The following is a 71200-nucleotide window of genomic DNA, read 5'->3' on the forward strand; positions in this document are numbered from 1 at the left end:
ATTACCTTAGTAGAGGCCACCTACAGCTTAGCACTGCTTTACTGTCGCACTCATTTTGCTTCTGATTGATGGGGTGCGGGAAATCATATCTGTTTCACATACTTTAACAAGTTTACAAGGTCTGAACTTAAAGATTTTGAGTAATCAGTGCTTTGGCATCTAGACAATTCAGCCGGCCAAGTGCAAAACAGCTCTTTTTTTTTTGCTTTTTTTTTTTTTAATCACATAAAATTTACTAACTAAATGCAACATGGCATTTGTGTTTGTTTGACTGCAAACACCTAGATTGATTAAGCCTTTGTATGAGAGTGGAACAACAGGTGTCTTTGTGTGTAAAAGGCTGCAGTGAGCAGAGCGCGGTCGGCGCTTAGGGTTTCATCCTTTGAAAGTGATATGGGTGAGCTGCTTTTCTCAGGCCTAACCCCAGATCTGCCGCTGATGGACAGACCACCCAACTCTCGGCGCTTATAGGCGCACAGTGGGGCCACTCACAGCAGAGGCAGTCCCCCTGTCATTCTCCTTTGCGAAGGAAATGGATCAGCCGACTGTTTGTCAAGTACACTGTCAGGGACTCCTTCAGAATCAAACAGCCAGCATTACACTAATGGATACCACTAGAATGCATTCAGTGCTTTGCAAACCCCCAACATTAGTCTTCCAAAATGGTTCAAAATGTGACAGCAGAAGCAGCAACAGGAAAAAAGATAACTCCTGCTCTTTGTTGAAGTACAGAAAACTAACTTCAAGGGAAAGCAGGACAATGTGACCGAGCAGAATAAAAGATAAATTGCATTTTTATGTTGATCGGTCCCCCTCGCCTCTGCAGCTCAGTCCAAGGTTTCTCTGTTTCACTGTTTTGTGGGACTTTATAGGAGCTTTCCGCCACGTATTCTGATCAGAATAAAGATTCCCCCAGGACGTCACCGTGCCAGAGCGGAGGATGCCAGAGCCATTGGTCAGAGGCGGAGGAACAGGGCTTAGCCTCCCCGGGCTGCTCAACTGACAGCGTGTTGTGGCCAAGAGCGGACTCAGGCTGAGACAAAAGATTCACACCCATCCTCTCCTCTCCAGAAACATCTTTTCCCTGAAGTCTTCCTGATAAGTCACAGGGCGAGGAAAGCCACCAAATACACATGTTTTCTGTCTGTGTCCTCCATGATGCTGAATTATAAAAACTGAAGAAAAAATAAATGTAAGGTTTCAAGCAGGGATCTGGTTCTTCTTCCCAGGAGGAAAGGCCTGAGAACAGCCAAATGTTGCATTAAATCTTGAGCCAAAACGAGCTGCTCTACCTCTTGTCCTGGCACATCAGACCTACTATCTTCTTGGACAAAACCCCTACCATGTATCTCCCCCGTAAATCTTTTTTTTTTTTTTTTTTGGTCTCTCTCTCAGAAAAATGTTGATAAATACATACACTAAGCGGCCAGGATACAAGTTGTATTTGGCTGGTAAAGGGGGCAACCCTGTAAGTCCAAATCCTAAACATATGTTCCCCCCTTCAGTGGATGAGATCTGAGATACTGATAATTATTTTCATGGCTTTTGCCTCTTATGAGGGAACCCCTCCCCAATTAAATCAGGGCCCCATGTGTCTCTCCGATGAATAAAATGCGAACTGGACTGAACACTTCAGCCAAAAAAAAGAAAGAAAGAAAGAAAGAAAATGACAATAGTTGGCCTCAGTCTAACATGGTTTAAATCAGCATAAGTGCATAATCCATATGCATATAAAAGCGTGAAATGTTACAACTATTTCTAGAGCTTCGGCTCAGCTTCGAATCGGTGACTCTCCTAAAGTAATCCAGCCTCCAGCGCTGAAATAAATCAATCTATTGCCACATAAATCATAACAGCGTATTAAACAATGGGGCTGAGAAAAAAAAATTAAGCCCGTGATTAATTTTTCTCTGGACATTTTTTGTCAAAACGCTTACTTCATCCTATTCTTTATTCATTACTCAAACACATCTGGCTGACAGGTGCCCCGTCTGTTAAGCGTTGAGTAATTTCATTCCAGCAAAGACGAGCAAATGGAGAGCAGCGGAGGATAAGGTACTCTATCTTCTATCTGTGATGACATCAGGGCTCAGAGAGCTTGTTAGAGATGGGGAGGTACAGCGGCGTTGCTCGCTTTCTACAGACAAGAAATAGAGCCCCGCCGCTGTCAGTGCCCTTTCAAAAGCACTGATTACTCCATTTCCAAGAGCCTAATCTCTGTAAACAATCTCTGTTTTCATTATCTTTTAAACTGATTAGCCCGATGAACATAACTTTCCAGCGCTGGGCTCAGACAGAAAAAAGCTTTGCCATATTGATGCCAGCTGTAGCTGCATGACCTTACAAGAGAAATAAAGCTGTGATACAAACACAGATAGAGGAGTGGGCTGCGGAGGAACATATGTGGCTAAAACATTGCTTGAAAAGTATGACAGACATTGGATTAAAAAGAAAGACTTCCTGAGGGAAAATCCTTTAACCTGCTTGTGGTTTTGCACAATTTGCAGCTGGAGATTATGGTCGAAACCTGGGAATAAACAAAGTCTCAACCATTTTCTCTCAGACTGGATTGACAGTTGAAGCACATAAAGATTTGTTTTTTGTGTGCTCAGTGTTATATATTATCTTCAGCTGTAGGGCTTGGACAAATGCTAAAATTAAATTTTTGATTGATTTCTCTCTTATCTTCCTCTTTCCCCGTCTTTGTATCCCAGCGTCCTTCGTGCCGTTGGAAATTAGATGTTGCTTTCTACCCCATCTCTCTCCCCTCTTTCTGGTCAAAGTGAGGTAACGTTTGCCAGCACATGTCTCCATCTGTTAACAAACACTTCCAATATGTTGAGAACAACATCTTGGCCCTCAGTCTCCTCCATCAGGATGTGATGAACATGGTGCACCTGTCTCAGCCTCCAGCCTTGTTTCTGGCAGCGGAGAGACTGTCTCAACCTAACAACTATTCACCCCCGTAACATCAAAGACGGAGAAGCTGAAGGCTTCAGATGAAAACAGTGAGTTTGCGAGCTCTCTTTTCCATTTTAACCTCCCAATACAAATCATCAACAATGAACCCGCTGCCCCCATTAGTTCCTCTGGCGTTTTCTCATTTGCCAAAAATCACTTGAAGTCAATTAAAACGTCTCTTGGGGAGAAACTGTTTAATGTCGATGAGCACGCAAAAGACATGCCTTGTGATAATCTTATTTGGTCCACAAATGGTGCGTTCTGAGGCGCAGGCTCGCACAATCAGCCTGAATTGTAAATCACTCAGGACACTAAATTACCCCTACTAATATAGCAGATCTAAGTGTTCGCTTAAGTCAACAACCAACCCAACAACAGACGGGAGAATAACAATGAAAACTACGTCAGAAACTGAAGCGGCCTTGATTACAGAAACTGAGAAAGAACTCGACCAATCACGCCAGGGGAGTCGGAGAGTTGGACCCGGCTCTGCTTTTGCATCGTGACACGGAGGAGGAATGTTTAAGAATGAAAGCGAGAAAAGAGAGACGACCTGCATCACCCTGCTCTGAACTCCCCACTTTAATTAACTAATGTATCTCCATTTGTCATAGCGTGACATTGCATGATTCTGAGGCAATCTGAGATGTTGGCTGAAGCTCTGAGAGGGAGGGAAGCATCAGCACCCTCTACTGACAAGCCGGCCAGCTTCAGGGCCCCGGTGGACTTTGATTTCATTTCCTTTCATTTACATGAAGGCTGCTTGTCTAATTATCATCTTATGATAATGCTGCCACCGAGCTGATGTTAATGAGCACCAGATCCCTCCCAGAGCGAGAAACCTCTTTGCGCTGCTTTGCATCATTTAAGTCACTGTGACTGTTACTAAACCTTAAGGAATAAGAAAATGACATAAATGCAGTTAAATGACAGAGCCACACAAAGAAAGCACACTTAGGAGTCAGTTCTGGTTGAATGAATGGAATCTGTCCACGCTTGTTTCACTGTGTCTCGCAACGTTTGGCTGTAGAACAACTAATAAGAGGGGGGAAAGAAGGGGGAAGAAAGGAGGGAGGGCTATGCATCTGAATTACAGTGATGTGTCTCTAAACTTTTGTCATCATGGTTTTCTTTTTTTCAACTCTTGTGAACTACGAGGCATAAAAGAAAGTTTGGCCATTTCTCCACCCCTGTCAAAGTGTTGCTAACTGAATGTTGCATGAGAACTTGACCTGCCCAGGAAGTAGAGCAGGTCACCTACTAATCAGAGGGTTGGTGGCTGCTTCATTCTACATGCCTCCCTACGCATTTTTTGGTGTGAATGCACTTAAGCATAGATAGATGAATAAGTGGCATATACTTATTCCCTGGTGTATAAATCAAGCACCTTAGCATGCAGACTGCTCCAACAAACATTTGTGAAAGAATGGGTTGTTCTCAGGAACTCCAGTGAATTCCAGTGTGGTAAGTGGAAGCGATTGGGAACAACATCAACTCAGCCATGAAGTGGTAGGCCACGTAAAATCACAGAGTGAGGTCAGCAGATGCTGAGGTGCACAGAGATCACCAACTTTCTGCAGAGTCAACAGCTATAGACCTCCAAAATTCATGTGGCCTTCAAATTAGCTCAAGATCGGTGCATAGAGAACTTAATTGAATGGGTTTCCATGGCTGAGCAGCTTAGTCCAAGTCTCATATCACTGAACACAATGCAAAAGGTTGGATGCAGTGGTGCAAAGCAAACTGCTACTGGACTCTAGAGCAGTGGAGACGTGTTCTCTGGAGTGACGAATCGGACTTCATCTGGCAATCTGATACACAAGGCTCTTTAGTTCTAGTGAAAGGAACTCTAAATGCTTCAGCATGCCAAGACATTTTAGGCAACTTCATGCTCCCAACTTTGTGGAAACAGTTTGGGAATGGTCCCTTCCAGTTCCAACATGACTGCACACCAGTGCACAAAGATAAAGACATGGATGAGCGAGTTTGGTGTAGAAGAACTTAACTGGCCTGCACAGTCCTGACTTCAACCTGATAGAACACCTGTGGGACAAATTAGAGCAAAGACTGAGAGCCAGGCCTTCTCATCCAACACCAGTGTCTGACCTCACGAATGTGCTTCTGGAAGAATGGTCAAAGATTCAAATAAACACAATGCTAAACCTCGTGGAAAGACTTCCCAGAAGAGTTGAAGGCGCTATAGCTGCAAAGGGTGGGTTAACATCGTATTAAACCCTATGGATTAAGAATGGGCTGTCACTTAAGTTCAATACTTTTGGCAATATAGTGTCATTTGGCTCAGTTTTATTTATATAGTCCCAAACCTCAGTAACAGTTGGCTCAAGGCACTATATATTGTAATTTAAAGACTAGAATAATACAGAGAAAACCCCAAGCATCAGATGGCCCCAAGCACTTGGCAACGGTGGGAAGGAAAAACTCCCTTTCAACGGGAAGAAACCTATGGCAGAACCAGGACTCAGGGAGGGGCAGGCCCATCTGATGTGACAGGTTGGGGGTGCTTTGAGTGCTAAGGCAAAGTAGAAAAAGAACTCAATAATCAGTCCATTTACTTTGATTATTAGTAGTGAAGATAGCTGCACTATTATTTTAGACACTGAGTTTGTTGCCGCTTTTTCTCCAACTGAAGGAGAAGTTATCGAGGCCCCACTCTCTGCAGTCATTTGGGCACGGTCCCTTAAAAAGCTCCAACTTTACAGATGAGTTAAATTAAGCTGAATAACTCACTTTACAAATGGCTTTCCTCTAGCTATGCAAGAAGTGGAAGGCATTTTATATCGCCTCACAAGATTAGTGAGAAAGCAAACAAAAACTCCGATTCCAGGAATGATTCTCATTATAAATCCGTCTCTCCCACATCTGCTTGGACTAGAGGACTATAATTCAACATAGCAGGTAAAGTTTTTCGGAGAGGTGGATATATTTGGCTTTTCTGTGAAAGCGACCAACTAAATATAAAGTGTGTGGGTAAAGGTTTGCGTCAGCCCCGAGATATTCTGAGATATGGGACGCCTGGCCTTTTTCATCTCTGCGTGAGTGAACCTGCATCAGTATGTCACTGTCTCCTCAGCTAAACAAATTTGTACGTTTGATTGATCAAAGTTTATACGAGGGCAGGTATTTGATTTCAAAATGCGAGGGGAGGGGAGGAAGGGGGGCCAGGGAAAGCGAGGGGATGTAAATGTATAGACGCGGGCAGAATGAGAGGGCAAAAGGAAAGGGAGGGTTTGAGAGCAGGAGAGAAAAAGGAGCGAGACTGAGCAGCTGGATTGCCATGTAAATAGCTGTGCAGATAGGTAGGGTTGGGCTCTGTGCCAGAGGCTCTACAAAGGGCTCCTAACATCTGTTTGAGACTAGATTCCTGCTCTGTGTTGTAGTAAGAATAATAGTCTCACTCTGAGGGCTTGTTCCCTCATCAGACAGGATCATGAGCACGCATATACAATCTCTAACATCAGACCGCAGAGCTGAGAAACAGCTTAAACGCTGTTATTGGTATTCATACACCGCACCTCAGCACGGGTGGACAGGTGGAGCATCACTTGGGTGACGGGGACTCGCTCAAAGCAACAGCACAATTAAATTAGCAAGAATCAGGTCCAGTATAATGCTGTAAACGTCCACTCGTGATAAGGAAGACTGAGCCAAAGAGCATCAAGGAAGGAAAAAACTTATAACTCCGCTCCTTGTATCATGGATAAGAAGGAAGTTTATTCCACGAAACACAACTTTTATTGTTCCAGTTTATAGTTAAGTCAGGCCTCTGATGAAAACAGAAAAACCACAAGTTTGGAGTATGGATAATTAACTGCTAAACCAAAATGTTGGAAACAAACTTGAAGTATTCCTACCAAGGTTTTCCCTTCGGTTTAAAAAAAAAAAAGGGACATCTCTGTTGGTGTCATAACAAGGATCTTTTTTTCCCCCTCTCCCAAGAACATATGTAAGCAATTTGTATAACAAATGTTGGTTTTAGACCGTTTTCCTTGCATACAAGTGGCTTCTCAAAACCTACAGGGCTCCATTCGTTAGTGCTTGAAAGCAAAGCAAACAAATTAATTAACACTATCTTTACATGGGGTGGCCAAGGAAAGCAGGCGCTGAAATGTTACACCATTACCTAAATTCGCATCTGTCTGTGCCCCCCCCCCCCCCCCACCCCACGCACCCTACCCTACCCCCCCCCCCCCCCCCCCCCCCCCCCCCCCCCCCCCCCCACTGTGTACTCTCCCAACCCTGCCCCAGCGCACACAGCGCCCTTGAACAAGGCTGAAGGACCACCTGTGTGAAAGAGGAGACCCTCTCTGTTATGTCTCTGCTAGGGAATGAAATAACATGGAATCCAGCTCTGCAAATAACTCACAGTGAAGATCATTTTCCACATGCTGCTTGACAAAAGGTAAAATAAGAACAGATGATATCCCCTCTCTCTCTGGATGTTTGTAGCTCTGCTCTGCGGCTTATGCTTCGCAGCCTTTCTTTACACTTACAGTTGTCCAGCTCTGCGTGCAGGCAGACGGGAGGTCCTGACCCCTTTAGCGGCCTCGTTAGCCGAGCAGTATGCGATATGAGGCCTCAGTCTTATACTGCGTCAGCCTTTTTTTTAAAATGCCCTCACTGGGGTAAAGTTGAGAGGGTTATGAGGAATCTGATCCTAGATCTGTGTGCCATCATAAGAAGCTGGAGGTCTTCTTCTAAACTGAGCATCCGTCAGAGGAAAGAGGCTCCACTGTGACTCTGGCCAAGACGTAGTCCAGCACGTAACCTCCTGTGAACCCTGTGTTATTTTGAAACTCAGGTTTTTGTAGAGATTAAGCAAACAAGACATAACATGGTAGGAACTGAGGCAATGGTGGGGGAAATGGAGCCAGCAGATCTGTTTCTTCTTGTTTCCAGTCTTCATGTTAAGCCAGGGCTGACTCTAGCTGTTTTGGTGCCCTAGGCAAGATCAGAAAGCAGTGGCCCCCAACAGCTGTAATGAGCTCATATCAGAACCTGAAGATGTCCGCTGCGTAACAAACGATCGGACTGTAAGACTTGCATTCTGCGTGTGGATCATACAGCTGCAGGTAACCCCAAAGAGGCTGCAGGTATTTAATAAGCTCAGAAGAAAGACTCCTACAAACAGCAGAAAGCAACAAGCGCTACTGTCGCGATTAAAATTATATTCACAATCTAGTGATTCTTACCTCCATATTCTTCTGTCTTCCTCCCCTTCCTCTCTCTTTTTTTTTTGCGCCACTTTCAGCGCCTTGTGTTTCTGATCATTTTAAAACCTTTCATGAGTCATTTCGCAGATGTGATTCAAAGGCGGGATTAGACGCAGACTTGGAGGATAGCGCACATGCTATCAGGAACTGGTTTCGCGTATCGCATCACGATAGCAGGCAGTGTTTACTCATGTTGTGCACATGAGACTGACGGTTCAAAAAGCGCATTAGATTTATTATTGTAAATAAAAATCTACTTTTGTTGATGATGTTGTTACTGATCTCCTGGCCTTTCAGATCCTAGGCAACCAGACCGGCTCTATGCTAAGCTAAGCTAAGCTAAGCAGCTGCTTGATTCTGTTTACTGTGAAACCTGCTTTAGTCTTCCCACCTAAATCTGGGCATGAAAGTGTATCTTGTGTATCATAAGAAAAACTTTAAACTTCAATAATGACTCTGACAAGCATCTCTGGAGAGATTCATAATCAAATTAAGCACACCTCAGTCTGTGCATTTCTTCTCCTCGCAGGCCTTTGTTCACCTCTTGGAGGAGGACACATAAGAAGTTGCTCTAATCCAAATAAACAGGTGAGGTGCTTATTAGCCCCCCTGTTCCCAGTGCAAGTGTAACTTCATTTTCAATTCTGACTCTCTCTCTCTCTCTCTGTGACTCATGGGAGAGCAACTTCAAAGCTGTAGCTTAATGCACTTGAGGTCATTATCTTCATTTCTATATCCTCTGCAGGTTCTCAGCATATGGGAACATTTTGACTCTGGATTTTTTTTTCATCTGCAGCCATAAATCTGCCATGTCAACTATAAAATATGGCAGACCAGCAACAGATGTAGCTCTAATAGCTACCAAAAAAGAAAAAAAAAAGTAGAAGAAGAAATCAAAATTTACCACCACTACATTTTTATTCTAACATAGATTGATTTCAGTTTTGCACAGAGGTGATGGACACCGAGCGAAAATCAGAGAAGGCCCGTGGGGAGGGAGGAAAAGTGTGTTTCCTTTTAATGTTCTGTTATTCTTGCTCAGTCACTTTCTTTCTCCTCTTCCCCCTTTTCTTTAATCCTTCTCCTTCCACCCTTTTAGCTGAGACCAATTCTCCTTTCATCCTCCTCTTCAGCAAGGGCCCTGGTGTCTGTTCACACAAAGCCTGCCCATCAGTGACTCCTCATCAACCCCTTTTTGCCCAATTCATCAAGCGGAGGCCCATGGGCATTTATCACCCCTACCACCTTTCATATCCTGCACCAGCTGAAAGCCACTGTCCCTCCTCTGACTTCAATGCAGCCGTGACACACCCCTAAGATTTATAGAGGCATAATTAGTAGCAGTGAAAAAGGCCTGCATGCTTTGGAAGGTCAATCATACTGTATCCCACTCCGAGAAACTCTCAAAGCCGCTAACATCTGCTTCAAAATAGATTGCGCCAGTGCCACAAAAGCTGATAAATTAGCCCCAAAAAACAAGAAGCCAAGAGATCCATCTAAAGCCTGACAGTGACATCAAAACAATCATACACACTTTGGGTGATTTTAACACGCTGTTCGTCACTGTTCATTGGAAGTGAGACACTGTCATAAATCCCCTTTCTCTACAGGGAAGCTGCTGCTGCTGCCTGTGATGAGCAGCTCTGAGGTGAGAACTCCCCCTCAGGACGGGGGTTTCTGAAAGCAGCTTGAGGGAGGTCTAAAACAACACACCTTAATAGTTAAATGATGTTATTGATGTAATCACTCCCCTCTCCTTCCCTCTAAACCCATCCCGCTGTCACTGATATCTCAAGAACAGTGAACTAATTAAAACGCTCCCGGAGTTTAGTTTTGATCTTCGAACAGGAATACAGTCTTCACCAAACAGCTTTGTTTTTCTTTTTTTCCTTTTTCCCCCCCCTGCACAGCTACACGTTAGGACCTGTAGTGCCATTGTGCCCAGGAGAGATGCAAAAATCCCCATTCAGAGCCATAAATTACACCTATTATTCATTAGTCCTGCTGTAACTTTCTCTGTGTTCTTTTTCACGGGCATGATGGCAAACATCAAATATTGTGCTCCTCTTGATTTATTTGACAGCTGTAGTTATTAGTTGCTTTTCAGATTGTTATTTTACATCTAAAACATGCGACTGTCTTTAAGACTAATTTAACTGAAGATGAAGTATGTACAGTCTTGGCCAGGCACAGCCTAGAGGAACTTAGAGCAATAATTTAATACATTTTCTACTACTTCTACTACTCTGACATCTAACAGCTTCTGACTATTGCTACTTTTAGTTAATTAAGTAAGAAGCAGAAACATTTCCTCCACGAGAATGGCTATCTGTGGTGTTTGGTGCTTACTCTCTTGACATATTTAGAAGTTTTCTGTGCTGCTAAAGTGACTGTTTAAGACTCTGCACAAGTGCACCAGTCACATTTAATGCTACATGTCATCAGCATTTGGATTTTCCTTTTTTTACACCCCCCTCCACCCCCACCCCTTCCTTGCCAGTAGTAGAAGTGGTTAAGCTCCTGGTTTCGCTGGAGCACGCTGCAAACGTTGTGCAGAGGGGCAAGGAAGCACCTGCTTCCAAGAGGAGGTGGAGAAAATGCTCTCGTGAAAAGCTCCAACTGCAGTGGTTGGCACTGAAACTTGTGCGGGAGGTTGGATTACTCCGAAAGTATGCACAGGTTATTTTGATAATCTTGTGTGTGTGTGTGTGTGTGTGTGTGTGTGTGTGTGTGTGTGTGTGTGTGTGTGTGTGTGTGTGTGTGTGTGTGGGGTGGGGTGGGGTGGGATGGGATGGGATGGGGTGGGGGGGGGGGGGGGGGGGGTGAATGTTTCTTTGCGGTTTTCCTTTGTGGCTTCCAGGAGTCTGTGGTGTGACTCAAAACCCAGTCAGTGTACATTATGGATTGCCTTTGTGGTGAAGTAGTTCTCACAACTTATGGTGCATTTTCGGCTTTACGCCAGCTGTCATTTGTCTTTTGGCCATGGTGATCTTTGATTCCGCACCACAAACTTTTACCAGACTTTGTTGCCTTGAAACAAGCGGCGCGGTTTTATCCGAAAGCCACGGAGCGCAAAACGGGGGAGCTACGCGAAGAAGATACTTCTTGACCAGGATTTATTTGATCGGAGGATCAGATACGGCTCTCTGAGAGGGCAGAGACACGCACGCACGGACAGCGGCACCATCACAAGTAGAGAGAAAGAAAAAAAAAGTTGGACTGAAAGTGCACATTAAGTAAAGCAAACTGATGCGCGTAAGAAGGGATGCCAGCCAGGCGTGGCTTGTGTCTGAATATCCAATGTGAGAATGCGTGGGGAGCATGTATATAATAGAGTCTTTCTATTTGATAAACACAGATATCAAACTCATGATTGCAGCAAAGCACCATCAATAAACTGAGAGGACTGCGCTGATTTGGAGGAGCAACGGAGCGCTGCGTGGTACGCTTTTTGGCGTGCATGGACCGGACTTCTGTGAACTTTTCTCTCCTTCCTGAATTTACCGACTACATCCCAAAATACCTTCGTTTAATTTGACAGCTGTGCACACAATGGCAGAGGTCGTGAGTGTTCTGGGGACGCTCGGCTTGGATTTACAAAGCACTCTCTCTTCGGTGGGGACTATGCCCGTAACAGAGTCCCCCATAGGGCTGAATGAGCGACTGGGGCAGATTGAAGGCAGAGTGCAGCGCGGGTCGCCCACAGATTTCGGCCACCTCAAAGGGATCTTGAGGCGGCGGCAGCTCTACTGCAGGACCGGCTTTCAGCTAGAGATATTCCCCAATGGCACAGTGCACGGAACAAGACAGGACCACAGCAGGTTTGGTCAGTATTTCTTTATTCTTTGATCTATTATTTGGAGACAGAATTTCATTGTAATCTTTACAGAACTATTTTTAACACCCCATTTATCTCCAAAACTGTAAAAGAGAAAGGGGTAAACTTTCCCCCATATATACCCGGTAAAGAAGGGGTTTTATCAATTAGTTTCTTCTGAGCATCCCCGGTGAATACTCGTTCGTGCGTCACTGTCACCTGGCGCGAGGGCACACACCTTTTTCTGGCAATCCCCGCTGCGCGTGGGGCACAGGTGTCTCTAATCAGGCGCAAACAAGCAGCGAGCGCGCGCGTCCTGCAGCTACAGCAACAACAAGCTCGCAGGCTCTTGCGCGCGCGAGAGGGTTTTCTCTCGTTAACAGACGTTATTTCACAGCAGGAAGCACAGGTATGTATGTGATAGCATTAAAAAAAAACTACTTGATTTAATTCTAGTCTCGTGGCCTGTTTTTATTATGTTTGTATTAACTTTAAAAATAAAACGCTGAAAAACTGTGTATCCGCGCAGACTCGTCACAGGTGCAGGCTGGGCGAAAAGGGGTAAGGGGAAAAAAGGCGGAATATCTCTAAATTAAAGCGTGACCATTGCGGAATTCAGAGAAGGTTTAATGTTCAAACTTGAGCCAAAACGAGCCGGTTTTAGAGACATGGGTGGTCCGCGTGTTTGTTTCTGGCTTCGCTTAGATTTAAAGTGCAAAGGTCTTTGTGAGACCTGCGTGGTTTTGATTAGAGGGGTATGGGACACACCCCTCTTCAAAAAAAAATGAGAAGGATCTTCTCTGTCATCCTCTGGCATGGGATGAAGTCGCGGAGATGGGGACCAGGTGGCTGTAAGCTGGCCTCTCTGCCAGTCAGCACAGGCAGCTGGATCCTCTCTGACTAACCTCCGCATCAACAGTGGCTTTTAATTTTACCAGTTGTTTCCCGGCCTTTGATGTAGATGTTCGCTTTATTGTAACTTCCTCCGAGTCAGCGGTTCACTAAACAAGTTACCCACGTCTCAGCTTCATAAAAGCGACTTCACAGCCTGCGGGGGAAGTCCCAAAGACAGGATGAGGGCATTTATAAGCTATTAAAAATCTCATAGGTAGAAGGAGAGGCAGCCCTTCGATTGCTTAATGGCCTTAAAACGGCAAATTTTCAAATGAAGTCTGGAATAGCTGCAGGATTTTGCATAAAATGACAGTGAGGACTGGTCTGCAGTCAGATTAAAGGAGGCCACCTGCTTGCGTTCTTTAGGGGTGATCACACTGAGTTTGTGGGCTTGTCTCACCAGTGTTTCCATGTTATGTGTTTGACCTCAGGTATCCTGGAGTTCATAAGCATAGCAGTAGGTCTGGTGAGCATCAGAGGGGTGGACGCTGGACTCTACCTCGGCATGAATGAAAAAGGAGAGCTCTATGGGTCGGTGAGTCAAAAACCCCTCCTTTCACTTCACCACCCCTCACCGACAACTTCTCTTAAAGAATATACTATTGTCTAGTCATTCCCAAGAAATTAAACTTTCCTTCATTCATGTCTTTCTTTTTTTCTACAACACATATCAGTACAGAGCTATCAAAACATTTAACAAGGTTCCCATATGCAGCAGATGGGCAAAAGCATAGTCAGACAAAACAAGTATGTTTCCTATTACTTACACTTGTTTTCTGTGTGAGGGGAGTCGAGGATAATCAGCTTTCAGAGCGAAAACCGACCACTTCATTTAGTTTTGAGATATGCGGAAATATTTACATATTTTCCCAAAGTGGAGACGGGAAGGGCTGACGTTACTCTGGATGTGAGCTGTGTGTGAATTTGGTGGAGATTGCACCTCCCTGCTCTTGAGTTTGACCTGCAGTGCTGTAAAAAAACATAGAAGAAAGATCTGGTCGTTTTTCCAACAGCCTCTCTTTCCGACCGACACATGGTGCATACCTGCAGTCACAGGGAGAGGAAAGGGAAGAGATAAAGACAATGAAGGGGAAGTATGTGAGGCTTTACCTGTATCAGGTGTCCCAGGGCATTACCTGAGGGGCCTCTCAGGGCTCAGACTACCCCGCACCTCCCCCGAGCATTTCGAACAGAGGCTACTTTTAAGCACGGCCATTATGTGGAAAGTGCAGATATTGTTACTGCATACTATCAGAGTCTGGCTCCTATCCTGGAGCTTTGACCCGGGGTGGTGGTGGGAGGCGGTGATTTGGGGGTAATTGCACACCTGACTGAGTCACCTGACTGGCAGAGGGAGCCATGTAGACATGTCTGAGTCTGAGGGGCCAGGGAGGGGAGGATAGCGGGTAAAAGGGCGCTTCCGTCCAACAACCACCAGACCATGACGAGCGTTTGATCCGATGAGGTTTGCGTGTGTGTGTGTGTGTCTGAGCGAGGATGTGCACACCTGTGTGTGTGTGTGTGTGTGTGTATATTAGGATGGAGCTGGCCCAGTCATGTGCCCTCTGGGCTGTGTTTACAGACAACAGCTTCACCACACAGCCGCAGCCAAGCAGAGCCTGACAGCCAATCAACAAAATTGCTTCTGGAATAAAACACGGCAGTCTCGCACAGAGGCTTCTGAGTGTGTTAAAGGCAGAGAATGAGAAATGTTTCATGTTCTGTAGATGTCTTTTCTACCAAAAAACACTAAAAAGGGAAAAGAGCAAGCAAACATTCAGAAGTGGTCCTCCGCTGAAACCCTTTTACTTGACAGGGTTCGACCCTCTTTACAGACCAGCAGAGGCTGACTGGTCTTGGCAGGAAAGCAGCTCAAACACTGATGTCTCTTATTGTTCCCACCCATCACCCAGCCAGCATGCTCTCACCTGCTGAACCCACAGCCATCGCTCATGCTGTTCTGTCAGTGAAGGCTGAGGCTTTGAAAGCTGCTCTGTATATGTGTGTGTGCATGTGTGTCAGAGGTGGGGGTGGAAGACGTCCGCTTGGCGTTGTCGTTGCATCACAGGGAGGGGAATAATTCTCCATGCACAACGAGAGGTTAACAGGTCTGCGGAGCGTAAAGTGAAAATCTGCTCGTAATGACTTCCCTCCTTTTGTCATAATGAGCACCTGCCTAAATGAGTTTCCACTGGTTCATTTCCACTTCTAAGTGCACAGTGTACAATAGTTAATGACAGATGTAAGCTGGTGCATCAAGAGGAGAGGAATCTGCATGCGAAGCTCAGTCTTGACTACGTCTTTTGCAAATGTTTTCTGCATTTTCAAACCTGTTGTTTCCTCTCCTGCAGAAGAAGCTGACAAAAGAATGTGTGTTCAGGGAGCAGTTTGAGGAGAACTGGTACAACACCTACGCTTCAACTCGGTACAGGCACACGGACACGGGGCGCTTCTACTATGTGGCTTTAAACAAAGATGGTTCGCCCAGGGAGGGCGGCAGGACTAAAAAACACCAGAAGCTCACCCACTTCTTACCCAGACCGGTGGAGATTGAAAAGATCCCTCAGGAATTCAGGGATTTATTCCAGTACAGGTGACCAGTGCTTACACTGGGAGAGCTGGTTGTTTCTGAAGGAACAGAGATAAAAGAAAAAGACAAAAATGAGGGGGCGGGGGAGGGATATTGTGGATATTTTGGACCTGGTACAGAACTGTTTACCTTCACCCCCCACCTGAGGTTACCATGTTTGCATCATCTGCGGCGGACTTCAGAGAGGAGATAAAACTCTTATAAAACCACTGCTATCATGGACAAAGGAGGCCCTCATGACTGCCCAGCTGTGGCTGAATCAGGAAAATCAAATCAGGTGCCATGTTTTCTCTATAAATGCATAACAGAGGTTCATGTGTAGATACTGAAGAGGCAAAATGGGAGTGGTCGCTCTTGATGGTTTTGGCCGGGACAAGGAACAGTCAACGAGAAGTGACTTTTAGGAGCTAAGGACATAAAATCCCTGCATGATGTCACAGTGTGCACACTGTTATGGCGACATTAAATGTAAAGGAGAGGGAAGGAAAGCACATTCCACATATACAGCAGAGACGTGCAAACTTTGTGCTACATGTTTGTTAAGCAGTAGTTTGGGATATGTGACGAGATTGTCTTTGAGTTAGCTATGAGCAAGTTTTGTTTCAAATAAAAGACAAAGGATGGGAATAATGTCTCTGACTCTGGGATCAATCAAACTGCACTTACTGCACATCCCAAGTCTCAGCATCACGCTCGCTTGGTCCGAGTTTAAACATCAGATTAAATTCAAACAAACACAAAAAAGCTACGGGAATTTAATATGCAAAAAACAAAAGAAGTTAAGCTCGGGCTAAAAGCACTTCTCCGACTGGGGTTGTGAAGACTGAAGAAATGGGTGTTCTTTTTAAGGATGATGACTTGTAATGTTCAGAGCATCGGGGAACATTATTAAAAATGCAAGCAGCTGAGGTGTACATATGGGTGTTCCTATTTATGAGATGTACAATATATTTATTTTCTACATATAAAATATAAATGTAAATCTATATATTTATTTATTGCAAAGACTTTATTTTGTAATGAACTTGAAGTTATCTGGACTGCAGATTCTACTGAATTGACATCAAAAAAGGCAAACAAAAAATGAAGAACTGCAATGAAACGTGACAATAAAATTGTCCTGCTATCGAGACGTCATTGTGAGAGACCATTTTTGCTTGCATTAAAGTCTGTACCAATTAAAACCAGATATATGTGAATCCTGCATGTCTATATGTCTTATTTCAGCCTATTGTGGCAAAATATTTCACTTTTAGATGGACTGCTTGTATCACTTTAACATATTTTCACTGACATTAATGCTAAGAGAGAAGGAATACAAGGTTAAAAAAAAATTAGAATGTCAGATTCTTTCCCATACCAATTTGCCCTCGTAAACCCCTTACCAAGTGAAGGGTTACATTATCAAGTAATGTGCACAGGCTCTCTCTGTCTCCATGAGGTCTTAGCCAGCCTACATCCACCATACAAAATCAGATTCCTTATGCAACCGGATCCCTAATTGGCTTTACACATCACCGTGGATTAAGAGCAGTGATTGGTCGTTCACTGCAGGGGCCTCACGGTCTGGCCCTGCAGCGGGTCTTTTCAACGGACAGAAACAGCTGCATGCGGTGCGCAGAGAACCAGCAGGGATGTGCTGCAGACCTGGAGTGGTGGTTCTGGAGTTAAGTGAGGATGGGATCAACATTTCAACATCTGCAATAGTTGTAATGTTTCTCCACTGGCAGATATCTGTAAGCTGGGAGAGCAAGCTCCCCTGGGGGGGAGGGAATGGAAAAGTCAAAGACATGCAGGGGGAAAACCCTGGCAGGCTGAGAAATGAAAACAATACCAGCAGAGGGGAAAAATAGATGAAAGATTGAAGGGAGAAGAGAGTGGGACAAAAGGCACTTTGCTGTGGGTGTGAAATACAGGGACGCTGCATCAGGATGAATCAGCGTCCCAGCTGTTAAAGGAATAGTCGTAAATTTTGGGAAATGATTTGCTCTCTTGCCAAGAATAAGTTAAGAAAACGAATACCGCTCTCATATCTGTCATAAATAGGAAGCTGAAGCCAGGAGGCAGTTCATTTAGTTTAGCATAAAGCCTGAAAATTTGCCTCCTAGTAAGTTGACGTCTTACACCATATTCAACCTTATAGCCCCACCATCACCTTTATAGTGTTTTTGCTATGATAACCTAAAGTAAGTAGCTGCTGACTGTAGATTCAGATTTACACTACTGTGCAAAAGTCTTGAGCCACACCTCATTTCAAGGAGCCAGACCACTTTGTATTTTTCTCTGGTCTTGAGAAAGTTCTCCAGGTTTTCTGAAGGTCTTTTAAAGTTCTTCTTTGGTGTATTATTGGCTCTTTTTTTTCCATTTTGACTCCAGACCTCTGACCATTTCAATGTTTTGTTTTCTTTTAATTTTTAAGTAAATTATCAGTGTTGTATCTGCACACAACTTTGCATGCAATCAATTTTAAACGGTATATTTATGCACTTTGTTTCTTTTGACCTCTTTAGCTGAATGCCAATGGCAGCAAGTTCGACAGGCATAAACAGGACCTCAGAGATGTATTTGACCTTTCAGTTGATCCATCTACTGTTCACTGAAGCCTCATCAGAAATGTATTCAGTGGCTGTCACGAAGCCGTTCTTAAGATTGCCAAATTACACAAGAATTTGACTGAAAACCAGTGGCAGCTGATTTTTATGGAAGGATGAATTCAAATTTGAAATGTTCAGTTCAAATTGTTGTCAATATGTATGAAAGAACAACAGTGAGTGTCTCCACAGTGGAGGCTTTGTCATGGTTTGGGGCTGCATTTCACAATGCAGCAAAAGCACACCCGGATTACAAAACACAGTGAAACACTATCAGTCATGGATTGGCCTCCCCAGAGCCCGGACCTCAACATTATTGAAGCAGTGTGGGCTCACTTTGCAGAGAAGGGAACAAAAGGCAGCCAGCACTAAAAGAAGAGCTTTGAATGTCCTTCAAGCAGCCTGGAGAACTATTCCTGAAGACGACTTAAAGAATATACAAGAAAGCTGCCTGAGAGTGTTCAGGCTGTGTTAATGTATAAAGGTGTTTATAACAAACACACCTTGTTAAATAAACCTTGTTAGAACTGTACAAACTGCTTTGCCTCATTTTTCTTTATCTCTTTTACCCATTTCCAAACCAAATATAAAGAAATGGCAGGTGGCTCGGGACTTTTTGCACAGTACTCCAACACAGACAAATGTAAGTGGTACCAATTCTGTAACACTTGGCAAGAAAGCAAATAAGCACGCTTTATAAAAATGTAATCAAAACCATTTCCTGCCTATTAGTTGTGCATTTGTTTCATGTGTATTATTCCCCATCAGTCTCCACCCAAACTCTCCTGTCTAATAAGGCATAACATGCAACAATCATCAAGGTGGAGCTAATCAGAGGGATCAAATGTGCAACCAGCATTCCTCTTTGTAAACTCAGCGAGGTGAATCAGTGGCAAGTACTTCAATCCCTTTATAATATAAAAAAGAAAAAAAAAAGACTCCAACACATGCACCGGTTATACTTTTGGTCACTTTATTAAATGTTATATTAAATACTTATCAAGATAATAGCAGATCAGATTCATGGCAAATCATGTTGGTGTATTCGCTAACGTAAGAACATTCTTAGACAAGGGCAAAAAACGTTTTCTACATTTATGAAATACACCTTGTGCAAACACAGGAGTCAATCGGAGACGGCAGGTCGTCTCTCCGTGAGAAACGTTCATATTCCTCATGTTCAACAGCTACACCAGTTTAAGCATTTAGAAGCATGAATGTGCCAAAGTAGAATACAAGTAGTCTGGGGGCCTGCCTGGTGAGACTACAGTGTCCAGGAGAGCATTTCTCACAAAGCAGAGGACACAAATCAGCCAGGTATAATAAGATTTCCAGCCTTTACTCTGTCAATCCCATCTGGAAACGCATATTTCAAACGCTGACAGACAAGTGAAAGGGTAAAAGTTCTGGGCCCTCCGTGACACCTGGCTGAACCGCCTCCGCTTTGCGAGACCCGGCCTCTCACCCAGGCTCGGGGATCAACACAAGTGGAACGTAATGAACGAGACGCACGGTGCTATGCTAGACGACACGTGACAATGAGGATGACATTACAAAAGGGTCATAGGAACTGGCAGGCAGTTTCTGAACAACACAAGCATTCCGTTACCATGTTCAGCGACAACTAATGTAAACACTTAAAAGCATAATAGAAAAGATTCTCCACAAACCTCAAATCTTTACAGAGCTTTTTTTGTTTTGTTTTTTTTAGCAAATCAATAAGGCCATAATTTTTTCCCCCCAGTACCCCCCCCCCTCCCCCATTTATCAGTTTCTCCCATCTTCCAAAAAGAAAGAAAGAAATAAAAAGCAGGACTTGCAGCACCAACAGCTGTCTGCTTTTGCTAGATAAAGGTGGAGGAATCTACTGGAGTTCATCGTCGCGTAGCGCTTTGCATCAGAGTCCTGTCACCAACAATACTGGTCCCACTCAGGTGTAGTTAGTTAGGCATTTAAAACAGTATAAAAAAACTGAGCTGGAAATAATAAGGAAACCCTTTTTTTTAAAGGGCAAATCAATACAATGCCTTAAAGCATTGGGGGTAAAACTTTAAATACATGAAAAATGAAGATATAGAACTTGAATAACATTAAGGCGGTATATACATTTTTTTTTCCTCTGTTGAAATTCCTAACAGACATTTCACACAGTCATTTATACATTACATCCTCTCAGTGAGTTACAGAATAAAGCACTGAGAGTCTCTCTCACTTGAGGCTCCAGTGGACAGCAGTCCAGTCTCAGTCTCTCACCGACCCTCTGGCTCGTTGCATCTGTGTGTTTTGAGCTTTTGTTTTGTTTGTTTGTTTGTTTTTTTTGGGGGGGGGGTGTCGCAGTATAGAAAACTGGGCCTTGCTGGGACTGGCCAGCTGAGTGTTTGGTGGGTGAGAGGAGGGGAGGGGAGATTGGTGGTATAGAGTCATTTTGACCTACAGGCCCTTGGAGGGGCCAGGATTTTTGCCCATACCCTGATGGCCGCCCAGGCCGTGGAGCTGCTGGTAAAGAGTGAGCAGGTCCATCTGACTGAGCCCGCCGGCTCCCATCATGCCGTTCTGAAGGGCCAGCTGGTTTAGGTAGCTGGCCTGATTGGCCATGGCCAGCTGCTGCTCCTGCACCTTCCTGTTGGTAATCAGCTTCTGCACGTACATCATCAACTGAAACACACAGACATCGAAAATTAACACAATTCAAAGATAAAAAGTACACTTTGCTCTGTCACGGTTTAACACAATGACAACAATTATAGGAAGAAGTGAGGGTGGCGGTCCCTTGTCCTTGTTAAAACCCAGCACAACAGCTGACATCAGAGGTCACATATAGTGGTGTCTCTGAGCTGTAGTCAAGGGTGAATCAGAGCTTTTAAGAGGTCAAACCGCCTCATGCTTTCACAGACAGACAGTAAACAGAGATACTACTCCCACGCTAACCTTTTTTCTTGGCTGGTGCAGGTAAACCGGTATAGCCCTCTCAGCACAAAATCTTGTGATGCACAGTGAAATTATTGCCAGTTTTTGGCCTTTTGACTGTTTGGTCATAATGGATTAATTTACAAATTACCCTGTTTAACCACCATCGATAAACTAATGAAATTAAACTACTGTGATGATTTGTTGGCGTCATTCAGTTGTCTGTTCTATCTCGTATACAGAGCGGCTCTTACCGACTGCTGCCTGTTGAGTACATCCCTGTAGATCGCTTCCCTGCGTTTAAGCTCTAGCTCAACGGTGGCCTGTCGCCCCAGAGCGACAGCCTGGACCTGGTTCTCCGTAAGCGCTGGGTTCTCTTTCCACTGTGGTGAGAGGCAACAGTCATTAAAACGTGCAGTGATTCCTACAGATCTGTGAATGGAAAGTGATTTCAAACATCTCACCACTCTGCTGATTATATCTTCCAGCGACTCCCGTGATAAAGACTTCAAAGCATTTGTAGCCTCGATGACTTTCTGTCGGCCCTGGTTTATGAGTTCCTGAGCAAAAACAAAACAAGGCAGAGAGAAAACACATGAGACAAAGGCAGGTGATCTTTGCTCGCATTCACTGTGTCGAGTACTTGGTGACAAACAATAGAGCAATATATTCAGCTGCCTCTTCAGTGAGCCTCTCTCATCCATCACGACTCCCCCAGAATTTTAGTTGGCGTTAGTCCTTCCCTTTCAGCCATGACAGCACCAGTTCTCCACCTGCTCAGGAGCAGACCTCACAGCAAAGACCAACACAGCCTCTTCAACCTCAGGATAACAGAGTGAATGTAGAGGCAGCTTAATAAAAATAATATCACCACTATGACTGATCAGCCTGCCTTTGGGGAAACAAGACAGGAAACCTCTGAGCTAGTTGGCTAAAAGCAGCAGAAATTCAAAATAAAAGCAGGGACTCTCCCAAACAGATGGCAAAGTGAACAAAACATTTAAAAGATGCCAGATATTGTATCCTATGTATGGTAATCTTCAAAATGCGTAACGTCAAAAGGTGAATCATCTCCATCTGTGCAGCGCCACAGAAATTCTTCTAGCTTATTATTTGTATTTACAGCCCGCACATTTACTGTAATGTTGAGTCTCACCACTTCCAGCAAGAACCAACACAAAAAGAAAAAAGCTGTAACTGATTAGCTGTGCCCAGCACCGCACAGCAGACAGAAAGTTTGCGACCGTCTAATACAACAGTGAAAACCAAACGTAGTCTAAATATTAGATTTTCATTAATCGGATGACCTGATGCACGATACTGTGTGTGCCGGATATGAAAGCATGTGTCAGCAAAATCACTTTTGACCTCCAAAACCTGCTTTGCAGAATCTGATGCTTCCCGCATACATAATGTCTCATATGTGATTATTTAATTTATAAAGACAGCGTATAGTAGTTTTTAAATTTTATTTCCATAAAAAAAAAAAAAACAAGTTCTGATCACTCCCTCAGTTGTTGTGCATTAATAGCTGCAGACATTGAGCAGCGTGGGGCAGAGTTGGGCTGATCTGCTACCAGGACTGCTGTCACAATTAGCTGTGGGGTTTGAGGAATGTGGGTCGCCATGCTGTGGGGGGAAAGAGCGGGACGGGTGTGAGGCAGCAGTGGTGACATGTGGAGCTCATTACTTACCTCCAGCTGCTGGTTGGTCATGGAGGGCAAAGCTCCAATGTTGTAGGTGAAGTAGCTGGGGTTGTTCATGTCCGCGTGAGCATATGCCGTCTGGTAGTTGGTCCTCATGGACATACCCTGAGAGATGAAAGACAAGAGGAAGAGACAGAGGAGGGAGTGAGGAAGCAGAGGCTAATTACGCAGGTGTTAAGAGCCTCTGAGGCCATGATGGGAAAAACTAAACAATCGGCGAGGCTGACGAGAGACGACGGTCCGCTTTGTCTGTCAGCTTAAGTCGCACATTGATGTGATGAGGTCTTCACTTCACGTTGAGTCTTCATGAAGTTTTCATATCTACACAAATAACTCCAAAAGCAACAAGCTGTCCAACATCAGCCTGCTCCCGCGGTATTAAATATGTGTGTGAAAGTAGTGACCTGAAGTAAACAGTCTCGTCCCAGCAAAGGCCAGCAGGATGCCGATGTTTGTATGTAATTGAGTCTCTGCTGCAGATGGTTTTCCCGTGCCCTGTAATCTGGCCATCCGGTATGCAAAGGGGGGGTGTGTGTCTGTGTGTTTGTGTGTGTGTTGGGGGCCAGCAGGGATATTTGGACCTGGTCAGAGACAGGTGTGCAAACCTAAACAGTACAAAACTTTCAACACACATTAATCTACGCACACACACCTCTTTAACTTTAGCAGCATCCTCCGACGCTCTGCGCCTTTCATACGTTTCACACAGACGGAAACCAAATCTAGCCTTTGCTTCCAAAATTCAGTATCTGAAATCTAAATTTATGGCATGAGCCTCGGTAAGCTTTGTACCAAGCTGAAGTCATTCCAGTGAGAACCAGGGCTCTTGGGTTCAATTTCGTTTTGGGCTCCCAATCGCATTCTCAGTTTTTCCCATTTCCCTGAGTTGCAAATGTGATATTCATACACGCAGCCCTCTCTAGCCGCCGCCAGGCCAAACCTTAAGTTGTGAAGACATTAGCAGAGCTTGGGTTACGTTCCAGTTGTTTCTCCTGCAAAGCAGGGCGTACAACACGATACCGAACAACCTCTTGATGATGACGGTGACCATTTCTGCTCCTTTGCTAAGAGACAGATCGAAGTGATGGGAACAGACTTGAAATCCTTAAATTTGACCTCACTCAGTCCCCCCCCCCCTCTCTTTACTACCACTGGGAACCCTCTGTTCTCTTGAAAAGCAGAAGAGGCTCCAAGGGAAAATCAGCTTAAGGCATAGAGGGCAAGAAGGGTAGAGTGTGTTGGAAAAATAATCATTAGTGTGAATTAGAATCTAGGATTACTCGAGGGGCGTAGAGGAGACCTGCTCTTGTTTTCTTACAATATACACATCTCAAAATAAACCCCACTAATTGCCCCACAACAAAGTAAAGGAAGAGGGGGGACAGTTATGTGTGTGAAGAGGACAGGAGTCCCTAAACCTCTGTGGTCTTACAGTAAGTAGCGGTGACACTGCTTAGACAGCCTTGGTGATTTGTACAGCAGCTCACTAGCCTGATGGTGGGCCAAAATGACCATCAGCGGAGCAAGGGGGAGCCCCTGTCATCTGCTTACTCTGGGTGATGAAAGGATTATACAGATCCAACACTAACTCGCACATCTTGACAAACAAAAGCGGGGCCCTGGTTCACCTCACACATTAATGTCAATGTTCTGGAGAATGACAGACCCGAGGCCTAAGTGCTGTACACGTGGCCCTTCAATTTTGGATCTGGTGGATTTGCTGGTGCGCGTCTGTATGCATGCGTTTTCTGCTCGCCGCCTACCTTTTTCTCTGCTTCATATTCAGCCCAAGCAGCCTTGCGGTCCTCCTCGCTCAAGGCTTCCTCCTCCTTGTGGTCCAGCAGGGAGTCGTGCTCATGGTAACACACAATCTGGTCCTTATTGTTCTGCAGCATCTCAGCCAGGAAGGGATCCTACATCAAGGAAAGATGAGAAAAAATATGGTCACGGTGGGTTTGAAATCATCATCATTAGAGGGGAAGGAAAGATTACTGTGGAGGAGCCACAGACCTCTTGAGCACTAAAGGTTCCTCTATATTCAGACCGCAAAGTACAAATCCTTTTTTAATTACAGAGGATTTCATGTGATGTGCAAGGAATGCAGCAAGAATACCCATGAACAGAGGTGCATATTTGCTGGATTAAAACAATGTGTTTCTCAATAAAAATGTTCTGTGAGCTCCAAACAGCTCTCTTTTTTTAAAATATCTTTTGCTTAATTGGCAGTTTTTCCACATTCACTTGAAATTAACTTGTTACATTCAAAAGTGACTGGAGCTAAAGCTCTTTTTCCGGCCATGATCTCCATCTTTCTGTCTTTATCCACTGACCTGTCATGTCCCTGAACGGTCAATCTTCAGGACTTTTCTTTAAACTCAGCAACATTATCATCCACCTTACTCCTTACAGTTATTCCGATGACCTGGTCTGCAATTAAATATGGCCAGCAGCTCACAAGAAATTTATTGTTTTTAATTTGGAAACAAGAACACTCTTTTCTCCTAACCCCGTGGTTAAACTGGAAAACAAAACGCATGTGGACTCATCAAAGTGGCTTTACCAGATCCATCATCCATACAAAGTGTACATGGTCTTTTTACACAGAAGCCATGAAGCATTTATACAGGAAATGACTAGCATGTGCACTTCTGTTGCCAGTAGCGCTACCAGCTACCAGTTCCTTTGAGTAAAAGAGTGCACACACCAAAATTGACATTGCAAACTGCTGCTACGCGATGCAATTTAGTGTTTTTTTTTCTGTTTGTCACGCATTTGACTTTGAATATTTGTCATCTATGATTTAACTGCAACAGCTATATGGAGTTCAATTAGGGTCAGAAGTTTTATGCATGTGAAAAAGTGATTTGAAACTAAAATTCTAAGTTTTAAAGAACAGCAGCTCAAACAAAAGAGTAACCCTCAGATTTTTGACACTGCCCCCTAGTGACAGTAAACAGCTACAACCTGTAGACAACAGTGCAAAGCTGTGAGTTGGCTCTGCAAACCATGCTAAGCCCAACTTTCACAGGACTGGCTACAGGTGACAACCCCAAGTGAAGCCTGGCCATCTTGTTTTGACTGTGACCCACTCAAAGTGGATTCATTCTGCTGCACACACACTCCCAAAGCAATGTGCATTTCATGAGAGAATTAAGAGTTAAAGGACTACAAACAAAATAACGTATGGTTAAATGTCACGTTGAGCAGTCAATAATATAATTTTTTTAAAATCAACATTTTAGCCCCTTAAAAACAGAAAAGGTTCCAGATGCAATGCTAATTTTTCTCTACAGCACCTTGAATCTGCTTTTTTTGCAGAAACCTCTTAAGTTAATAAAATTCAAAAAACACCAACACTACATTTAAGGCATCAAATTTTCTCATAAAGCAGGTTAGCACGCGCTCAAATGTCAAACAACTCCAACAGTGACCTGAACGCACAATTCAAGAAAACGTGGAAAATTCAGTTCTGATACCAAAATAAAAAGATAAATACATTTATTTTTTTCAGCACATGTGTTTTGAGGTTTCCATGGCTACACTGTTATTGAAAACAATACCTGTGAAAAATTAAGAGTTGGGCCAGGCTTCGCTCACACAAACATGGTTTAAATTACTCTCTGTGCAGCATGTTTGCTTTTCTTTGTCTCAACTTAGCTTTACATTAAACTGGAACCTTGCAATCTGGAGACGTCATACAGAAGTTGCATCATTTCAGCTCCACGCGAGCCAATTCACACAGGGGCTCGGCCCTCCTCCCTTGTTCTTCGTGCTCTCAAGCTGAACAGTGACAATGGGTGAGACGACACAAACAAAATTAATCATCGATATAGTCAGCAGTAAGGAAAAGGAGGGTAAAAAAAAACCCCAAAAGCCCCCGGAAACAAACGATAAAATTAATAGTGGATTGCAACCATTTCAAAATAAAAAGAAGAAGAGTAGTAATATGCAAGAGCCTCTCTGACTTCAGAGAGTAAAAAAAACAGGTGGCTGAAACAGGTAGAAGCAGACTGGGACACAGTGTTTCTCAACCCTGCACACCACAGCCTCCAACACTTGGATCCTGAAGCCAATTGTGCTCCTCATTGACATGTGTTTATGTTTCCCAGCCATCACACTCAATCAGGACAAAACCAGGCCACCCCTGAACAACCAGACATTTAGAGCAGCAGTACAGGCAGCGATTCAACTGCTGCTTTACTCTCTAATTAGGACATAAAAGCACAGAAGAGCCCGTTGGTCTGACTTGGATAAAAGGCACCCATCATGGTTCGTTCTGCCAAAATAAGTCAGCATGAGGTCAAATAAAGGTCACAATCAAGGCCACCACAAACACTTGGGATGCAGCATGCACGGCTCAAACAGCAGCATTTTACCGATTTAAACACCAAACTGAGTCTAGTGGTAAAGCTTTTATCTCGCTGCTGCCTTGTCTGAAGGACAGATAGCAAAAGGTACACAACGACTGCTGACAGCTTTGCATCAGTCCTTAAAAGAATTAAAACCAACATACACCCTGCTTTCTCTGCTTAAAAAGAAATATTACTGCTTTGCCGAACAGAAACATAATTTTGAAATTCTATTTGAATTTTTACATTTGTAATTACCCCGAAGGTTTAGGTGGCAAGAAGAAAAAACAAAGCTAGCATCTGAGCGTGTAGAGAATGTGAGGTGTTTTTATCCAAATGAATGAAAGAGGAGTTTTTCTGACTGCTGGTCGAGTAACGGGTCAGTGGAGCTGCAGGTCAAATGACAGTATAGGCGCTCCCACTGGAACACGGTGCATTCTGGGATACCCAAGTAATCCCTACCAGCAGTGGCTCTGGGGTGGTCCGGTCCATCTCCCATCCTAGTGCTATGTGTGCGTGTATCCTGAGGCGGCACTAATGACTGTAGGTAACCTGACCTATGCTATTGTCATCTGTATGGAGCTGCATGTGGAAGACTATCAATTTACTGCAGGGGGGTTGAGGCAAAAGACTGCGGGTGGGCAGATGCTCAGAGTGGGCGGTAAATCAGCCAATTCAACTCCATGTGAATGTTTTCTCCCTTTTGAGAAAAGCAGAGGGGAGACATTTGGTGTGCGTTTGCTCAGACGCAGCACTGGAGGTGGCAGGTAATGTCTGCAGGCGACCTCTAGACGTTCCTCAGTTAGGACACAAACTGCTCAATCGTAAGAAGATCCTGATAATCAGATGTTTCAAATCCAAGTACAGGAAGAGCCTCTGTAAATGCAAACTGAACCAGTACTTTCAAAAGAACCTGCATGGTCTGCTTACCAAACAAGGCTTTCACTAAATTTACCAATGCATGAGAACCTTTCCCAAGGCATGCATCCTTTAAACCAAATTCTTGCACATGTATAAAAACGGCTCTCCTGCCAACAGTTCACAAATTATGTAAAGGAGCTTTCAAACGCGGCTGCCTCACACATCACAAAGATGAAAACTTGGGAGTCCATATAAGTGGGCCTCATGTAGACTTTACTACTTGGCACAGAAGCATACGTATGCTTTACCAACAGATTTTAGATGGCGCTTAACTGTAAAGAGGTATGATGCCATTAAAGAGCCGCCTACATAACAGGCAGCAGTTCTTTGGCCACGTTATCAACTTTCTGAACATTTTCAAGCATGTTAACTCCATTTCCAACATCCTAAACGATCAGTTAATATGTTGACAATGGGGTTTCTATTATACCTGTCATTGCCACAATAGTAAGCCTCCACCAAGCCATAAAATATGCAGGATGAAAAGGGAAAAAGTTTAACACTTAGACAAGAAAGGAAAGCAGCAGAGCAAAAGAAATTCTCAGTTGTTCAGTTACAACAACTATTCCCAAGCTGTGCACGAGTTTTTAAATGCACTGGCATGGCTGTGTGTGTGTGTGTCACAAACTGCTTTTGACACACAGGTGCATCGGGCATAGCAACTAAGGGGGCTAAAGCAGGATCGCAACAGCAGGAATGTGAACGTATGGGATATTTCTAATACCTAAACATTCAGTCCAGTCAAAACTCTCTCTCCCCACCAGCTGCACATAAGTGACACACAACTCTACCGAGCTGCACTAAACAGTTTCTTCGCAAAAATGTGCTCAACTGCTGCTCTTGTACCTGACATCAGGAGGCCGCCCCTGCCCTTAAAACCATGTTGTCTTTACACCCTCTGGGGCCTAATCACAAGTCAGAGGGTTTATCTAGCTGTCAGTCAATTAACAAAGAAACAAAAATCATGCATGTCATAAAGGGCTAAAAAAAGACAATAAACATACCACATTCCAATAAAAACAAGCCTCAGCTAGCAGCAGTGAAGGGTTCGCTACAGGAGACAGCCAGCTGGAGCGGAGGGTTGAGAGGGGGGAGATGAGAATATAAAAATAGGAATCGGTCTCTGAACAAGTCTGAGGTGAGAAACGGGTGGGAGACGAGAAGAGGCAGAGTGCTGCTCTTTTCAGATTCATTCATTGGCTCCAAAGTCTGGCTACAGTCAGAATAAAGATGCCAATGCACTTCGATCAAACAGCTCTCAGGTCAGTCAAACAGTTTCAGTCTCAAAATCTGGAGTAGAGAGAAAGACTTTATGCTGTTTCACACCGTGATTTGTAAGCTGTGGGGTGATGAGAAAACAAGTGCAACTCTATGAATGACTGATCAGTCTCAAATGAGTCACTTTACCAATACAAGCCTTTAATGACAGATGAATATTCTGCCCATTGACTGGCAATGCCACAAGCAAAGTCAAAATGATTTTCTGTACAAACACCTACTGCATTATCAATCATACCGAGAAGGATTGATCATAGAAAAGACAAATAAGTCGGAGTCTCTAAAGGTGGTCCCAAACAATCAGAGTATAGCAACAGAGGTCTGATGATGACTTCTGATTCCCCCCACCACCACCACCACCTGCAACCACTTAATTTCTTGCTGTAACTATAATTAGTGCTCTCTCCACATCCAGTACAAGCTCAGGCATGTTTTCTAAAAGCAGGCAAAAAGCACTCTGGGAAGTAAAAGAAACCGTTTATCCAAGGAGAGATCGGCCTAACTGAGGGCAGGTAATTTACAACAACAGCATCACAAAGGACCTCTGTAAACTACCGATCATTCATGTAATGCTTGAAGACTATCTGAGGGAGATTTTTTTTCCCCCTCCAAGGTCAAAAGTGACTTCCTACCTCTAATGAGACAAGCATGGTGTGCTTTATAGCTCCAGTCTGCTCCTGTCTATACTGTAGTTTAGGCACAGCCTGCCCACGGCCTTTCAGTGTTCCTAGCAGAGCCTAATGACCACTGTAGCCATGACCTGCTGAGAGCACGCCAGCCGGGCCGAGAGCGTACAATGCAGAGCACATCTGCACGAGATGCTGGAGACTTTTATAAAAATTGTTCAAAGACTACCAACATAACTTTAAGTACAAGTGGTAGCATGTTAGATGGAAGTGTGTGATGAACAGGAAGTGGGCAAGAGTGTCTCAGAAAGAGATGGGTGGAGAGCAAAAAATCTCATGTCTGGGCTGAGAGGGCCTTCTTTGTCATTAGCGGGAAGCACGCCTGCTTCCTTTGTCTCCAATTAGTTTTTCTGAAGACTAGAGAGCCATCTTTAAGAGTGGGGTTTAAATAATGACCTTTCATCATGCAGGGGGAGGCCAGGGGGCGAAAAAAGAAAAAACAACTTTACTGAGCTCACTTTGAACATTTGGAGGCAGAGAGGCGAGTCATAGCAGCAGATGGTCACAAAGATGGCAGAGAAAATAAATGGCGTGGATGGAAGAGAGAGTGGGAACATGAGTAAAAGTGCAACTATAGGTACAGTATGAGGGTTGAGGTAAGGTCAGGTTAAATAAATATCCATAACAAAGCTTTGCAGAAAAAGAGCTAAATATCAGCTTCTCTGTGACCCAAGTCTTTTCTGCGTGGAAAAAAAACCCTGCACTTCACAGTGTGAAGAAATGGGGGAAAGAAAGTACAAGCTCTCTCGTTCTTGGCTGAAAATGATGGAGGGTGTCTGACTCATCTTCACATCATTCCAGATGGCAAATTCCTTCCGTAATACTGCAGTCCTGCTGCCACATCATAGTTAACCCCTTGGCCAAAAACAGGTTGGCTTTATAAGAGCTTGTCAGCTTCTCCGTCTTTAATACTGTGTCATATAAATGTCACTGGGCTCGTTAAAGATCATACACATCTAACAGGCCGCAGCTCAGTGAACACATCTTTCCTCTTCAGATCTCCAACTGTGCTCTGCTGCGCTCTAAGTAGGCTACACTGGGTTTAGAGGAATATATGTGGTGGGAGAAATTATAGCAGCTGCTCACTGAGGGGATTCTCACACTGCTCCTACCTGATAATACTCATCAAGAGAGTGGCAAATACAAATTATTCTGTCAATGTCAATAAAACAATTTCCAATGAAGGTGAACTGTAAGGACTTTTCTCCAATGAAAGAGCATGCAAGCTGTATATACAATGTTTTTTTTTAAACCCGTCTGTTTACAAGTTTCTGCAGAGTAACCCGGGTCAAGCCAAAACAAAGAGGTAAAACCACTTAAGAAACAGATCTGAATAAACCCAGAGAGTTCAAAAAAGGGAATGAGTGGGAAAGGAGGGGAGTAATTCAAAGATCAACAGAGAAGTAAAAAGCAGCAAGGAATGAATGAAAAAAAGAGGAGTGCAGGTTTATAGCAGGGCAGCAGGAGTGTTGCAATGGGAAGACTATTTAGTAAATAGCAGTAAACAGACAGATCTGTGCAGCTGTGCTGGGCTGGATGGCCCATGTAAGGGCTGTGTTCTTATTAAACCCCAGGGGGCCTAAATAGTGACACTGCACCTGCATTAGAAGAAGAGAAGAGGCGAGGGCAGGATTATGAAAGGAAACGAGAAGGAATACTGAGATCCCAGAAAGAGGCTAAGCAGGATACAAGCTGGCATTGGGTTTAAATAACAGTTTATCACTGAAGTGCAAAACTTCAAAAGGAAGAACAAGCTACTCGCTGAAAGTATGGAAAAAAAAAAAACAAGCTTGGCATTTATAATAGCATCCTGTGCCATGTTTGCTGAAGGAGAAAAAAAAAAGAAAGCTATTTTACTACTGTTAATAGGTTTCAGCCTGTTTTCAACATTTCCTTCAAAGAAAAGCATGAATTCTCAGTCAATGATTCATCAAAGCCAAATTACATGTCTGATTTATAGTCAATTTAACTCCTAAAAAGACACTTAGATCAGTACTGAAAGCCCACCTTCTCGATCTAAATACATACAATATATGCATCTTCACCTTAGGAAGCATGGGTGTGGCTTTCTTGCTCTTCTTTTCAGAGGGATCATCCAGCAAGTCTGGCTCAAAGGTGTAGAGTTCGGCCAGCTCGTTCATCGTAAAGTGCCTCTCAATCTGCTGCTGGTCCACAACCCGGAATGACAGAGACTGTTTGGTTACCTGCCGCTCATAAATCTTCTCCTCCATTGTGCCCTAAAAAAAGAGAATGAAAAGAGATGAACAAAAAACGGAGGTTTAAAAAACATCAAGTGACCCAGGAGTCAATCAGAATTACACAGGCACATCACATCCACCCTATACTGGATGAACACAAAGGCATCAATATCAAGACAATGCAGCAAGAATTCCAAGTACAGTTTAGTGAGTTCATTACCAATCTGCATTTCCTAATGAGGTAAAATGATGATTTAGGTCATCAATAGTTTGCCCAGCATGAATCCAAGTCTATTGTCTGCCATACTCAAAGAGGTATATTAGCATAACAGCTCAACACAAATTGGTGCAGAGTTATTTGGAACTAGAACCCGAACGATTTTCGCCTGATAGCAAATATTAACTGACCAGATTTATTTGCTTTTCTATTGTATTTTTAATAGTCAAATTAAAATTGCCAACTCTTCATTTAAAGAGATGGGAGAAATGCCCTTCAGCAATGTTTTGTGTTAATGTTGCATAGTTTGTCCACCAGAGGGCACTCTGCAACAGTAAATAAGTAAGTATACAAAAGAAATGTAACAGAAATCTGTCTGTTTAGAATGTTTGAAAGGAAAAAACTTAAAAATTGACCAATATACTGGAAATTCGGCCAACATCGCTTATAAATTTGCCATCACAGGAAACTAACTAGCATGCTAGATTTCTTCGGTCAGCACGTAGCATTTGGCTGATTGAAAGGTAAGCACTTCAAGCTATTTTACACTCACAACACACTAGCTTGACTTTAGAAAACGTGTCTCATATTTCAGCTAAATTCAAAATGGTCAGAGAGAAACCAAAAGTCAAAAAGTAAAACAGAGTTGCCCGAACACCACCTACAGTTCAATGCCTCAAGTCAGCACACCCACAACTTCCCAGCCCACCGATGCTGCATTAGTCACCTAATTAGCCATGTATTTATCAAAATCTATATATAAAGTCAATATTGGTCCCAAAAATTCAACAGCAGCTCATCTCTAGCTGAATTTCACAAGTCTTAATTGTTGACACCTTAACCTCCTAGGACCTGGCGTCCACATATGTGGACATCACATTTTGGGTTATCTGTACCTAAAAACACTAATTTTTCTCTACAAGGGCCTGATATCCACTTACGAGGACATTCTACTGCCATTGTTCTATCAAAATTTAAAACCAATGTCCTCATATGTGGATCTCATTTTTGTCAGAAACAAAAATCAGGTTAAAAAAAAAAAATAAAAATCTGGCAATTCTTTGTTTTTACATTCATGGGGTCCCAATATGTCCAAATATCAAAGAGAAATTAAAAATGCATGCCATGGAAGAGCTCAGGTCTTAGGAGGTTAAACCATTCTTATACTTTATTGTGGCATTTCAATGTTTGCTGGCTTTGCTGGTAAATGTTGTAAGCCACAACTTATACAGAGCATCTTGCATGAAACTGTTTATACTCATGAAAGTCTTATAATCTATATACAAAGACCAACTACCTGCTTGCTGGTTATTGGAGGCTAGTTTACCTGCAAATGTATTGACTTTTATTAAACTTCACCTGGGCAAGCAACCTGTAGACGTAGACAGTCTTAAGCTGCCCAAAGCGGTAAACCCTGAAGATACTCTGGATGTCGTAGGATGGATTCCAGGAGGCGTCAAAGATGATGACCCGATTTGCTGCCACCAGGTTGATGCCAAGTGAACCAGCTCTTGTAGAAATGAGAAACAAACGGCCTCTGTGTATGAAAATGGAACAAAAGGAGACACATCACAATTATATCCTGTGTCACGTGCAAAAATGTTGCTTTAAGATTCTCATGCTCTTTTTTTGCAAAGTCGCTGTCATCATTTTGCATTTTGTAAACACAGCAAAGACGTCACCTTGTGTTACTGGTGTCATTAAACTCCTCGGCCCACTTCTTCCTGGTGGTGGCATTGGTAGAGCCATCCAGACGATAGTAGTCAATGTTCCTGTACCACTTGCCTTCACCTTCACAAACACGAGAGGAACGAAATCTGATTTGCCATCTGCCGTCTACGTTCAACAGAAACTTCAAAAGCACATGTATCTGCGTCAGTGCTGCCTTTTGCTTGTCAAAGGGACTTAGTTTTGGTATTAACAGGCAGCAGATAGATGGCTGTGTTGGTTAGAGGCCAGCCATGTTTAGCCTTCAAGATGGCCAACCCAACCCCTCCCACCAGCCTTCATAACCAACATTTCAGCATGTTTCCAATTACGGCACTGTGATCTTTTCATTACAAATTACAAACCCTTGAGCAAACATTTTTTGTCGAATAAAAAGTCAAGGTCTAATCATTTTCAAAATGAAAGCAAAAACAGCTGCTGAAGTTTAATTAGGAACATGACCTTACACCAGCGGCAATGTGTGTGTGTCGGTGTGTGTTTAAGAGTAATAAGCACACCAGCCTGTGTAAGAATACATGCTGCATGTGGGTTGACATGTGGGTTGAGTCGAAAACCTGCATTTCTATGGAAATGCTTCATCCTTATCCAAGGCTCATGTTAAAAATTTTTAACACACTCCCTCTCATACACACATACACTCACTCACACACACACGTGACTTTAAAAAGCGCAGTGTAAAACCACAAAAATGAATCTTGGGACAAAATGAAGCTTGCCAATCTCAACTCGCTTATAATACTAAAAAGTGCTTGGCTAAGTCTAGCAAGTCAGTAACAGAGCATAGGTTCATTTTTGCATAGTGTAATGCTATGTAAAAATGCCCAAAACATACCTTTGTATGGAGAAATTTTCTCTTCATCTTTAGCTCTGCAAGCCAACTCTAAGAAATCCTCAATCAGATCCAGAGAGATGAGAGACTGACTGAACACCAACCTAAAGACAAACACAGAGACACGCCTTGCAATGACACTGCAAACTGACAAAGGCTACGCTTGCACACAGTACAAACACACTTACACTTTGTCGTCTACTTCCTCAGCCATGCGCAGGATCTCAAAAAGCAGCATTATCTTCCCTGAGTGCTCCAGGATCTCAGCATCAGCCTCCGTGACAAACTCCTTGTGCCAGTCAGCAGTGGGACTTCCTGGTGCGGAGCCAGAGGGCCGAGCTGTTTATAATACAGAGTTACAGATTAGCCTACATGCATCTGACAACAACAAGCCTTTAACAGACACTGAGCTTCCAAAGCTGAGGCCCACTATTACATGGTTGTCTATTGTGTTACAGCAGTAAAGTGTGTGAAAATTATTCTTTTTATTTTGTTTTAATGTCTGTAAACTCAACCAAGCACTTAATATGTGGATACTATTAGTGATTCCAAACTCATGTAACAGCTAGAGAACAACACAAACAAGCTTCTACTGCCACTGCTAGATCTGCATATATGCAAAATTGCTTTTTTTGCATAATACAATGATGCCAATATCATGCTGATCATTATGATTTGATACATTTTGACTAAGTGACTAGTGGACCTGGGTAGTAGATGGTCATCTAACATTTCTGGCACTGTCATAATTTTGTCCCAGACCATCTTCCATTACATGACAGTTACAGCTACCTTTAAACAGCTCTCTCAGTATTATGCAGTACAACTGCTGGTGCATGATATAGTGTACCTTTGGAGTCACGGCCAGTCCCACACGTGTACAAAATCAAGCACTTAACCATGCAGTCTGCCTTTACTAACATTTATGAAAGAACAGGTCCTTTCTGAAGAACGTGGTACTGTAATAGGATGCCACCAACGCAACAAGACATCTTGTGATTTTTTTCCCCCCCCCCCATTTTCCACGATTAGCTGTAAGTGGTGTTACTGCAAAGTGGAAGTGTTTAGGAACCACAGCAAGTCATCCACAAAGCAGCAGACCACAAAATGCTACAGAGCCGGGTCACCGAGCGCTGAGCCGCACAGAAGTCGCCAAGACTCGGACTTAAAGACTGTAGAGTTCCAAAACTCCTCTGGCATTAACCTCAGCACAGAAACTGCCTCATTTCACAGGTTTCTATGACCGAGCATCTACAGTAGGTGTGATGTATATATGGCTCTGTACTTTGATCCATATACTGTATCTCCATGAATCTTTGACTTTAAAGGAAACAGAAGATTTTAGACTCTCACTCAAACCCACAAGTAGCTGCACATCCCTATCAACCAGTAAAGTTCCAGTTTACATCCAGGTATTTTCAGGTGTGACCCTTTAGGTATAAAAGGTCATCACTTTTTCCATGTCATCCTATTAGACCTTTAATTAAAACTTTTGCTTAATTAGCGTATTGATTTTTTTCTTAATAGGCATAAAAATTCTCACATTATAGCTAAAAATGTGTTTAAAGACTTTGAATCAAATCATCCTGGATTAAAGAGAGAAGTCAAAACATCTATGGAGACATCGGGTTCATGAGAATGGGATGGAAATGCGTGCATTTCATATTTGTTTATACTGAGAGGCGCACTCATCAACAGCTTCTGCCTGTAGCAGCAGCTGGATGTGAAGCCTCCTAATTTCTAAATAAAACAGAAGGATATCACAATATAATCATCATTCCTCAATATGTGGGAATGAATAAGGACAAGGGCAAATGGATCAGCTCGGAGTCTGTTATACTTCAGCATAAAATAAAAAGGCTGCAAATACTGCAATATGGGCTTTATTTTTTATTTTTTAACCTAGGCTCATAGACAAGCAGGTAGTGTGCTTGGTTCCCTGAGGTCAGTTCTGATAAAACAGATTCCCCTCTCACTAACTAATTACTTAGCGAGTAGGAAGGACCGAATCAGAGCCTGAAATGTTATATAGATTTCCAACCATGCAGTACAGTTCATGACCCTCTGAAACTCAGCCAACCAATCGTAATCCCCTGTGTGTTATTGCACACTCACGTTCATCTACAGACTCCGCTCTGTTTCGGCCCTCGCCGTTTCTGCCACGAGAGCTGGTGTTCCACTCTTTGATGACCTCAACATCATCACTGTCCGAATCGTCAGATCCCTTCTTTTTCCCTTTTCCCTGCTTCTTTTTCCTATTAGCCAGGAGGCACAGCGAGACTGGGTTAGCAAGAGTAAGATGCCGGGTAGAAAAGCAGTTTAATTATGTCATATCTGTATAAAGAAAGAAATAAATAACAAACAAACATGACTTTACTTTTTGATCTTCTCATCTTCAGAGGTCAGACTCATTGAGGATTCTTCTGTTTCTGAAGCGATGAAGTCGTCCATGCTGTCCTCGTCAAAGAAACCCTGCAGGAAAGTACACTTGTGTGAGACTCGACTGTGCAGCAATGCAGGTCAGCTGTATGCAGGGCTCGATCTTGGGCAGCAGAAACGATGCATAAGGGGAAAATTTTTGCTTCAGTAGCAGTATGTGGTGTTCTTGCTCGAAGCGTGACCTGTCAGCAATGTGTTTCTATTGTTTTGCTACAGTGTGCGCAACTTGTGGGAATGTATTTCTAGTTTTTCAGTCAGTGTTTGCTGTGGTTTAGTCTCGTCTTCCCCAGCCCTACCCTGTTTTCTTTACTGATGTAGTCCAGCTGAAGGCACCAGGGATGGGTCCAGATTCTGCTGAGCATCTGGAAATCCTGGAAGAGTTTGGTCCCCGCGCGGCCCCGGCCCCCCTCCACAGCATTCCCCACACCTGCACGCAAGGGAAAGAATATGAGGGAGAAGATGGATGTGTGTTTGCATTACGTACCTGACAGCATGCTCTTAAACCTTTTATACATACAGACGATAAGAACAGGAGCAACTGAGTTTAACTCTGTAATCTTTCAAAAAGAGGAAACCTGACAAACTGACAGACAGCTAAACTTAACTAAGAAACTTCTGAGAACACCAATCATAATTTAGTTTTAATTTTAAGAATCACAAACCACTCTTTCAAACTACATATGATCCATTAAGAGCTTTAAATTTACATTTTTTCCACAGCCCATCATCAAACAATGTAAAACAATAAATAAATAAACTCTTGTTTTTAATAATTAAAAAAAATATTTTGGTCATGGGAGATTGTTAGAAACACAATTCACACCTGTCAGTATTAACCCTTTAAGCTGTAACCACACAGGGCTGAATGGAAGGAGAAGTAAGAGTGGCAGTCCATGTACCGCCTCTTCCTTGGATCTTATACCTCCTTCTGAAACCTCAACATTATCATTCGCTTCTTTTTTCACATCTTCCTCTACCTTTTCCACCACTACTCCCTCTCTCCCTTGTATCCACTCCATCTTCCTTCCACACCCCGTGCCTCAACTCCACTGTCTAAAACGTGCATAAATTGTTTAGTCGTAATAATTAAACAGTTTGTTACTGTCAGCAGATTAAACATGCATTTCTCCCCAGTAACTGAACTGCTCACAACTAGCCGGCCATAACAACAAATGAGCTTTGACTAACCAGTTTTGGACTCCTCCACAGTAAACAGATATGGAAGGTTCACACAGCTGAGGTAAACAGTAATTTGACAGTTAATACAGATTAATGCTGGCCAGAGGGGGATATAGCAAAATATTTAATTGGTACTCAGAGTCATCGTAGTCTAAGGAGCTTGGAAAGAAAATCGTCTGGACTTCTTTAGGTTGCTTGAAGACGTTTCACCTCTCATCAGAGAAGCTTCTTCAGTTCTAGGAACTGAACTGAAGAACTGAAGAACCTAGAACTGAAGAAGCTTCTCGGATGAGAGGTGAAACGTCTTCAAGCAACCTAAAGAAGTCCAGACGCTTTTCTTTCCAAGCTCCTTAGACAAAGCAAAAACAGCATTTGGAGTGAGACTCACATTTGAGCTCTAATTTTATCAATTATCCTCAAGATGCTTTTCAAAGTTGATTAGAGGTCAGCGCTCCACCCATCAGGCCTTTATAGTAAGAGTAGGGGGAAGTCGCTCCTGTCTAAAAGACACATGACAGCCTGCTGGGAGTTTGCCAAAAGGAACCTTAATGACTTTCATACAGTTAGAAGAAATATCGTCTTGTCTGACGAAACAAAGATTGAATTATTTGGTCACGATATCCAACAGCATGTATCGTGGAAACCACAATTCAGGAATGCCTCATTGACACTGTTGCTACAGGTCAACACAGCGGTGGCTGACTGTGACAGTTTTTCTGTTACATAATGTGGGAGATTAGCTGGACAGATGCATACAAAAAATAGATTAAAAAAAAAGAAGTCTAACTATACTCTGAGATCCTGAGAGCTCTAAAGTGTCCACATCAACAAGATAATGACCTAAAAGGTGCTGCCAGATAGATACAAAAGTGGCTTGGGTTGAGCTCTAAAAATGTTTTCCAGAAACAATTCTGTTTTTGAACAGTTATGAAAAAGATTATCATCAGGACTATTGTGCTGCATTAGTTATTAATCTTTGACTTCTCTTCCACAGGCTGTATTTTATCCTGTCTTCCTCCCCTCAACCCCAACTGGTTATAGCAGACAGCTGCCCCGCCCTAAGCCTGATTCTGCCAGAGGTTTTTACTTCCCACTGTTATCAAGTGCTTGCGCATAGGGGGGTCGTCTGATTGTTGGGGTGTTTTCTCAATTATTTTAAGGTGCTTGCCTTACAATATCAAACTCCTCGAGATGACTATTGCCGACATTTGGTACTATATGAATTAAATTTAACTCAATTATTTGCTCTCGTCGTCTTATAGCATCATGTTTTCCCCTCTATTTCCTAAAAGGGCAAACTCCCTTACCATTTAGATCAACCTGAGCCAAGATGATAAAAATCGCCTCTGAGAGCTAGGGAGTACAGACATCAACGAAATACTCAACAAAGCATGTCCAGAGAGACCTGAAAATGGCTGTGCACATTATCGGCACATCAAACCTGGTTGAGTTTTTTACATTTTTCTGCCAAGAAGGATGGGAGATCACTTTTAATAAGATTTGAGGACGGCTCGGCTGCCAAGACGTCCTTCAGCAACAAAGTACAAATGCAAAGGTCGGAATACTTGCAAATTAGCCATTTCATTATTTTTCTTACATTTACACAATACCCAAAGACCTGTTTTTGTTTGAATACAGTCGAGTATTGTGTGCAGACAGACAAGAAAATAAAATTAATTCGATCCATTTTAGATTAGTCTGAAAATGTGGAAAACGTGCAACGGCCTGAAAACTTTGCTTGAATTTGACTGTGCAGCGCATTCACAAAGTAATTATACAGACAAAACTAAAACCAAGCAATAAGTGCAACTCATTCTTCTCAAGGAATGAACACTGAAACCACAAAAACACAATAAAGCTGATGATTAATAGCTAATTCTTAGCCTTATAATCTGCTCCATCAGCTGCTTCCTAGAGCAAAAAGCAGTCGCTAAAACACTAACGTACCTATTCAGGATGCTGACCTGCACTGACCCCAAGACATCAGAAGTTAGTTCAGGTTTTACATAAGCAGTGGAATTAAAGGAGAGAATATTTATGGCTATTCCCACCACAACCCGTGGTGGTCTTTAGTCTGAAGACACCACTTTAAAACACTAAATCCTCTGTCACAACATCAGCGCTGTGCACTGTGGACAACCCAGCCTAATGAGCCACAACACATACCAACAATCCCTCCAAACACTCCTGTTCTTACATACCAGCCCTCCTGTTCTTTGTTTTTGCTTTTGGTGTAAAACCTCTGGCCCCTTCTCCCTAGAAATTTCTTTCCCTTTCCTTTATGCCCCACATCCCTCCCCTCTTACCCCACACCCTCTGTTCCCTCACTCCCAGAGCTCTTCATTAGGGAGACGTGGGAAACTGGGCTTAAACCCTGCCTGCGGCACTGTGCCAGCTGCCACTCTTACACACAAACACACACACACACTCAGAGGAAAAGTTCACCTAATGACTTAACAATGCGCCACCAGAAAGACCCTCCATTTATCTAAAAACCTTGTCTGAGCAAATCCAGTAAGGAGAGCACTTTCAAGAGAAACAGAACTCCCGCAGTAGGATTTAACCTAGTCCTAGCCTATACATGTTTTCCAGTCGAATTCCCTAATTTTGTTTTAGTCTAAGTGTGGTCTAAATCTTTGTATGGGCAATCAGATCAGACTTGTCACTGGGAAAGCACTGCTAGCAGCCACAAGAGTCCCTGCTGTTCATAACCCCCAAAGATCCAAATAGTTTAAAGCAGTGGTTGTCAAACTGCACCATGGGCCCACACTGGTGAGGCAGAGAGCCACTGCAGCAGGGCGTGTATAACCATGGGAAAAATATGGAAGGGAGTTAAATTAACACAATTTTAGTACCAAAGAGTTTTCCTCTGGTTGGGACTAAAACTTAGGGTTGTGGAACATCAACAAAGCAAAAAACAAACTGCACTAATGCTTGGTTCTCACCTGTGAAGTGCTCCAGGTAGTATCTGTAAAGTTTACCCTGGATTGGAGTCATTCTGACTGACAACACATACTCATGCTTGGGAGGTAGGAACTTGGTGAGTGCAGTGTAATCTTTCCTCTGTAGGAAAAGCAAATGCATTATTTAAGCAGGAAGTCAAAGGAGGCCTGAGAGAATCATTTCAAACACAAAAACGTTTTTTTAAATATATACCTGGACGCATCCAGCAAGCATCTCATAAAGAATGTGAGCTCTTTTCTTCATGACCCGGACATCTTGTAGGGTGGAGTCGGCACACTGACCGTTCTGGATGGGGTTAATAAAGCGGTTCCTAAACTCCTTAACTGAACCAAGCAGGTTTTCCTTAATGAAGTTCACCATGCAGTGGTCTGGTAAGGAGACAAAAGTCAGAAAAGTTATTTTTAAAAAGTAAACAAAAATCATCCATATAAATGATTCACATGGATGATAGCAGGAAGTCTCACATTCAATAAGGTTATTTTGCAGCGGCGTTCCAGTCAGCACAATCCTCCTCCTAGTCCTGATAGAGTTCATTGCTTTGGACACTGCAGAGGCCTCATTCTTCAAGACATGGCCTTCATCACAGATCACCAAGTCTGGCCCTAGTAAAAATGAACACAAGGATAATTTTAATGCGGCCAATTTCAGATCAGGTCACACCGCTGGAATGGCACGCACATCGAAAAAAAGGGGTTTACCAGTAACAGGCTCAGATGTAAACAAAAGAAAATGAAAACAGTTTGGCTAATTTGGTACATGTGGCCACATTAGAACAGCTAACGTGCAAAAAACAACCCCAGGACTGAGTCTACATTCAGCCAGAGATGTACTCACTTAAAGTTAAGGTTCGTTTTAGTTTATATCAGTTTATAAAAAGGATCATTTGGACCACAAGATTGATTTTTAGGAGCACAGAAAGATAACCTAAGTCCATAACATGTAACGTAAAAATCACTCTACCTGGATCTACCAGAGTCTTCTGAAAAGTCTCTTTGAGCTTCTTGCTCTTGATGTTCCTGCCCTGCGTCAGGTTTCGGTACATTTCGTAGCCCATGATCATAATGCCGCCCATCTCCTGCCATCGCTGAAGGGCGTATGCTCGCTCCTGTGGCCTCTTCACTGTGGCCAGCTCAGTTACCTGTTGAGCACACCAAAGGTAAATATGCTGAGCAACGCACTGGAAACAGAAAAGGCTTGAAAGGTCACAAGGGCAACTCATTACCTCTAAACTCTCTTCATCCTTCATTCCTTCTTGCCACTTTTCAAATTCATTGAGCCAGTTAAGGACAGTGTTCAGGGGGCAAACCACCAGTGCTGTGGTGAATTCGAGCTTCTCACAAAGCAGCAACGTGTGAAGAAATGTCACCACCTACAGGACAAAACGAGTCAAATGTTGCACCAACAGCACAGAGCTTTGGAATATTTTTATCAGACTGCTTTTTAATATAAGCACTGATTTTGACAACTGCTTCTCTGTGCTGTTCTAAAGTTCCACAGGAGGTCATTTCTGTAAGTTTGGGGCAGCTAAAAACACTGCATTACACAACTGGTGTAGTTCGCACAAGAGTGAAAATGAACACAGCCAATATAAGGCAAGTAACTCACTTGCAGAGTCTTTCCCAGGCCCATACAGTGGGCAAGGATGCAGCCAGAGCCAGAAGACTTCTCAATTTTTTTCACCGATTCACAGCAACAGTCCCACATAAACTGCACTCCTGACAGGGACACAAAACACACACGATAGGAAACATCAGTGCCGAGCACCTCAAGCTTGCTTTGCTTATTTTTTTTTCTCCAGCTCCTACCGGTTCAAAATTCTCTGTGCATTGTGTCCTTACCATCAACCTGGTGAGGTTTGAGCTTTGTCACCAGGTTCCTGTGCACCTGCACCAGAGGCTCTTTGGTTTCTTCGTCCTCGTCCAGCACCAGCTTGGTAGTGATGGGGCAGACAACCTGGGAAGACTCCTCCACCACAATCACCTGCAAAATGAAGAAGAGCCAAAAAGATTATTTTAATTCTAAAATCTGGAAATAACGTTTTAAGTAAAAGAAATATATCACTAATTCTTCCAGTATGTTAAATTTCTCACTTTGTATCTCCAACAAAATACCTCTGTCTTATGTCTGTGTATGTGAAGGATGCCCGTTTAGGCTAATGCATGGTCAATTTCACAAATTAAGAGAAAAATCCATCATGCACTTTTGGCAATTCTGACTAAACCATGGCGCATTTTATTCATTTTAATTAAAAAATTAAGTACTTACAGAAACACCCTGCTGCTCGTTACACTTTCATTTTCTAAAAAATGTCCTTTAAATGTATTTAACAGCAGAGCTACCCCTGAATTATGAGCACATGGCTGACTTTTTACATGGGTCATTAATATTGGCAACCAATGTAGCCACCACAACTGGCACTTTGTATGCTGGATACATACAGGCTGTTATGAAACCATGCTAACGCTAACACTAACACACAACCACCAATAATACAACAGGGAGATAATAGAGAACAAGAAACAAAAATGGAGACAGCTGTGGTTCTATGTGGCCCTCATCTCCCCAACATCTGCTTCTCTCCAGCAAATGTTTGATTTGGACCAGCAGCTCCACCAACCCACTTACTGTTGGCAGTACTGCTCCCAGAGGCAGCCATCAGCGGACTGCTATGGGCTTCTTTTAGATGAAGGTTAAAAAAAAAAAAAAAATTGTGCCATTGCAGGCAAAAGGGAGGATGAGCAGAGTGGTTCAAAGGCCACAGCTGCCAGAGTCCTGGTACAAACACCAGGAACATTTTACATCATATGCAGGAGATACAGGACAACAGGAAGCATTCAGATTTTATTTAGCAGGACAATTTCTGCAAGTTTCATCTTACTGACCCCCCCCCCAAAAAAAGAAGAGATTTAGTGGTTCTCAAATGTCGTGCACCACAAAAAAAGTCTACCCCATACACTATAGATCCCAATAACAAAAATGTTATCACAATTAAATTTCTGTGACTGAATGGTCCACATGGCAGTTTAGCAAATCCCTTTATTGTCATTATTTTCTCTACCAAAAAAAACAAAAAAACATATCCATTCGACTTGATTTCACTCTGGATTTTTACCACCCACACTGCAGCAGCATTCCCACCGAGAACCAACTCAAAATCAGCGTGATGAGTTCTAACCTACCAGCATTTGTGCCAAGTTTAAATTTGTAGTAATAGAGAGATTGGTCAGGAAATGTGTTATTGGCCTATTAAACATAAATTTGCATTGGCATACACACCGATCGTGAAAGTGCAGGATCCCTGTTAGTTTCACAGCAGTGTAATTCACAAGCTAGTTGACAGCCCATCTTTTCACACTAACCTTTCTTAATCTTTGATTCATATATTTGTTTTATGGTAATTACTATAACTTCCAAAGCAGACTCTCCAACTGCTTGATCTGAAAAACTTAAGACACATGATTTGATTTAGTATAAAGTGCAAATAATGAAACGTACTGCTCATCATTAGATCCTCTAACAACTAATATTCAGTGGAAACTCTTCATTTTCTTTCCACTTCCTACAACAGCTCACGGCTTTGAATATCGAGTCTATATTCCTGATAACAGCCGCACATTTCATCTTTACCTCTCGAAGTTTCTCCCTGAGTGCCTCTCTCTCAGCTATGCGCTTCCTCCTCTCCTCCTCTTCTTTCAGAGCATCCCTCGTCTCCGTCCGCAGCTTGTCATCCTTCAGAATTTTGCGGATCTTCTTTCGGCCTTTGCGTCCTTCTCCATCTTGGTCCTCCCCGCCCTCCTCTCCACTCTGTGGAAATGAACATCAAGTTCAGCCCTCTGATGTTCAGCCCTTAGGCGCAGGGGGAAAAAAAAAAAAAAAAGCACTTCCTATGATCAGTAGCCGAGCAGCCCCATGATTGGTTTGTGGCCTCAATAATCCCCACAACACACTCCAGGGTAAGTTTAAATAACATTTTAAACGTCATGCATGACTTGACTTGGTAAATTTCACGTGGCTCCATTTCCTCTACCTAGTAATCCTACTATGAAAAAAGAAGCTTTGGGACAGTTTAGGAGCACCAAGTGCACTGCATTTAAAACACCTTCTCATTGCTTGAAGAAGAATCCTGAACTTTGATCCTGCGTCGCTTCTTCTTCTGAGCATAACTTCTCTGTTTTTCATCATCCTTCTTCTTCGCAGCTCTGCAGGAATAAAAAGAACAATACTAGATTTGTCCGGATCCACCACCAGTGAAATAAGTCACCACCACTGGTTGGAGTTCTTTCTTCTCACCTGGTCTTTCGACGCTTGTCTTCATTGTCTGAGTCGCTAACCACCTCACTCACGGCTGACTCTGCACTGGACTCTGGCTTTTCAAAGTCTGAGTCTGCAGAGTCATCACTGTCCACTGAAATGCAAATAAAAAAACAAAACGAAAACCTGTCATCTAACCGCTTCTTCAAATATTTTAACCTCAAGTAGGACGTGGCACAGAGACTGAATTGTAATTTCAGAACAAACCTTTCCGTCCCGACTTCTTCTTGCCCTTCTTCTTCTCTTTCCCAGCAGCCTTCTCCTCTCCTGATTCACCCTCACTCAGTGAGAGTTTATGACGAAGCAGTTTATGGCGTCTGCCACTCTTCTTCACTTCGACATCAGAGCCAGAGTCTTCTGTATCCTCATCATCTTCATGGAAAGAAAAAAATGTTTTGAAAATGTTCATGAAGATGAGTATTATTAAAAAAAATAAATAAATAAAATCCTAGGATTATTTAACAAATTTCTACCTTGCTGCTCGTCTTCTTCATTTTCTTTTTTAACTTTCTTGGAGGACTTCTCCTCCTTTTCTGCCTCTTCATTGTCAGAGGAGCTCTCTGCTCCCGAGTAGTTTGATTTTATTTGGGCAAGAAGCATTTTCTTCGCAATCCTGCAGGTAAAGAGAAATAAAATTATAAAAACCTGATTTTACAAAAACATTCTAGCCCCAAAAAACGAACAAACAAATAAAACATTTGTGTGGAACCTTGTAAAGTTAGTGCAATATAATATAAATCAGAGCATTCGAACACCAGTTTCTCCTTTGAGATTGTTTCAATGTAGCAACTGAATACTACTGGTACTACGACACCATTATAAACACTGCTAAAAATACTGATATACCAGTGCAGCCTTACAGACAGTGTCAATTATTTGAAATGAAAGAAGAACAATTTCCTAGCTGTTTTTGTTTGCAATTTACAAAAATGACAAATGCAGCTGTTCGATCTGCTAATGCTAAACCTCACGTTTCACTGTTGGGACTGAATGATGTTGATACCCACTTGATGCCTAGTTGGGAGAATCAATTTCTTTTATAAGTACCTGTTCTCAGGATCGTCGTCATCATCGTCACAAATCCCAGTAATTCCCTCTTTAGTGTCCACTTCATCTCCTGTACAAAACACCACACATTATAGCAAACCTCTCTGACAGTTAAACAGATGAAAGACATTATCAATATAAAAAAAATTGCTAAATTAGAATGATTCCTTCACAATTTTCTTTTATACTGCCATGAACTTGTAGATGACTTTAATAAGAATAAAGAGAGTAATCAAAATTATCCCATGTATATGGAAGTATAATACAGAGTTTGAACAGAAGTCAGGGCTAAATGTCGCAATTATTTAGGTTACTACAGCTGGACAGTTCCAGTAAGAAATAAATTGCTGATATGAATCATTCTGGCTGAGGAGATATAAACTGGAGATATCTTTAAGAGGAACTGCCTTGGGTCAAAACTGTTGGCTTTGATGGTAATAGCTCAAAAAGATGCTGTTGTTTCCGCTGTGGTTAAAGATTAAATGTTAAAGTAGTTTTCCATACACACGTGTAGCTAACTGAAGGCCATGCAGGTCATTACAAGAAAAGTTTAAAACATCTCTGTCCTCCTGAAGCGCATTCATCAGCACATTTAATTTATTTAATTCATGTTGTAAAACTTCCAGGTGTACCTGAGGATTGAATAAAGGCTGCACTGCCCGCCAAAACGTTATCCTCCACAATAGGTTTGATCTTTTGCTCGTCGCTGTCCTCCCCAGAGGCACCTTCAGGCTCCTCTGCCTCCTCATCCTCATCACTAGAGGTCAACTGTAGCTTTGAGGATGTTCTAGAGCTCTTTCCCTTGCTCTTCTTTTCATAGGACCTCTTTGGCTTCGTCTCAGGTGAGTTTTTGCTTTCCTCTTTTGTGTCATCCTGCTTCTTTACACGGGTAGATCTCCTCCTCGCTACACCCACTTTACTGTCCTTCTCATCAGAGTCCGAGTCTGAGGAGTCTGAGCCGTTCCGTTTCTTCTTCTTGGAAGTCTTCTTACCTTTACTTGCTAGGTCTGAATCAGAGCTTACAGACTTCCTTTTGCGTTTGGACAATTTCTCTGCGTCTTCTGTGGATGGGTTTAGTTTGAGTGAATGCTTTTTAGAATTGGCGCTTCCCTCATCAGTGCTGTCGCCTGCTGTTGCTTTTTCCATCAGTACATCAGGAACTTCATCCGAATCAGAGTCAGCTGTCTTTTTATCAGAAGCCTTGGCCTGTTTCTCGTCTTCCTTTTTAGTGCTCCTGGATTTCTTGGAAGACTTGACCTTGTCTTTGTGATCTTCCTCTGACTCTGAATCCGAGTCAGAGGACACATTCTTGTCCTTATTCTCAGACTGCTTTCTCAAAGGAGTAGTCTTCACTCTGCTAGAGCGACGGCTGGGTGGTGGGCTCTTGGTTCCATCTACTTCATCAGAAGCGGCATTTTCTTCCTCCTCGCATTCTTGTTCAGACTTTTTTGACATCTCGGTGCCCTTTTCTTTGTTTTTGGACCTGAATGACCTTGACCCACACGTTGTAACAACTGGGACAGGAGTCAGTTTCACTATAAGGTTCTTTACCTTGGGCTGGGGCTGCTGAGTGTTTGTTGGGTTTCCATTAGACTGTGACTCAGCATCGGTGACTGAGGTTGTGTCAGCCTGTGACAGCATTGTAGAATCTGCAAGACTCTCCACCATCTGAAAAAGCTCTTCAGGAACCGAAGGCGGCACAGACATAATATCATGATCTAAGGACATTTCACCAGCAGACACCAGCCCATCTTCACAAACTTCTTTTTTAACTGTCCTTTGGGTTGCGTCAACTTCCGTTTGGTGATCTTTCATTTCACTCTGTTCTGACACCTGATCTTTTTCCACATCCTGCTCCTGAAGCGTCTCCTCATCCACCTCTTTAGGTGGATCGCTCTCACATACCGAATCTGCAATGTTGTCCGCGGTATCATTTTCTGCAACTGCCTCAACATTAGTGCTTTTTCTAACAACATGCTGGCCTTCATTGCCATTCTGCAACTCCATGTTTCTAAACTCAGGCTCCAAAGCCTCCTCTAAAGCACTGTGAGCTTTTCTCAAATCAGAAAGCACGGCCTTGAAGGCTTTCAAATGCCGATACCTGATAGATCTATCTCCCTGGTCCTCGGCTTCCTGTTGAATGAACTGGATGAAAGTATTGTTCAACCCAGTTGTAGTTTCAACAAGCTTTTTTGCTTTCTTTACAAGTTCTTTTGGTATGTGCAGTTTTCTGTAGGAGAATGTCATGGTCCCCGAGTCTTCTGTGTGTTCTTTTCCATTGACGACTGCTTTGTGCTCTTTGGCTGCTTTGTTCTTATGCTTCTTGCTCTCACGTTCCTCCGTCTTCTCCGTTTTCTTTTGCTTAAGCTGCTGTTTCTCCATGACGCGACTGCATTTGGAGACCAGATCCTGGAGGGGCTCTGATCTGCAGACATAACAGTGCCACTTTGAGTTCTCATCAGTAATGCCTGACAGCTCCTTCCTGCCCAGGTTGCGCAGAATGCACTTCTTGCAAAAGGCATTGTTGCAGTAGTCACAGCAGATGAGTTTGCCGCCTTCAGCACACCACCTGGAGAAAAAATATTTAACATGGTTTGAGGGCAAATAGCAAATGAGGTCCTCAAAAACTCCTCCAAACATTACTTTAAAAGAAATTCACTGTTTTATTAGTGTAGTGTACCTGCACTGCTCATCCATCCCATCAGAGTCTCTGCTGATGTCATCACTTGTATAGTATTTGTAGCATGACTGGAGGAAGAAGAAAGAACGTAAATATATATAAAAATAAAAATAAAAATAGTGAAAATGGTAGAACTTGTAATAATATGATGAAAATATGTGAAATGTCCATCTCAAAGTCTCTACCTTGCAAATAAGTACTTTGAGCACAGGATGAACAAACACAGAGTTACGCTGGAACTGGTTCACTTGTTTTCCACAGGCAGTGCAGTTTACCTTCTTCTGCAGGGTATCATCTACAGCAAGAAGGAAGAAAAAAAACATCACTTTCACAATCCACTTCATTTACTTGAAAATCTTATCCAGGTTCACTTTCAACGGTCAACATGACAAATCAGTGTGCCTATATTAATGTTTTCCCCTGTCTGAGAGAATGACACAATTCCAATCCCCTCACCCTTACTTTAAAAGTTAAGTTGCCTCTAACCAGTTAAATTACTGTCTCCAGTTACTTAAATGCAAGCCAGGCAGATCACTCTCATGGTAGTTTGAGGTCACGTGCCCACACCGTGGACTGCAGCTGGCAACAGGAGAATCAGGTCTACTGTTGCCAGCTGCACTTTTGGAGTACAAGTCAATCCACTAGACGAGGAACTCACTGAAGAAGCAGCTGATTCCTATTACCTTATTTATTGTCACAATGTACGTTTACTTTTACACCTCTTTTTGTACCACACCTGCCAAAAATCTGATTTAATTCTGTGAGAAACACTGTAAACACACATTTTAATGAGAAATATAATTACCTGTTTTTTTCTGTTTGAAATCCACTCTGAGCTTCATAGCACCTTTGTTTTCATTCCCAGCTGGCCTCATCACTAAAGTGCCTGAAGAACAAATCAGCTCCGTTTGCAACCCAGGCATCCACGACATCTTGCATAAAAATTCAGAAATACCTTCGTACAGTTCATACCTTTAGAAACACTCCCCGTGTTACTGTCTGAAGGATTGTCAGAAGTGGCACCTTCACTTTCGGCCGAGGACTCAGATCCATTCTGGTCCGTGTGCTTAGCTACAGAGGTGGGCTTCCTGCAATAAGTCAGGGAATCAACTTTAACATTTCAATCTGTATCATCTCTGCGAGCTATTTTGACCGCATACAAGTGCATAAGCAACAACAAAAGGCTGACATATTTAAGAAATCTGCTCCGCACCTCTTGTTGCGAGAAGAGGAGGGCTTCATAGTTTCTGCTGAGCTACCAGGCTGGCAACGATATAAAATATATTTTAGTTGCTTGAGAATGAACAAGTTTCAAACATTTAAAAAGTCTAAAACAAACAAGTGGTGAACTTACCTCTTCTTCCTTTTCCGCCATTTGGTCTAAGTGTGATTCTGAAGCAGCCAGACTCATTTTACCTGAAAAAACATTTGCAAAAAAAAAAAACTTACAAAAAAAAGTTTGCTTTCTGGTACCATATTACATCCGACAGAACAGTAAGAAACTAGAGGGAAAAAACACATTTAAAAAAGTACAGCTACATGCATTTACTGTATGAATCTATGTTCACATTCTGCATTTAAACTGAGCTTTTGTCTTTAATTTCAATCTAAACATTTCAGATCTTCTGTTGTACCATGGTGCTCTGCAGGCTGCTCTGTATAAAGCCCAAGACCAACAGCATATCACTACTATAAATATAGAATAACAAGAATATCAACAGCAGCAGACAAAATTATGATATAAAAGACAAACACATTACATTTTTCTTTAAGGTAGGGTGTCCAGCCCATTGGATGGCTTCGGAAAATGTAAAGGAGGGCAAGAATTTTGGACTTTGATTCTGACGTCCCTGCTTTAGGTGGCGAAAAAAGAAATAACTGTTTTTGCCTCCGTCCCAATTTTATAGCTATTGAGAGTTATATCTTGAATAAACTGGAGTTAATTGCATTGTGGTGCTCAAAGTGCCAAAACACCAAAATATGGTCTGTTTACTTTTTTTTTTTTTTTTTAAAAGGATAGTCCCACTCCTTGTTTTATAGTAGTTACTACCCCCCCCCCCCCCACCCCACTGTGCATCTACTATGATGAGAGGCTCCAGCTCTTCACACTGTAACAGGATGTAATCTTTCATGTCCTTCAGGTGAAATGTAACGGTTGCTAGGTCCATGCTTCCTGTGGTTGGCGGATGTAGACAAGTACAAGAGAAAAAAAAAATAGTTCCCACATAAAGCCACTCGCAACAGAGCTTTTCTTTTAATAACTATGGAGTTATTCTTCATGAGTGTATTCAGTGAGGCTTTAAGAAGCACGGGGAAAGTGGCATTTAGCTTTATGATGTGTGTATATGTGTAAATACTTACGCTATTGTGTACTCCACACACATGGAGAGATGCCAAACTGCCTTTCACTGTTCTTGTAACAGTAACAATAAAAAGCTATTCTATTCTATTCTATGATATTCAGAAAAGGGCCGATGTCTCCAAAAGTGCGCAACTCAGACCAAAACAATCTGTATTTGCTTGATAGGCCAACTGTTTCTCTAACGGTGATTTTATATATTTATATTATTTCCAGTACACCACAGCATGAAAACAAAGCTATGCCAACATTTATGTGCACACAATCCTACTGTACTTATGTCCCTCCAGTGGCGGTCTTCCGTAAACAAACTCCAACAAAACTGAACTAAATGCAGCTAAATGAGCTCCTGATGAAAACAAAAGCCAAACCGCAGGTTTTGCGAGTCCGCACAATCATACAATTAAATATACCGCTGTGACCTGGATGCTTTATAGACACATCTTTGGAGCATGCCGCTCTGCAGACAGAGCCGCTGCTGTTTATTTTGCCCTTTTGCGTCATCATAACGTGCTGATTAGATGCTACGAGATGTGAACAATCACTCGGGCTTGCTAGCAGCAGCCGGCCGTACGATTCCTACTCAGTTCTTCCGCGGGAGAAAGAAAAGAGCCCACCTATCTGTATTTGCAGCTTCTTTATCTTCAGCGAAGTCTTTCCGGGTTTTGACAAGTCACAAAGTGCCGACTATCAGGGATGCCAAGTTCAGCTCTGCTAATATTAGCCCGTTTACTATTGGTACAGAACTACTTCTTTTCACTGCCCCCGTGTTGCCCTGGCAACCTTGCAGTCTCGGCCGTTCACACAAGCTCCAGTGCATGGGCATGCACCGCTGCATGCACAGGCCTTTTTCTCCCTGTGACGATGCCATGACACCAACCCGCGCGCTAACCGCAGACTGGCACTGCCTCGTATAGCATCCCGACTAGCAATGCAACATTTAGCTTGCTCCAATTAACACAACGAAAACTACCACTCAATAAAAAAAATCAATCACATTTAGGATTTTGATCACTTTGACAAACATCCCTGTATGCGCATGTGTGCGTCTGAATATCCGTGTGCGCGAACTTGAGCATTGCCGGCCGCGCAGCTAACGGCTACAACCAAGCTAGCCTAGCTTGCTAACTAGCAAATAGGCTCCTATGGCCCGGCTCGCCGCTAGCTAAGACAAGCACGGCAATCAATGCAAAACTGACTTGTCTAAACAAACAAGACAAGTGTTCGTACCTACTTCTCGCCGTCGTCATTTCTTGACTGACAAACACGGGTTTTGTCTTTGGCCCAGGCAGCCCAGCTCAGTCGAGCATGCAGATTTTCACTAGTGTGAAAGCGAGAAGAGGCAAGAGAAAACCGAAACAACTCCGGTCAGTGAAGACAAAGCAGGGGGACCATCTTGCCGGATGGCTGTGGACGCAGTAAAATGGCGCGTCTAGCCTCAATCCTGTGCGGATTCCTATTGGCTGACCGGCTCGTGAGCTTTGGCGCTCTGAGTGGTCCAGGCTCTCCGGAGCTGATTGATCCTCCGAGCGAAAGCAAACATTTCCTCCATAAAAAACAAGAGCGGCAGCTGCTTTTGGCTGGGTTGTCATTCCTGTTGAAGCCTATTTACTGATAAAGGTGTACAGCACACAATTTCTATACATCTTTCTCGAGGACGACAGTAGTTCAAGTAAATATACATGTCGGATCTAAATACACAACATGTAGGATCTAAATACACATACCATTGTAAACCTCAAAAGTTTATAATGGGAAAGGTAATATAAGGCATGTAGCTACAAAAAGGGTGGAAACCACTGTTTAATCTTCAGCAGTAGAAATGACAAGTTATATATTATAAAGACATATGACACAATGTTAGAATGTGACAATGTACTAAGTTGAGCTTTACAAGCATCTAATGGTTTAAGTAAATAAAAATGACATTTGGTGCAGTCTGTCCTGTTTGACTGTTTAACCATTTATAACCAAGATTCATGCAGACCTTATGGACTCATTTTGTAATCTTGGCTGTAAAATCACTGAATAATTCTCATCTTTCAGGAACTACTTGAATGGTTGGGGAGCAAAGTATTGTGAAGTGCAACATGGTTGTTTTGTTTCTGTGTTCAGACAGCAGCAGCTTGTGAATGCCTACTGCAATACACTGAATATCCTTAAAGCTGAGTTACTTAACAGTACCTAAAGGTGGGGCCCTTTCTCAAAGGATGTCAGCCTCTCCGGTGCAAGGGCACAGCAATAACGAGTAGAAGTGTACAAATGTAAGCGTATTTAAACTGCGAAAAGGTGTGTGCTCGAGCTTCAGCATATATAAAAAAACATCATACAATAAACCAAAAATGTTGCAGCTATCTCTCAGCTGCACTGGGTGTGATTGCTGGTGGCTGTGACTAATTCTACTAATTCGAGTATTTTTGTCTTACTGTTAATGAAAGCTAAACGCTGTATTAGTTGTAACTAAGTTTTAACTAAGTTAAGTTAACTAAGTTTTAACTAATTAGTTTTAACTAAATAATAATTTAGTTAAAACTAATACAGTAATACACTACTACTGTTGTGTCTAATAATGACATAATTGGAGAGAGGGGAGCAGGGTGTGTGTGTGTCTGTGTGTGTGGGTGAATAAGGGTGTGTGTGTGGGGGGGGGGGGGGGGGGGGGAATTACTATACAGAGTAAAACTGACATTAGGGCTATTAGAAATTTTCTCTATCAGTCACATTTTCCTCTTCCTAATGTGTGTGGGATTGGCTAAAGTTGAAATCTTGACTCAAAATATTTCCCATGTGCCTACACATCACACACCACAGTCTGATATGTCACACATGAATGGCTACACACTAATACTAATAAAAATACTAATAAATGTTAGTAATGCCACTTGCTACCACACGCAAACTCTGCTTGTACATTTAAAGTGCGATAAGTCAAAGTCCCAGTTGTGAAAGTAAAGGGCGCACCAAAGATGCAGTCTCTGTGGTAAAAATATACCTTAAGGTGTGAGTATGAAGGGCTTAGGTTCTTGATGAAACTTTTCAGGAAAGGTAACTTCTTAGTAATCGATAGAGTTCAACTAGTGGAACATGTAATAATCGCCTCGCCTTATTTGGTGCTTTCCCCCTGTGACGTGGTCATGGGTGAGTTGTATAAGTACCAACAGTAGTAAGATTATCTAGGGAATTTACCTTATTCTACTCAAGCTGACACTTCTAGCTCCGGAGCTCTTTGAAAGACATGAAGAACTTTGGTATTGAGTGTCTTACACTGTTGATGATAGCTGTGATGGTCTATGCAGCACCAACCAACCCGTGTGAAGACAAAAGGCTGAAGCTGAAGCAAATTAGAGAAAATGCCAACAGGGCATTAAACGATAATGTAAGTAAACTTTATGTTTCTCTGTCAGTACGCCATATATTCTTTGTTGATATACTGACATTTTTATCTAATTATCCTTGCAGCTGCCTGACTTCACTGTGCCTAAGATAGAAAAATGTGTGGTAAGTTGAAAACGTTTCATATTTTACTCTTCACGGTGTTCTTTGACCTCCATAACAGACAGCGGTTACCACGTGTTTCTCATTCAGTTTCATCTCCAGCATGTTGGGCACCGTTGCTTATCACTGTTTTCTCTTTGCAGGAAAAATTCTTCTGCTTAGCCAACAAGGCGCTGACCAAATCTCTGGAAAAGTATTCAAATCAGAATCTAACAAAACTTGAGCATTCCCTGCGTGTGTACAGCAAGGTAAAGATGCATATTTCTTTCAATGCATTTGTATGGCAGTAATTCAAAAAACTGACTGTGTTTTAGTAATTAACACAACAAATAGCTGATGTGATGATAAAAGATTTGTGTGTGTGTGTTTAGTTCTGACTTCAACTAAATTTAATGTTCGAAACATAACTGGTAAACCTGATTTTGTTGCAGGATGAAAACTGTCACCTGCACACGCAAAGCCAATATAATATAAAACGCTTTCTGGGGGAAATTGTGCATTGTGTTGACGTCGCCTTGAACAACAAGAGCATCATATGTCCACATCATATTAAATGAAGAGTTATCCCCAAGTTTATTGCAACTGTAAATATATTTATGGACTTATTTAATGACATATTTATTACTTTTTTCACATTTTCTATTTATATACAAATAAATTAAAACAAAAAGGAGCACTTGTCATTACTTTCATTTTTACACCTATTGACGTGTGTGTGTGTGTTAGTGTATTTATTACTCATTACTGCCATCAGTGTGTAACGTTTATGGGATAATTATGAACTTCAGCCAGGCATGTTCATGACTTAGACGTGTGATCACTGGATTTATAGCCTATCTTTATCTCTTTATTTAAAATTACATTAATGTGTGCATCAGTCCCATGTTTCTTACCAATATAAATGATTAAATTATTAAATGTTTTTTAAAACATGTCATTCATAAATAAACAAACAGGGCCTGCCTGAGTAGAGCGTAGGCTTCTATGTCTGCCTGAGAAAGCGGTCTTTTGATGGTGACCACTTCCCATGCAGGAAAGCAGAAACAGCCCATTTGTAGCACCTCATCCCTCTTTGAGCCACCTCTCTGCAGGGCAACCCCCGGTTCATTTACTGACACAAATACCATACCACAGTTTGAAAGTCAATAAATAGATGACAATGACTTGGCTATGTGACCCGTTTCACATCATCATGAGCCGCCAGTTGTAACTTTTGATTTGATGCAGTGAATGATGCCTGCCTCTGTGGTTTCCAGCAGGATGTCACACAGATAGCAAGCCCTGCTGCATGGCTGCAATGTAGATCGAGGTTAAACTGGGACGAGCCGGAACCTTCGACTAGTGAGTGGATGTTGAAATCTGCTGTTACATACAAAATGCTCTCTGGCAAGTTCATTTCTTCTGTGCTGAAGCCTAGCGTTGCTTCCAGCTGACGGCGTGGAGATAACTCCTCCATCAAATTCAAAAGCAGTGTCATCCCCCCAGCTTCTACTTCCACCCAGTGCACATCCTTTTATCCCTTTCATCCCCGTTTTTCCCGATGATGTGCAGATTTTTAAGTCAGACAGTGGATCTGTACATGATGTGTCCCTGAAGTTATTTCATATTAAGAAATGACCTGAAAACAAATTGAATCACTGTCATTTTGTGTTATTCAAATACGGTATTTGAATGGTATTAAAATATGTGGAAATTTAGTGCAGTTCACACTAATGGACTATATTGGACAAGTGTAGAGCAGGATGTGGTGTTTAAGATCACTTTTTGATTAGATCTGTGGTTCTCAAACTGTGGGGCGGAGCCCACTGCAAGTGCACTGACAACCATCAACAATCAACAACATCAACAACAATATGATTTATTTTTACAAGGAAACAGATAAGAGTTTTCTGATTCGGTTGCACTGATGACTTTCAGCTTTAAGTCTAAAACAAATTCTCTTATTTTTAATAAGATAGCTGATCATTGTTAGGTGTAGGAGCAAACCTTTTCAGCTTCTGAAATGGGGCGTGTAATTTTACTCATAAAATTGTACCTTTGATACTGCCTGTGAGCTGGTAAGGAGCTGTGACAGCACATGTAATGCTTGCTCATATCTACCTGAATTCAGACGGTTAAATCCACAAAGAGCAGTAAACCTCAAGGCTGACAACAGAACAGATCAGCTGATCACAGCCTGCACAAAGAATACAAAAAAGTCTCACAAATGAAGTTATCGTTGGACCATTGTGCTGGGAATGCTGATGCAGATGATCAGACGTGTTTAACGCGTCCGATCATCTTTCATGTGTGGTGCCATCATGAAAAGAGGGATCAAGATCACTTCCACCTGTGTTTTGGTTTGTCCCACAGGGAGATCAAAAGAGCAGGGGGCGGTGGGGATCCTTGGTAAATCACACCCTGAAAGTATTTGTGGGTAAAACTGTTCAGTAAAAAGTTGTTTTATGCAAAAGATCAAGAAAAAACAAATATGACATCAATTAGGTTAGTTTAGAAACTCATTCTGAAAGCCAGCTGAACTGCTTCTGGTGTGGTGGTGTAATCATGATAATCTCTTCTAGTTTCTAACATTTTAATTCTGAAACACAAAGAGCAACCAGAATGTGAGATAAAACATGTGGAATAATTTAATAAATAAAACAAAAAACAGTGGTTTAGGGAGTTTGTAAACAGTTGACAGTATAATACAGTATGATACAAAATAAAAGCCATTTTGCCTCCACTATAAAACACCATGAAATGAAATCATCTTCACAAAAAATCCTACTAGTGCATTATACTAAGGCATACCATATGCATGTAGTATCTTGTTATAATAATATAACACAGTGTCCTGACATCTGACAATAAAAAGATGACTTTCCTATTTTAGCTATTCGCAGTAAGAGTTGACTGACATGCATGCTCCTATGCTCCTCACCTACAGGAACGAGTATAACGCAAACTTTTCATGTATATAATTATTTAAATACTTTAACCTTTTACCCAAATGATTTCTGTGAAATTGCACACGCAACCAGAAATTAATCATAACACATTAATATCCGCACGGGCCACTTAACACAAATCAGTTGGTCACATCGCAGGAAATCAGTTTAGAAGCTCAGAGCTCTGTTTCTGTCAGCTTCTGTCAGGATTTTTAAGACATTTTCAAAAGAGAAATGTATGTTTTTATGGTTATGGTGCAGCTGAAATATGTCCCAAAGCAACATAAAAATACCACAATACATATAACAGGTCCTCCAGGCCAAGCAGTCTAAAGTCCTATCACAGGTGCAACTCCTTTACATGTAAAACCGTATGAGTTATTTAAAGTATGCAGATAATCTTTTAAATAGTGTTTGGTCATAAACTGGACCAACAGCTTCTTTCAGGTAACATGAGAGTTGCAGTGCACTGGGGCTCTCCTCTGTGCTGTCATCACTGCAGAAGGGATTCGATCACAGCGTCTGGCTTTGCAGATCTTTTCCTGTGCGGAGATGGTTGTGTGATAAACGTTATCAAGCATTTCAAGGAGCTTTTCAGCCTGCTCAGTTCTCAGAAAAGCAGCATATCGTGATATTGACTAATACCATCATGCTTACAGCTCATACCAAACTGCTATAAATACACTAATTATGAAGAGTTGCTAAATGTTTGAGTTCCCAAACGATATTCAGGAACTCAACGCTATATTTAAATTGATCACCCTGTTCTTCACGTGGACTGCATGCACTTCATATTCATGCAGTCGAACTCAAGAACAAATAAAAAGATAAAACATAAGTAGAAATGTCACTGATCTAGCTTTTTTTTTAAAAAACAAAAAACCTACAAGTACACATGGAGATAACCAGCTCACGGTTTAACAAATTATTCTGAACCCTGCATCTAAAGAACCCATTTACATTTCATCTGTTTTTGCATCTAAGCTTAAACTCAGAAAAAACAATCAGTTTGACCTGATTAGTACTTTAACTCAGTGTAACTACATGAGGAAGATCTTCCTCTGCGATAACTGCAGCTGGGGTAAAAGAAAATTAAGTAGAAATCAACCATCTCTCTCCACGATAAGCAAGTGCAGGAACGCGATTGCAACAGTCAGCCAGGAGCAATAATCTGATCCAAATTCACCACTAAGGGAATAAGAGGCCAACATTAGAAAGAGGTGCAAGTTTGAATTTTGGTGTTGTTGGTTAATGGTAGCTGTTAGCTGGCCTGTTAAAAAAAATTATTGTGGAAGTTTTTTTTCTTCCTTTTTTAACATTTCGGTCATTCATCTTGCGGACAGGATGTAGTCCAACCCATGCAAACCAAACTGGGTTAAATCACATTCAAGTACCAAAAAGCAAAGATTCATATTTGTTAACTAAGAGGAAACAGAAGTGTATTACATACTGCTATGACAAATGTAGATGGGGGAGGAAAATGTGTGTGAACTACACAGGGGACAGGTAGTCAATATTAAAACACAAGGTACTGATTTGTGTAGAAAGCTCTCTACCTTCGCCCAGTCTTGGGACGGCCACTCTTGCTACTTTTAGAGGTCCTGGGCCTCTCTAGTTTCATCAGCGACTGACGCATACTCTCCTCTGTGTAGGCTAGATACACATGAGACAGATCCACCTCAAATGGCTACAGCGACAAGGAGAAACGAAAAGAGGTCAGAATTACAATGTAAAGAGAGGAAGAGAAAAAAAATCCACAACATCAATGATTACATAAAAACAACTTTCCACAACTCACATCTTTTTCTTTTTTGTCTGGAGCAGGGGTCTGTTTTCTCATGTTGTTGCCAGTGTAAGCCACACATTTCTAAAAGACATACACAAATCACCAGAAAGAAGGAGTGCAACTCTTTAAACAGATGCTGATCAGACTGTGCACCAGTGTGTGAATTAGCTGTGCAAAGTGAGCTCACCAGCTGCCACTCTCCAATGTCCTCATTCCAGTGCACATAGTTCTCTATCATCTCCTACAAGCAAAACATAAGAGATTATCAGAAGCACTATGTGGAAGTTGAAGATGAGATATGTTGCATGGTGAGAAAACAGCAAAAGTAACATTTCTTTCTGCTTGTCAAAGAAAAACTGGTCAGCTGACAGTTTTGTAGGCTACTTGGAAGGCCATGCAATCTTCCTGTTTGTCTGCTTCTCAATGAAAATGTTTAATGCTAGTAGATGTTGCTTCCCATGTAAAAATGTCATCGTACAGGAAGTGCATTACTAATGTTTGAGTAAAGAAAGAAGCAGCTTTTCCAGTTTGTACATCTGAGTTTAAATGCATCTATGTCTACTCGATTTTGAATTGCACTTAAACCACTTTTGAAATCTGGTATCTCTTTTCACATCTACTATGCACATATACACGACTTAGACAAAATACTTGGTCACCTACACACAACACCTACTAGAGCTGCTCGCCCATGGAAACCCATGCCATATAGCTAGAGGCACATTAGTTTCTGTGATGTTATTACTGGCAGAGGAGGCTAGGAGCTCTGCAGTTACTGGGTCATCAGAGCGTGTCGTGCCCTTTCAGCACTTGACGATCCTGGTCTGTGACGTTAATTGGTCTGCCGCATTTTCATAAACCCCTCCAATTCAAGCTCAAAGTCTGCGCTTCAATCACATATTGACTGATTGAAAATTCACTGTTGTGGTGTACAGAGGCAAAGCTACAGAAATTATGTGTTTGTCAAACAAATTACAAACGCAGCTTTATGTCTTCCTGCTGATGTGCGCACACACAGTGAAGAGCACTATCGCACAGTCTGTCTTTGTAGGTACTTTGGTAAAAACAAATTTGCCTTGTATATCTGTCACAACATCTCATTCAGCACTTCAACAGCATATCTTTCTAACAACATCGTACTACGCGAACATCCTGTTATAAATTAGTAGATAAACTTAAATAGCTTCTTCTCCTATGGATGTGTGTTGGCCAAAGTAAAGCTGATTAAATCTGACCCTGTGTTACTCTGTTTGCGGTCTACTCTACGACATCTTGCTTGGATGCTCTTCTTTTAATTTCCTAGAATATATGAAACAAAATTAAAATGTATGTTTGTAGATGTGAAAAATAATTTGGTCACAACAGTCACTCTGTTGCTGGTTGGCAAAATTCACAAAGGTCCAGCAGTAACAAATCCTCTCTCTTTAATCATTGTTAAAAACATTGGAAAAAAATTATGGAAAGATTTCACTTGAAATTCTAACATTTTATACACATTCAAATAAATAATAACAACAATAACAATAGGCTTTTATTTAGAAAATTAGATATTTCTAAGTATATCCTTCAGTTTTTCTGACTTAATGGCTTTTATTTTGAAAATCTCACACAATCGGAGCAGCTTGATAACTTTAAATAAATAATTGGCAGCTATAATTATCAAAAATGACATTTTCAAGCATGCTGGTTAATTCCTGTAAGTAAAAGGAGGGGACATTCGGCCTTCAAGACAAAAATTCATGCCTAAAGATTGAAAACTGTGGGCAGGTTAGAGACAATTGTTTTGATTCTAACATCTGACAGTTAATTAGTCCAATTCAGACCTACCATTTCTTTGAGTAAGGGCAGATTTTCAAAACAAATTATTAATTAAAAATTATTAAATAATTGAAAAAGAGTAAAACACATGCACAAGGTGTCTGAACTGTGTCTCTATGACAAATGATGTAGAGGAAGCAGAAGAAGTAGAACAATAATGAATAAAGCTAACAACAATATAAAAACAACTCCACTCAATTCATGTCAGATTTAGATGATGTACGCTTAATGTGTGTGTATGTTTAAATAACAGGTAAATACAAGTATCAGATTAGCCTTGTAACTAAAAAGATGCCTAATATTACAGTACTTCTACTGTGATTGCGTTATCTGGACTTCTCTTAAAAGCCCACACATGCGCACGCACGCACACACACACAAACACATGCACGCACGCACGCACACACACACACACACCTGGTATTCCTGGGGAATAAAGTTGTCTATGATGAGCATCTGGAGCCGGAGTTCTCGGCTCAGCTGGCGGATATTCTCGAGGAGGCCCTCGATTTCTCTGTGATGCTCTTGCTGCAGATCTGCCATCTAACCGATGAAAAATAACAATCGTAGCAGATCAGTTTCTGCTAAACTGATAATACATCTAGTCACAAAGAGCTATTTGATTAAATCTGAATATACATGACGCACACACAATAGCAATACTTTAGTGTCTCATAATGGTCGCCCTGCTGTCCTGACAGGGAACAATTCAAAGAATAATGATCACTTATGGTGCAACCCTTTTGTTAAGCTTACTTCAGATTTGGCAGCCATCAGCATGGTCCATACTTTCTTCAGCTTCTTGGTCTTTCCTTGAGCCTCTTCCTGCAGGCTAGTATACTTCTCTTCTATATCCAAACGTTCTTGCTGTTTTAAGAGGGACGAGGTTCAGTGATTATGCACAATCAAGGCACTTTTGCAAGCTTTTTTTTGGGTTTACAAAAATATATATATTTTGTGTGTATGGTAAAGGACATTATACCATCGAGCTGCAAGCAGGAACAGCCACAAATAAACAGTAAAAAATCAAAATATCACTTTTAATTTAAAAAAAAAAAAAGAAGAAGCTTTCAAACATCTTTAAATCAGACATTAAACTAAAAGGACATGAGTTTTGCTAACTTTCATCTGAACATCGATCATAATCAATTTGCACATGAAAGTGTGTAGTATTAACTTCTAACCATATTTCCAACCACAGTGATGCAATAATTTCTCTAAAAAACAAGCAATGTAACTGTCAGCATATCCTGTCATCTCAGTGAAGCATGACAGGATAATGGTTAGCTATGAGTGGCAAAAGAGTCGCAATTTTTTGAAGCAAAATGTTGCCCAAAAACAAACAAAAAAACAAAAACAAATTGTAAAACTATTAATTTAGCTGGGGGTTTTTTAAACCACTGATCAGCAAGCAAACAAACAAACATACATGAGATATTCTCTCCAGGGTAACTGACAGATATGGGTTACAGGTTTAATTTTCAAATGAATTTGTTGCTTTATTGTGGTTACAATGTGGTACAACAGGTAAAGAAGAATTTCCCAAGTGGCAATGCTGATTCATTATTGTGACATTACCGTCAACAGCGTGACTCAATAATTTAAGTGACAATCAACTGCTAACTTTAGGAAAGGATGAGATAATGCGTGGATTCAATGACGTTATTTATCCTTACCTCTTTTTCCTCCAGTTCCTTCCGCAGCTGCTCTGCTCTTTTGCGACGCTCTTCGAGTTCATTGTTGGACTCCTCCAAAAGCTTCTCCTGCTCCTCAGCTTTGGCCAAGAGGTCCACCCCACCCACAATCACCTTCTTTTCTAAAGCCGACAATTTCTCTAGCAGGAGGTGATGCTCCTGCCTGACATTTTAAAAGGCCCACCAATTACCAAAATGAGCAAATACCACAAATGATTTTTAATCAAAAATAGAATTTGTTTTCTCTTTATTGACTCACTGGGCTTTAAGAAGGTCCTTCTCCCTCTTCTCAAGCTCTGCTCTTGCCTTGTTCCTCTCCTCCTCCTCCATGTCTAGCTTGGCCTCCAAAGCCTTTCTTTCCTCTTCAATCTTTGCCTGCATCTCCACCATCTTGTCTGGGGAAACCTTCTTCCTTCCTGAACAGACACACATAGGACAGCAAAAAGCCTTAGTGGTTGTTTAACATGCACTTGTCACTGTATAGGTATTGAATCATTTAAAGGCAGATTAATTCCTCTTTAACAATCAGCATTAGTATTATTTAAATCTGTGCAGTTTCTGAGCAAACCTGTGGGTAGGGCTGCTCGATTATGGCAAAAATGATAATCACGATTATTTTCACTGAAATTGAGATCTCGATTATTTGACGATATTTATTTAACAATAACAATGTATTGAATAATGGCTTTAAAGATGTCAAAAAATAATATAAAATAGTGTGCAAATACTGATAACAGTGCAAATGTTTGCAATATAAAAAATAAATGAAAAATGTAAACATCTATGTTTAGTGAACTTCAAAATACTGCATAATACTGGTTGTTCACCGTGTTAATTGAGCAGTGGTCTTTGGCGAGGAAAACGTTACCGTGTTTGTGTCTCTGGGAGCTGGTGGGATATTTAGTTGCGTTGTACAGGGTAGCGTGAATGGAAGTCTGTGAGGATGAAGCAGGTGTTGTCAAGAGTTTTTTCGCTATGTTCCTTCATTGTTTGATCGTTTGTCACTTTGTGAGCGGTCTTCAAATGATTGAATAAATTTGTAGTGTTGCTCTGTGGTGCAGCTACGACACCGTAGCAAAGTTTCCACACTATGTCTACTTGATCCACGTCTGACTCCGCAAACCCAAAATGTTTCCACACCACTTAAGTCGTTTTGCCTCTCTTTTCAACCAACGGCATTCTTTCTTCAGCAGCCATTATCCTCTCCTCACCAAATAACTTCTGCTTAGCTTTCCGAGCTTCCCTCGGGTCCTCTTAATTGTTGTGACGCGTGTTCGAAACGCAGAGAGGTGCGCTTGATTTGCCACACGGAGCAGCGCGAGAGGAGGAGCTAATAATCGGCTCAGTCATTTTTAATGATCGTTGAAAGCCCAGATCGTAATCACGATTAAAATTCGATTAATTGAGCAGCCCTACCTGTGGGTCTTCTGAATGAGTCCTTACAAGGGAATGCTAGTAGGATCCATGTGCATATGTTTCTAGCTTGCTAGTGCACAGTATTAAATAATCACTGTTAGTATATGCAAAACCTATGAATAAGGGAAACTATAAGAAATGCGAGGATGATATGGTGCTTATGAAAAGAGTAAGTATTAAGGGTGGCAGTCAGACAATGGACAAACAGAAAAATGCTAGCAGTGCTTGTACAATCAGCACTTATCCAATCAGTTAGTGAAAAGCTACTAAAGCACGTGTTGGCCATCTTGATCATTTTAAGTGAGCAAAAAAACGTTTCTAAAGGACAGTTTGACCATGTAGACTCTTACACCAACCTCTTTCTTCTTGAAATAAGAGGTGTATAGCAAGTCAGACAGGCATCATTTGCACCAGAAGAAGGAGAAAGAGAAAGAGCAACACATTACAGAGTGATTCTGAAAGTCTTACATCTCTATAAATTGAAACAAAAAAAAAAAAAAAAAAATACAGGACATGGAGGAGTGGGTGGAAGACAAAATGCTGATGAGATGAGAGGCATCTTTTAGTGATGCCAGTCATAAGACACACAGGAAAGAAAGAAAACCCATAATGAAACATAATGTGGGTGAATTAGGTCTTAAAGAAATCACAATTTGAGCAGGTATAAAGTGAGGATATTGAACTGTCATGCACAAAAACTGATCATTCGGGTCATCTGTAAAGAAGAAGAATAGAAAATATTCTTCAGATAACATCAACCTTTCACAAAGAGTTGTCCAGCTGGGCAGATACCCCAAATTAATGGACTGAGTGGATTTAGGAATCTGCAGCATGAGCACCTTCATTCAACGGACAAACTTGCAATCAGTTTTATGGAAACCCTAACAAGGCCTGGGAGATGACAATGAAGGTGTGTGGAGCAGTCGGGAAGCGGGATTATGCTGTGAGCCTACAGGAGTGGCAGTGTGTCAAGGATAGTACAAAGCCCCTTTTCACACATGTCCTGTAATTCACAAACACCATGTAGAATTACCAAACTAGGATCAACACCCCAAAAGATTGCATGCTTCCTTGTAATCCAGCAATGCAATCCTGATGCTAACTGTAAATATAATAACAAAGGAAAAAATATAGGTTTAAGGCTTTCTCCATTACATCAACTGATCAAGGCTTTTAACACACAAAGAGGACATTAAAAAATATATATGAATTTTCACTAAAAATAGTGAAAATTGAGAAAATCTTCAGAACCCAGACAACTGCAATAACCACAGTGAAAAATAGTAGCAGGTAACTAGGTAAGCTGACCACTAAAGAGGAAATGCAGCAAATTACTTGAGTCATTGACGGGACATCGAGGCCTCAGGAAATCCCCTAAAGAAAACCACCTACATCCACGGCATGAAGAAAAAAAAAATTCTGTCTTTATTAGACATGACAGGTTGGTATTCAGCTTTCATTCATGCTCTTTTACAGAGCATAACAAGAAAAACTATAAACAGCATACAAGCTGTTTATAGTTTACTATACCGTGAAACAGCTTAGGAGCATCTGTCTAAAAAGGTTACATTGTTTGGGGAAACTAAAATGGGAACAAGACTTGTCAAAGAACTGCGTCTAGTATTCATGAAAGCAAACAGCCAATAAAGCGTAAAAGTGCACGGCACAGCAAATGTATCTGTCTCATGTGTGAAAAGGGCTTAAATTTGTAGGCAGGTGGGTGGTGAGCAGAGTGCTGCTCTAACTCACTATTCTGAGGTTTGTCCTCAGTGGACAGTGGCACTGCGGAGGTGCAGTCAAAATTTGAACTGATGTTGTTGCTGATGTCTGTAAAGGAAAAGAGGAAGTACTATACCCAACAAAGCCCACAATGAGAAATAAAGAGTGAGAGATAAGGTCTAGCAGCGTTTGTTTTGCAGTTTGCGGGTATATCAACTGCAGCTCTGTAATGTGCACATACGCATATAAACAAACATAGCAGACGAGCTTACTCACAGCATACGGACAGTTTGGCTGCTATTAATTTAGAATAGCTTCATACTATTTCAAGTAGAAAAGTCCCAACTGAAAAATATGCACACACATCAATTTGGAAAAAGAAAAAAAAAAATAGAACAAAGCATCAAGAAAACATCCAGCACTGCAACACATACCGAATTCATGAGTATTTAACACCTACTTTTTAAAAAGAGAAGGTGAGAATACCAGGGAAACTAAGAGGTTTTATGTTTAAAGAAGACTCTGAACATTCAAGCAACATCAAAGCAACCTCAGTGCTGACTCATAATAGAATGATGACAGTGATAAGGCCTAAAACATCTCCTATGCAGATCATCACTGTAAGCAGATTTAAGGTTGAACGATCTGTGTGCTTATTCACAACTGTTTTTACCTCTTCTTCTCCTTCGACCATCTCCTGCCACCCCTCCTTCATCGTCACCTTCATCCATCTCCTCTGATGCACTGCCATCAGAGCCAGAGATCTCTTCACCTAGATGCGTCACAAAGTGGCATTTCACAAAGACGTGGCGTTAAAAATTATATGCAAATCAACAAGTGCAATGATTTCTTCAAGCTCTGGCTTTTTACCTTCTTCCAGCTTTTTCTTGAGCTCCTCGATCTCTTTCTGAAACTGACGCAGCAGGGCATCTTTAGGATCCTCATTGATCCTGGCTTTGTTTTTGATGTTTTTAGCCCTATTGGCATAGCGAAGGGTACTGATGGTCTCATCATAGTTGTAGTCTGCAGGTCCTATATTTGCACACTGGAGGGAATTAAAGCGTTGCATTTAAAGAAGTGAGGCAAAAACTTTCAATTCAACACTTAAAATACTGTAAGTATTTAAGGGTTAGTTGGCTTTTTAGTTAGGTCAGGAGTTAGTTGTTGTTTTGTGGTGTTACAGCAAAACAGATCACCCAAAGTATTTTTCAAAAACACTTCTATGGTTTCAGCAAGAATTCAAGGTTTCTTTAATTATAATAAATCCTTCCATCCTTGCAAAGACAACAGCACGCTGCTTCCCAAATTTAGCAGTACCATCATCGTTTTGGAGTTTCCACCGAGTGAATCCTGGAGTAGTCGGGTCAGTTTTGAGTTCCTGTAGGGAACGTGAGTGCTCTTGCCATCCACCAGGGCTGAGATGACATTACCCAGCGTGGAGAGAGACAGATTTATCTTTGTTGCTTCCTTTAAACGCTGACCTGTGGCTCCAGTCTTGCCCTGTCTTTCTGAGCCCTGTAAGTAGTGAAAGTCTATATTTAATTAATGGCAGTGAGGTGTATCATGGACTGTAAGAATATAGTACATACACCCAATATCAATATCATCTCCTTTAGTTTAGTAGTACAAGAGTACATACCGCAAGGTCAACCAGATGAAGTTTTCCCATGCGCACATGCTGGTTGCCGTCTACGCCCTTCTCACTGCACTCGATGGTGATGGTAAAGATAGCATGAGAGCGTGAGCTATGTTCATTCATGTTTGTGGCTCCAACAGACCCTAAAAATACCACAATAGGGTTTGACCAGACAATATAATTACGGTGATAGATTCAGTAACATTAAAACAACCTGAAATTAAAACTCTGAAAATGTTATTTTTGCATATTTCCCATTTACTCTTTAGTAGTCACCATTTTCCATTTACTACAAGTAGGGTGAGAGCCTTTCACTCTGACATGTGGTTTTTAATCACAAGAGATAAATATCTCAGTTAGGAGGAATGAAGATCAGCATTTAGCTTTGTGGCATCTATTTCACTTTCAGTACTGTCTGTGTTCTGCTTACGGTTTTTGTGGCCCAGTGTCATGATCCTGTCCATATCATCAGCATTGTTCACAACATAACCAGACAGGTCTTTTATGTACACGCCAACATCTGGTCTTTCTTTCACCTGTCATAAAAGAAAAAAAAATCAACACCATAATGTTGAGAAGCTGCTGTCAGAAATACACTAGCAAAACACTGAACACAATCAAATTAATTTAGCCACCTTCTGGAAGGTTTCAGTTCAATCCAATTCTATTTAAAAATCACAACAGTCACCTCAAGGCACTTTATATTGCAAGGTACAGACCGTGCAATAATATACTATAGTCATATACAGATAAGACTATAGTGTTCTTAATGCCAACTTTATCCGAACAGCTTTGCTAAAAGTTACTCATTGTAAATGCAGTGTTACCTCTAGCCTCTGCAGCTGGTCCTTTCCCAACAAATCCCGCACCTCTTCGTTGTAAATCTCCAGGTATGAAACACGAACTAAAAATCTGTGGAAGGTAAGTGCAAATCAGACACTCACTAAGACTTCAAACTGTAAATTGTAAATATTTTACCTGTAACAGTTTAGGTCAAAACCTTTAAGAGCTCTGTTTAGAGACCTTAAAGGTTTGGAGCTAGGGCTGGGCGATATGACCCAAAATTCATATCTCGATATTTTTTAGCTGGATGGCGATATACGATATATATCTCGATATTTGTTTTAAAGCCATAAAGTAAGAACAAAAAGAGAGTTCTTAGTCAAAGCTGTGTTCCAGATGTCACACAGGCACTTTTATTAACATACAGCATAGATGTACATGAAAAAATTATTCAAAAATAAATTATAAGCATTTATTAAATAATAATGCTCCATAAATAAAAGAAAATAATGTTGTTTTTGTGCATAACAAAATGCTCACAATTGTACGAAGCCCCTCTGATGACATGGTCCAAAAAATAAATAAATTGTGGCCACAAAATACTACTTCGTGGGCACGAAATAGTGTAACGTGCCCACGAAATACTTATTTGTGGCCACGAAATACTATTTCGAGGGCACGAAATAGGTATAACGTGCGCACGAAATGCTAATTTGTGGGCACAAATTGGGTATAACCTGGCAACGAATTACGCATTTGTGGCCACGAAATAGATAACGTGCGCACATCATATTGATACAATTCCTGGACAGCTGCGTAGAGACATAAGCATAAGATTAGGCTAAACCTATACACCATGGACAGAGACAGTATGAATGAGTTTTATTTTAGGCTGGGAATGAGCTACAAATGCATTTAGAAAAGCCTGCAATGCAAGGAACCATTATTACGGAGAGACATTTAAACAGGATATTGAGAGCCAAGTTGCTTTACAGACGTAATTGCGACCTGGACGCCGGGATAGATTTTATTGTCAACCAATACAAGGGCCTGGGAAGGATCACGGTTATCGGTCAAGTGTTTCGTGGCTACAAATTAGCATTTCGTGCGCACGTTATACCTATTTCGTGCCCACGAAATACTATTTCGTGGCCACAAATAAGTATAAGCACGAAATGGGTATAACGTGCCCACGAAGTAGTACAAACCGGATTCCAAAAAAGTTGGGACACTAAACAAATTGTGAATAAAAACTGAATGCAATGATGTGGAGATGGCAAATGTCAACATTTTATTCAGAATAGAACATAAATCACGGAACAAAAGTTGAAACTGAGAAAATTTACCATCTGAAGGGAAAAATATGGTGATTCAAAATGTCATGGTGTCAACAAATCCCAAAAAAGTTGGGACAAGGCCATTTTCACCACTGTGTGGCATCTCCCCTTCTTCTTACAACACTCAACAGACGTCTGGGGACTGAGGAGACCAGTTTCTCAAGTTTAGCAATAGGAATGCTCTCCCATTCGTGTCTAATACAGGCCTCTAACTGTTCAATCGTCTTGGGCCTTCTTTGTCGCACCTTCCTTTTTATGATGCGCCAAATGTTCTCTATAGGTGAAAGATCTGGACTGCAGACTGGCCATTTCAGTACCCGGATCCTTCTCCTACGCAGCCATGATGTTGTGATTGATGCAGAATGTGGTCTGGCATTATCTTGTTGAAAAATGCAGGGTCTTCCCTGAAAGAGATGATGTCTGGATGGGAGCATATGTTGTTCTAGAACTTGAATATATTTTTCTGCATTGATGGTGCCTTTCCAGACATGCAAGCTGCCCATGCCACACGCACTCATGCAACCCCATACCATCAGAGATGCAGGCTTCTGAACTGAGCGTTGATAACAACTTGGGTTGTCCTTGTCCTCTTTGGTCCGGATGACATGGCGTCCCACATTTCCAAAAAGAACTTCGAATCGTGACTCGTCTGACCACAGAACAGTCTTCCATTTTGCCACACTCCATTTTACATGATCCCTGGCCCA

The 71200-nt window shown here is 41.9% G+C and overlaps 3 protein-coding genes across 5 annotated transcripts in view; 1 reads left to right on the forward strand and 2 right to left on the reverse strand.

Moving 5' to 3' along the window:
- Positions 1–11717: 11717 nt before the first annotated feature.
- On the forward strand, positions 11718–16409 carry fgf16 (fibroblast growth factor 16). The gene is made up of 3 exons (XM_063484534.1): positions 11718–12018; positions 13335–13438; positions 15255–16409. Exons 1-3 carry the CDS (start codon positions 11745–11747, stop codon positions 15498–15500), a joined length of 624 nt encoding a protein of 207 aa, XP_063340604.1. The 5' UTR covers positions 11718–11744; the 3' UTR covers positions 15501–16409.
- Positions 16410–20363: 3954 nt separating this feature from the next.
- On the reverse strand, positions 20364–53301 carry atrx (ATRX chromatin remodeler). 2 transcript variants are annotated; one of them, XM_063491831.1, is made up of 34 exons: positions 53117–53301; positions 50878–50939; positions 50737–50786; positions 50496–50611; positions 50329–50409; positions 49709–49818; positions 49524–49591; positions 47476–49412; positions 46844–46913; positions 46270–46409; positions 46004–46168; positions 45776–45890; positions 45585–45684; positions 45113–45289; positions 43324–43465; positions 43091–43200; positions 42708–42854; positions 42446–42623; positions 41950–42087; positions 41678–41853; positions 41467–41584; positions 37639–37769; positions 37281–37375; positions 37019–37158; positions 35092–35242; positions 34907–35007; positions 34029–34137; positions 33706–33883; positions 31977–32168; positions 24461–24610; positions 22686–22802; positions 21456–21551; positions 21246–21374; positions 20364–20739 (listed from the first exon to the last, which is right to left on the reverse strand). In XM_063491831.1, the coding sequence occupies exons 1-34, from the start codon at positions 53130–53132 to the stop codon at positions 20515–20517; spliced, it is 6030 nt and encodes a 2009-aa protein (XP_063347901.1). In that variant the 5' UTR covers positions 53133–53301; the 3' UTR covers positions 20364–20514. The 2 variants fall into 2 exon arrangements, with proteins under 2 accessions (XP_063347901.1, XP_063347911.1); XM_063491841.1 differs by having other exon boundaries at positions 53113–53301.
- Positions 53302–57981: 4680 nt separating this feature from the next.
- Positions 57982–71200, reverse strand: part of kif3a (kinesin family member 3A) — an 18117-nt gene continuing 4898 nt past the window's right edge. The window contains exons 4-18 of one of the 2 annotated variants that reach the window (XM_063491859.1): positions 69201–69285; positions 68804–68909; positions 68377–68516; positions 68055–68252; positions 67608–67782; positions 67411–67509; positions 66768–66845; positions 63862–64018; positions 63585–63765; positions 62665–62775; positions 62326–62451; positions 60278–60331; positions 60103–60171; positions 59861–59991; positions 57982–58846 (exon numbers count right to left, since the gene is read on the reverse strand). In XM_063491859.1, coding sequence (XP_063347929.1) covers positions 58798–58846; positions 59861–59991; positions 60103–60171; positions 60278–60331; positions 62326–62451; positions 62665–62775; positions 63585–63765; positions 63862–64018; positions 66768–66845; positions 67411–67509; positions 67608–67782; positions 68055–68252; positions 68377–68516; positions 68804–68909; positions 69201–69285 — 1759 coding nt within the window. In that variant the 3' untranslated portion in view covers positions 57982–58797. The remainder of the gene's footprint in view (positions 58847–59860; positions 59992–60102; positions 60172–60277; positions 60332–62325; positions 62452–62664; positions 62776–63584; positions 63766–63861; positions 64019–66767; positions 66846–67410; positions 67510–67607; positions 67783–68054; positions 68253–68376; positions 68517–68803; positions 68910–69200; positions 69286–71200) is intronic. The other variant, XM_063491867.1, reaches the window with a different exon arrangement.

The sequence above is a fragment of the Pelmatolapia mariae genome, linkage group LG2 (assembly GCF_036321145.2).
Source record: "Pelmatolapia mariae isolate MD_Pm_ZW linkage group LG2, Pm_UMD_F_2, whole genome shotgun sequence".
Lineage (NCBI taxonomy): Eukaryota > Metazoa > Chordata > Actinopteri > Cichliformes > Cichlidae > Pelmatolapia > Pelmatolapia mariae.

Excerpts from the sequence above, each read along its gene's own strand:
- fgf16 (XM_063484534.1), top strand. The coding sequence starts at position 11,745 with ATGGCAGAGGTCGTGAGTGTTCTGGGGACGCTCGGCTTGGATTTACAA. Across the intron at positions 12,019-13,334 it reads ACAGGACCACAGCAGGTTTG|GTATCCTGGAGTTCATAAGC; the intron begins GTCAGTATTTCT and ends GTTTGACCTCAG. Across the intron at positions 13,439-15,254 it reads AAGGAGAGCTCTATGGGTCG|AAGAAGCTGACAAAAGAATG; the intron begins GTGAGTCAAAAA and ends CCTCTCCTGCAG.
- atrx (XM_063491831.1), bottom strand. Across the intron at positions 35,008-35,091 it reads GAGGAAGTAGACGACAAAGT|GTTGGTGTTCAGTCAGTCTC; the intron begins GTAAGTGTGTTT and ends GTTTGTCTTTAG. Across the intron at positions 32,169-33,705 it reads TCTACAGGTTGCTTGCCCAG|GGCACAATGGAGGAGAAGAT; the intron begins GTGAAGTTTAAT and ends CTCTTTTTTTAG.